The sequence below is a fragment of the Bombyx mandarina genome, chromosome 10 (genome assembly GCF_030267445.1).
Source record: "Bombyx mandarina strain Sakado chromosome 10, ASM3026744v2".
Lineage (NCBI taxonomy): Eukaryota > Metazoa > Arthropoda > Insecta > Lepidoptera > Bombycidae > Bombyx > Bombyx mandarina.
In genome coordinates, this window is record NC_143217.1 from 12,935,707 (window position 1) to 13,007,795 (window position 72,089).

General features: G+C 42.1%; 3 protein-coding genes and 4 long non-coding RNA genes across 11 annotated transcripts; 4 read left to right on the plus strand and 3 right to left on the minus strand.

Annotated features, from left to right (window-relative positions):
- Positions 1-4,937: 4,937 nt before the first annotated feature.
- LOC149502247 (uncharacterized) lies at positions 4,938-11,346 on the plus strand. The gene is made up of 2 exons (XR_016323677.1): positions 4,938-10,508; positions 10,592-11,346. It is a non-coding gene; the product is annotated as an uncharacterized LOC149502247 (long non-coding RNA).
- Positions 11,344-12,244, minus strand: LOC149502248 (uncharacterized). Its single transcript, XR_016323678.1, has 2 exons — positions 11,698-12,244; positions 11,344-11,621 (listed from the first exon to the last, which is right to left on the minus strand). It is a non-coding gene; the product is annotated as an uncharacterized LOC149502248 (long non-coding RNA).
- A 142-nt stretch (positions 12,245-12,386) lies between these two features.
- On the minus strand, positions 12,387-14,744 carry LOC149502249 (uncharacterized). Its single transcript, XR_016323679.1, has 2 exons — positions 13,295-14,744; positions 12,387-13,052 (listed from the first exon to the last, which is right to left on the minus strand). It is a non-coding gene; the product is annotated as an uncharacterized LOC149502249 (long non-coding RNA).
- Positions 14,745-16,007: 1,263 nt separating this feature from the next.
- On the plus strand, positions 16,008-21,275 carry Tpst (tyrosylprotein sulfotransferase). 5 transcript variants are annotated; one of them, XM_089730457.1, is made up of 6 exons: positions 16,011-16,343; positions 16,590-16,631; positions 18,170-18,242; positions 19,442-19,967; positions 20,055-20,308; positions 20,390-21,275. In XM_089730457.1, exons 4-6 carry the CDS (start codon positions 19,458-19,460, stop codon positions 20,583-20,585), a joined length of 960 nt encoding a protein of 319 aa, XP_089586583.1. In that variant the 5' UTR covers positions 16,011-16,343; positions 16,590-16,631; positions 18,170-18,242; positions 19,442-19,457; the 3' UTR covers positions 20,586-21,275. The 5 variants fall into 5 exon arrangements, with proteins under 5 accessions (XP_028028928.2, XP_028028927.2, XP_089586583.1 ...); XM_028173126.2 differs by lacking the exon at positions 18,170-18,242 and having other exon boundaries at positions 16,009-16,343; XM_028173127.2 differs by lacking the exons at positions 16,590-16,631; positions 18,170-18,242 and having other exon boundaries at positions 16,008-16,343.
- Positions 21,276-28,772: 7,497 nt separating this feature from the next.
- mthl1 (adhesion G-protein coupled receptor methuselah-like 1) lies at positions 28,773-32,005 on the plus strand. The gene is made up of 4 exons (XM_028173188.2): positions 28,773-30,056; positions 30,163-30,241; positions 30,958-31,278; positions 31,352-32,005. The coding sequence occupies exons 1-4, from the start codon at positions 29,057-29,059 to the stop codon at positions 31,719-31,721; spliced, it is 1,770 nt and encodes a 589-aa protein (XP_028028989.2). The 5' UTR covers positions 28,773-29,056; the 3' UTR covers positions 31,722-32,005.
- On the minus strand, positions 31,998-33,520 carry LOC149502250 (uncharacterized). The gene is made up of 2 exons (XR_016323680.1): positions 33,385-33,520; positions 31,998-32,312 (listed from the first exon to the last, which is right to left on the minus strand). It is a non-coding gene; the product is annotated as an uncharacterized LOC149502250 (long non-coding RNA).
- An 8,794-nt stretch (positions 33,521-42,314) lies between these two features.
- On the plus strand, positions 42,315-42,905 carry LOC114242128 (uncharacterized). Its single transcript, XM_028173167.2, has one exon. It carries the CDS (start codon positions 42,315-42,317, stop codon positions 42,903-42,905), a length of 591 nt encoding a protein of 196 aa, XP_028028968.2.
- The last annotated feature ends 29,184 nt before the right edge of the window (positions 42,906-72,089 follow it).

Consider the following 72,089-nt stretch of genomic DNA (forward strand, 5'->3'; position numbering starts at 1 on the left):
AATTATAATTTGCGTAATTACTGTAGGTAGGTAGGCCCTATTGTGAGTCCACGCGGGTAGGTACCACCACCCTGCCTATTTCTGCCGTGAAGCAGTAATGCGTTTCGGTTTGAAGGGTGGGGCAGTCGTTGTAACTATACTGAGACCTTAGAACATATATCTCAAGGTGGGTGGCGCATTTACATTGTAGATGTCTATGAACCACTTAACACCAGGTGGGCTGTGAGCTCGTCCACCTATTAAAGCAATAAAATAAAAAATATTTATAGGTACATGTTGGTAGGGTTGTTTACGTAGTTTATAACAATCTTTTTTAAACGTGTTGGTAAGAATCTGGTTTATTCATGATGTTTTTGTCGAGAACTTTTATTTAATTATTAATGCAGTGTTATTTTATTATTTTTATTATATTATTATCAGTTACGTATTGTTATAGAATAAAATTTATGTAGAATAATAATAATATGTATATATATTTATATAATGCTCTCGTACGCAGTACCTTAGAGTATTGCTGCATTGTGTGGAATCCTTATTATGAGATATACAAGAAACAACTGAAAAGTGTCGAGAAACGATTTTTAAGGAACTTTTCTTACAACTGCAAACTGGTTAGAAAGTTACCCAGCTATGGAGACATAATTCGCCACTTTAATCTTGACTCTCTTTTTAATCGGAGGAAACTAATGGTTAGTATATTTCTATTCAATTTAATCCATGGAATAACCGACACACCTTTTTTTTTTCGGGTAGAGGGCCGAACCTCCTATGAGGTCCTCGCGCAAGAGGGGCGCGCGGGGTATGTGAGACTCAACGATCTGCATCTGCATGGTGTTGTGAGCAGACCGCGGGCCCAAGGATTTTAGGGCCCACCCACTAAACGACTCCCCTGCACTCTTACACCCGACGTCCGATCCCCTCCGAGGTCAGAACCCGGATGAGGTAGGGGGGCTACCGCGGTCAACACTACAACCAGACGGCGCGGCTCACCCCAAGGACGCCCAGCCGACGGAGCCTTCGAGGCGAATCGAAGGCTCTGAAACGTCGGCCGTCTCGGTACGGCAGCCCGTCGGGCCGCCCAGACGGTGCCGCTGGTGTCCCGGAATACCCCGCTGGACCAGAACCAGCCTGCCGGGTCGGGACGCGATACACCGTCGACCGGTCGCTCTATTCACTCCACGGCAGCGCGCTAGAGTGCTGGTAGCGCGCCGCGCGGCCTCACCCCCTCAGGTCGCCCCTTGACCTTCACCGGGGGAGGCCGCTACCTACAGGGGCCGGGACGTACGGGCGTATTCCCGCCTCCGGCCTAATCTCTCAGCCCAGATAAAAAATAAAATGTATGATGATGGACATTACCCAAGCGAGGAGGCAAATGTGCACATTTGCCTCCTCGCTTGGGTAATGTCCATTCAACTAACATTTACAATTTCAAAGAAGGAAAATGTACATTGAATTCACAATGACCATGTCGTTTTGGTAAATGTGAGCATGGCATACAAAATAAAAAATGGCAAGTGCTAATAATGTAACCTAGTAATGTAACCACTACAACCAAACCTAACCTACGAAATATTATATAATATGCAAAGAAAAGTATGTTTTGTTTGTCATTTACATTTTTTAATTAAAATAATTTTCGTTATTAAAGTCTTTTCATCATCAGCCTGCGGCAGTCAACTGCTGGACCAGGCCTCCCTCAAAGCTCGCCACTGAACCCGATCTCCGGGTATACGCATCCAGTTACTGCCAGCTGCCTTGCGCAGGTCGTTGCTCCATCTAGCAGGAGGGCGTCCTACACTACGTTTGCCGGTTTGCGGTCTCCACTCTAGAACACGTCTACCCCAACGGTTATCGGTGCGACATATGTGACCAGCCCACTGCCACTTCAGCTTACTAACTCTGCGAGCTATATTTTTTTTTTTTTTTTTTTTTTTTTATTGCCTTTGTAGGCAGACGGGCATACGGCCCACCTGATGGTGAGTGGTTACCGTCGCCCATGGACTTCAGCAATGCCAGGGGCAGAGCCAAGCCGCTGCCTACCGCTTAATACTCTCCACAAGCCTCGTTTGAAGAAGGACATGTCATAGCGCTCGGGAAACACCGTGGAGGGGAGCTCATTCCATAGCCGGATGGTACGTGGCAAAAAAGATCTCTGGAAACGCACTGTGGATGACCGCAGTGGCTCCAGGTAGTATGGATGAACTCTACTCCGGTGGCGGGCGGTGCGATGGTAAAAACGAGATGCTGGTATCATCTCGAACAATTCCTCAGAGCACTCCCCATGGAACATACGGTATAAAATACAGAGGGAACCGAAGTCCCTCCGCAAACCCAGAGGCTCCAAACGATCCGAGAGAATGGGATTATCGACAATCCGAACGGCCCTCCTCTGTATGGAGTCAAATGGAAGAAGCTGGTATTTGGGAGCCCCGGCCCAGAGATGGGAGCAGTACTCCATGCGAGGCCGGACTTGTGCTTTATAAAGCAAAAGTCTTTGTCCAGGCGTGAAGTACCGCTTCGCTCTGTTGAGGACTCCCAGCATTTTGGACGCCAACTTGGCTTTGCCTTCCAAATGACTCCGAAACTGGACATCGCTCGAAATGTCGACCCCAAGTACCCCGATACTCTCGGAAGGTTGCAGGGATACTCCTTGGAATTGCGGCGCCATGACAAAGGGGTCCTTCTTCGCAGTGAACGCGCAAACTTGTGTCTTTATAGGGTTGAATTGAACCAAGTTCAATTCACCCCATTCGGAGACTTGCCCCAGAGAGTTCTCCACTTCAGACACAAGTTTTGATCGTCTCTCTTGCACCACGCTCCGAGAGAGACTCTGATGGCCGATATATCGCGCATCCCCCGTGCTATCATCTGCATAGCAATGCATGCCATCAATAGACAGCATGTCATTGATATACAGGATGAAAAGCGTGGGGGAGAGCACCGAACCTTGTGGAACGCCAGCGTTAATGGTCATGGTATCAGAACAATCACCGTCCACAACGACCGTGATGTTCCGCCCATCCAAAAAGCTAGCGATCCACTTGCAGAGACTCTCGGGATTCCGTAAGATGGTAACTTCGACAGAAGTGCCCTATGCCAGACCCTGTCGAAGGCCTTCGCGATATCAAGGCTCACGGCAAGAGCCTCGCCCTTGCTCTCCAAGGCTTCAGCCCACCTGTGAGTAAGGTATACAAGAAGATCGCCAGCTGAGCGACCGTGACGGAAACCGTACTGTCGGTCACTGATCAGCTGGCGATCTTCAAGATACTTCAGGAGTTGTGTATTTATAATTCGCTCCATCACCTTGGAAAGCAAGGAAGTTATCGCGATAGGCCTGTAGCTCGATGGGTCCGACCGGTCACCCTTCTTGGGGATAGGGTGGACATGGGCGGTCTTCCATGAAGACGGAACCCTGTTAGTGCAATAAGAGAGGCGATACAAACGCGTTAGCGCAGGTGTCAGCTCAGGGGCGCACGTTTTCAAAACCACTGCGGGGATGCCGTCTGGCCCACTCGACTTATGGACGTCCAGGAGTCGGAGCTCCCGCCTGACTGCACACTGTGTGAAGCAGATATCCGGCAGGGAGCTATCACACCGGGGGATGTTCGGTGGTGTGGCACCCCCGTCGTCCACAGTCGAGTTCGAGGCGAAGAGTTTGACCAGAAGGTCAGCCTTCTCTTTCGCGCTGTGGGCCAGACTGTCATCGGACTTGCGCAGTGGTGGGAGACTAGACCTGCAAAAGTTTCCTTCTGCAGCTTTGGCGAGCGACCAAAAAGCACGGCTCCCGGAGGGATAGCTCTTCAATCGCTCGCCAACTCTAGCAACGTGCTCCGACTTATCATATATCATCATATATCAATCACTTTGGTTTTTGCCCGAATGACCTCATTGCGTATTCGGTCTCGCAACGACAAACCAAGCATAGCTCGCTCCATAGCTCGCTGTGTAACTTTTAGTTGGTGGACTAGTCGCACAGTCAGTGTCCACGTTTCGGCTCCGTAGGTAAGCACAGATAGGACGCACTGATTATAGACCTTTGTCTTCAGACATTGTGGTATGGGCGACGAAAAGACCCCATTAAAGCCTTGCGTGTTATGTTTATTTAAATAAATATTTTTTTACTGCAACAACATTATTTTTTATTTGTTTATTTGTATTTATTTATTTATTTGTATTCCAACTTTTCTTAAAACATGAAGGTAAGAGTATATATTTACCAAAACGTGAAGGCAAGAGTACATATTTGCCGGGAAATGTACATATACATTATATCTAGTTCACATATACCTTTTACTTACCTTATATATCTACCTTATATATATACCTTAACTTTCTGGCAAATGTGCACATTTACAGGTAAAAGTGTACATTTCCCAAGAGTGTAAATTTAGCGTAACATATATCTTTATATATATATGTTGGCACACGTCAGGGATGGCTGAGCGGTAGTTTCCGTCATCACTCGTATTTGGTTGAACTCAGTTTATAAAAAGTCAATAAAACCTTTTGAATAATAATAATTGAAACTCAACACACACAACTTTCACAATGACAGGATAAACCGACAGTTTCGTTGCACATACCGACAGACCGACTGACCGACTGACTGACTGACAGAGACTCACTGACTGAGACGGACGGAATTACTGTCTGACACGGAATGCCACGACTCTGTCCACGTACCGCCATTTTATACTGTGGCGTTACGGAGTCTACCCTTCATTTTGTGATATTTATCAAAACAACATTTCATCATTTAAAATAATAATCAAAACCACCGTCTTAATATTACTAAAAGTCATTATCCACGACAACTAAAAGTCGTTATCCACGACATATATATATATATATTATATATGTCGGGGGAGATACAAAAGGAACGTTTTTAAAAAGTGTGACGTCAGCATTGCTGACGTCACACTTTTTAAAAACGGCTATCCTGCAAAAACGGGATTGAATGATTTGGAATGATTTTAAGTGTATGCGGGCCGCGTGAGCGAACACTACACTTGCATAGGTCATGACGGGGCGTATGCAAGTTTTGTAGAGTGTCACCTTATTTCTAAGGGACATTTTACTTCGCCTACATATCATCGGGTAGAAATGAGCGCTAGATAGTACGGCCGTATTTATAGGGCTTGGCACACGTCAGCGTGTTTACAAGTTTTTACAAGTATTGGAATTACAATAAAAGGGACTGTTTAACAAACACAGAGTAATTAGTTGATGACCAGATTATCCGATTATCACATTGAATCATTATTATTTTTATAATAGGTAGGTAAATAGTCATATTTGCGCCGACATATATGTTAAGGTTAATTTGGTGTGTCGATCACTTTGTTGGTGCAACTAAATAAATAAATTAAAACCAAGTAGTGCCAGCCCTAGCAAATTTCTCTATTGGCACTAATTTCGTTTCCCCTAACCCCAATTTCCAGGCGAATAGGGGTACCACTTATTTTTGCTTTTTTTGCTTAAACGGGAATGTTTATTGCGTAATTTTAAATTGGATAACAAATATATCCACCCCCAAGACTCAATTATTTTGATCCTGATATAGCATTATATACATCAAAAACTACCTTAAAATTTTGTTCATGAAGTTGGGATTTGTCTCTAATCACCCCGTTTTACCCGTAATCTGCAATAACGAAAAGTCGACACAAGCTTGGGAATATTTGGCGGGAACGCAAGGAGCGAAGCTGTTGAATGTAGAGGTGTAAACCATAGATAATAATAAACTGCGTATCGTGACATAGACTTCTTTATTTACTCTACCAATCAGTATTCGTTACGATTTTATCGTTCCATTACTCGTTACTTTTTATATCGACTAACATAAAACAACGCATTAAGTCGTTTAGCGTATTGCGTACGGTATGGCATTGACGTCGCGTCCTTGGAACTGTGTGGAAAACTTAAGTATACGATACACACGCTCACGTGGCCCGTACACACATTAATTCTCTCTAGGTTATCCAATCCCGTTTTTGCAGGATAGCCGTTGGAGCGCCGTGGTATGCGAGGAGTGTAGATCTTCACGATAACTTAAATCTAGAACTGATACCTACGTAAGTTTATTAGAGAAGCGTCAGAACACTACTTTGGAAAAGCAGCGCGGCTCGATAATCCTCTTATCGTGGCCACTGCGAACTACATATCCGACCTAGGCAGTGGGAAAAGCAAAGTCGCCTTCGCCCAAAACATGTCCTGTGGGATCCCCTGAATCCACTCTCGGTGCTCTTAGGCTCTTCAAGCACCGGTCACCGTCCTCGTCAAACTCGTCGACTCCGAGACGAAGAGTTCGACGTGCGAACTAACCCATAGACACAACCCACTGAGTTTCTGACCGGATCTTCTCAGTGGGTCGCGATTTCGATCCGGTAGTGGATTTGGTAGGGCTAGTGTTAGCAATTCTTTCATGTTGAGCCCGTGGGCTCACCTAACAGTCCGTGCGAAGTTGGAGTAGCCCCTTCGGCTACCAACGATTAGGTAGGGAAAAAAAAGATAAACACCTGGTTGTTCATTCGTTGGGGGATCCAATTTACATACCTGGCACATGGGGATCAGGACTAAACACTATCTATCGTTATATCTCTCCCGACGTTCCATCTCCGCTTGAGATGAAACTCGGGTCAAGGTAAGGTAAGTAGGAAGGGATCCCACAGTTAACACTACATCCTCCTGAGGATGCTCAGCCAACGGGTCGTCCAGACAACAGTCGACGATTCGATACCAGCTGGCACGCTATGGCAGCATGTCAAATCATCACGGCACACAGTGGGTCGATTCTATGATTTTAGTGACTTAGGGACCAACTTTGTTTTTTTATAATTTTTTTTATGCAGATAGATAGAGCTCGTTAATCTCAATAATAATTGTTTTGGGTAAAAATTACAAAAACTTTATAGTTTGGTCAGAAAAATGTGTTTTGTGATTTTTTTGTATGGAGCGGGTCACATTAAATTAAATTCCTGCTAAGTACCGCGAGGTCCCGCTTTGAAACTTTATTTTCCTTATACCTTGTCTAGTCTACTATCATTTGATGCTATGAACATGTGCATAAAGTTGCAACTCTGCCAAATAAATGGATCGAAAAAAATTAATAAATACATAGAATAAAAGCCTTTATATTTTTTTTCGTAAGTGCTTTTAAGTTAAATTTGATATGGATTAGTAAGTAAAAGCACGTAATGATACCCATAATTACATAATACCTAACAACAATACATTTAGTAGGTCTCTAATTATGCAATCTCTCTAAATATTATATATTTTGTTTCACCTTTCGATCTTTGGGTCAGAAGACGAAAGAAGATTGTGTAAAATATCCTCATTAGTCGACGTTCTACTTCTCATTCTTGAATAACATCTCTCTGTATATTTCCGAAAATCTTTATTGCGAGCTTCCGCTGCCTCTTCCGAGAGTTTACCTATACGAATGGCACCAAAGTTCTTCATTATTATATATCACTGCCATGTGCCAACAATTTATGGATACTCGAAGGCATATATAATACCAGGGATATACATTAACATACAATTCTGCAGTATATCTAAAAAATTCCGAAAAATTGGAAACGCGCTCTCCAGATGCAAAAGAGTGAAGAATCACGTGAAGCCTCTCTATTAAATCTTTACGTATTCCTGTTATGCGGGCTGTTTCTTCTGCATCCCTGAAAAATCTTCTGGCAGTATTGCCATCATTGGTTGTTCCTACTCCTTGCTTGACAACATCTATAAGTAAACCGCATTCCTTTTTAAACGCTTGCTGTATAGCGCTCTTTCTGATTGATATTTTTTCTTTGTCATCCCCCCTTGCAACCCCATTTCTTGAAGTCCAAACGATAAGACGCAAACAAAAAGTGTCATATAAAAAATAATCTCACAGGAAACTACATACGATGAAAAAATTGTGAAGTAATAAAATTATATTTACCGATATGAAGTAAGCACTCCATGCATCGTATCCAGGCATGTAAAGATGGCATTCCATACTGGAATATTTCTTCATTATTTTCTCTTTGATAAGCAAGTCACTCCAAAAAACTTTGACGGTTTTGCTTTGCAAATATCACAGACAGCAGAAAATGTTTCTGAAAAATATGAGGTTATTTTGCCGTCTATCATCATCATGTGCAATTGATGCTTAACTTCAACTTGTTTGATTTTTGATGGCTGAAGTCTTTCTATTTCTTCTGTTATGCTAGCTTTTATAATTGTCACTGTTGACTGCGTTTCTTTTGTAAATTTAAACATTATTGGACGGCAATAAAAAGTTGATGAGGTCGTTTTCCCAAACAATTGTTCCATCAAATTTCTGAAGCCTTATAGGAACTAGACTGACCATGAAAATAGATGAATCATCAAACTCTGTTTCAGTTTTTTGTTTATAATTACTTTGACCTGGGGCTCTATCAAAGCCTATTTGCTTATAAGCAGTAGCTCTCTTGCAGAGTCCAAATCCGAAGTAATCACATCTAAAAGCCTATATAGCGCCAAGTTTAGTAATGCTTGCATTTTAATAGCAGCTCCTTCTTCTGTAATAATTACCTCGTCTTTCCCTGGATAACATTTGGTCTTTTCTTGCTTAATTTTATATTAAGAAGGGTATAAATCAGACCCATTTTCACTTGCTGCTTCTCTTAGGTTTATATACTGCCACTTAATTTAAGTGAAACTAATATTGCCTTATCAGGAGAATATGTACTACTTTTCACTTTACTTGTAATTAAATACTCATTAACTTTTTCTAGATCTTCGGGGTGATTTGACAAGTGGTTCATTATTTCTCCTACATCTTCATTTCTAGTGTTTCTCAAACTAGTAATTGTAGTAGCTTTCATTTCATCCGGGGATAACGAAAGCGATTGGTAAATTTGTTCAATGCGTCTTCGTTTTTGCCTGGATCCCAATTCTTCAAAAGGTTTTCGAGGTGCAAAAATAGATGTCGAGGCTTCTGTAGTACATTTGAGGGTGGTACATTTTCAACATCTTCAGTATTAGAAATCTCGAGCCTTTCATGTGCAGTGTTGATAGCTTCAGGTATCATTCCTTCGGGCTAGTTTATTGCACATTCTAACCAATCACATTTTTTCTTATAAACTGTGCTAACATGCGACTACTTCGTTTCCATATTGCACTTATATTTGAACAAAATTGCGTACTGAATTTTTGGAGCTCAACATTTTTCTCTTCGGTCACGTTTATTTGATTTTGTAGGAATTGAAAGAGTTTTTTATTATCAGACAGCGACTGTAGTTGCTCTCTTAAAATCATAAATAATCCTAAATTGTTAACAAAATTATCAATTATTACGGAAACAGCAAGATCACAACGACAATCACGAGATGTTAGTAGTAGTACGAATAAACGAACACTAGTTAGTATATAATAAACATGGTCACTTTATACTTTCAGAGACAAACAAATGTTTACTATATTTTCTACTACCCAGTAATGGCTACTTAACTAATTATCCTCATTAAATAATGTTAACTATCTTAATAATTAGAGAGATTGCTTAATTAGAGACCTACTAAATGTATTGTTGTTAGGTATTATGTAATTATGGGTATCACTACGTGCTTTTACTTACTAATCCATATCAAATTTAACTTAAAAGCACTTACGAAAAAAAATATAAAGGTTTTTATTCTATGTATTTATTAATTTTTTTCGATCCATTTATTTGGCAGAGTTGCAACTTTATGCACATGTTCATAGCATCAAATGATAGTAGACTAGACAAGGTATAAGGAAAATAAAGTTTCAAAGCGGGACCTCGCGGTACTTAGCAGGAATTTAATTTAATGTGACCCGCTCCATACAAAAAAATCACAAAACACATTTTTCTGACCAAACTATAAAGTTTTTGTAATTTTTGCCCAAAACAATTATTATTGAGATTAACGAGCTCTATCTATCTACATAAAAAAATTTATAAAAAAACAAAGTTGGTCCCTAACGGCCGTTTTCAATAACGTATCTGAGTTTTCGGATAGATAGCTATCTCCGAATATCAGCAAGAGCGTATCTATCCTTAGTTTGCGTTTCACAATCACGGATAAGTGCTATCTCTCTTTAACCAACAGTAGATAGCTTCTTCCCTCCGATTTATCCGAGCCTCTTGATACGTTTCGTTCTACTACAAATACGAAACAACATCAGGATCAAGACTTATTTTATTTTATTCTAAATTATAACTATAATTTAACCAGCATATTGTAGACTATCATAAACACATTTGTTTATAACAAAAAGTAATAAAAACATATGTAGATTTTTTTAAATTGGACGTATTGCTATTTTTATCCTAGTCGAAATTATGAAACGAAACGTTTTGACAGTCCGTTTGCCAATAAGCAGTGATCAGTTTCTTTTGTTTGTTTTTCTATTGTTTACCTACTATATTAGATGATGACTTACCTCCAAAACGCTTTAAAACTTTCGTTTATAATTCTAAGTGTGTAATTAAAGAGCTACAGTGAAATAAAATGAATTCTGTAAGTATCTATGAACTACATTGATAATAATAATTTTACTTTGAAAACTTTGAGTTCAAGTTTAGAAAATATATCTTTTTCAGTCAAGAAAGGCAGCACCCATGACAAAAGATGAGACGATGACTCTAGCAGAACTTGTGGCGGCGAAAAAACATTTCAATAATAAGGCAACAAATGCCACAAACAATAAATTGAAGGAGCAGGCTTGGCAAACCCTTGTAAATGATTTTAATTCGTCGATTCGTCGTTTCCCACGAACTCCATCGCAGCTTCGACTAAAATGGGAAAACTTAAAGAACGCTACGGCAACATAAGAAACAACCTTAGTAAGGTTAGTATAATTAGTTGATTGTTTGTCTCTAATAACACATTGATAAACATGATTTTTTCTTCAGGTTGCCGTAGTATTTGAAATAATTATGCTCTTTGTTACAGGCTGGAGGTGGTAAGGATTGCAGATGAAATTTTGGATAAAGCATGCACATTGTTGTAGGTCACATATAATATTTTTAACACTTTTACAGCCAAGCGGAAACAAGGTGGAAGAAAAGAAATGCAAGGCTAGCATAGGGACAATGCATTAGCAGAATATCTAATAGCAAAAAAGAGACTTGACTTGGAAAATAAAGAAAAGGGTAGCAAAAGTTAAGTTAGATTTAGATAATATAAAAAATTAAAAATTACTTAAAAGGAATATTAAATTTCATAAATTAAGTAGGCAATAATAATTTTATGTTAGATAGTTTTTTAAGTATATGTACAAATTCTAAATTAAATATCTTGCATGTACTAACTACCATGTAATTATCATTTTGGAAAATAAAAAATAGTCAAATTATCTTTGGAGTTTATTTTATAAATTATCTTTGGAAGCAATTATTTATAAGTACATAGTTGTATTTCAGATGTAAGTTTTGAAAAATTGTTATGAACAATTATATTATTTTCCTGTAATGTATCTGCGACTGAAATTTCTGATTCTAATTCTTCTAAATTCATACTTCTGACGATATTATGCAGCATGGCAGCTATAATAACAGCTTGCATATTTTCTAGTTTTAATCTACTTTTCAATGATATACAGGGAGTCTTCTTTTACAAACACCAATGCATCTGAAAATTATACATTATTCGCTTAAATTATTTTACAATACAGTATAACAAGCTCTTAACTAAAAAAAAAGATTACCTCTCTATAGTATTTCTTGTTTTAATATGTGATTCATTTTAAATCGTTCCGATTGAGTATGTGGGTTAATTAATCACGTTAAAAGATAGGGTTGTGGGGATAGCCTCTATCGGCAAGCAAATAGCAATTTCCAAGTCCACCTTGTTATCAATGTTCTCTTGATATGTAGATAATTTATTATAATAGTGTCATATTAAATTCATATAAACACCTAAATATATAATATAAATAAATAAAAATATAATAATCTAATATATAAAATTCTCGTGTCACAGTTTTCGTTGCCATACTCCTCCGAAACGGCTTGACCGATTTTGATGAAATTTTTTGTGCTTATCTGGTATCTATGAGAATCGGCCAACATCTATTTTTCATCCCCCTAAATGTTAGGGGTAGTCCACCCCTAAATTTATTTATTTATTTTTTAGACAAAATTTTTAATTTCAATTTTTTTATGATACAACATACAAAAATACATACAATCCTCAATTTTCACCCTTCTACGACCAACACTTATTTTTTATTTGCTAATTAAAAACTTTAAATTTTTTTGCGAGGATTTTGTTCTTTATTTTGTCATGACGTAGAATAAAAAAAATCATATTACTCTGAAATTTTCACCCCTCTACGATCAATCCCTATTTTTTATTTGTTAATTGTAAACTTTAATTTTTTTGGCAAGATTTTCATTTTTATTTTTATTTTGTCATGAATTAAAATAAAAAATCTGATGTTACTCTCAATTTTTCATCCCTCTATGATCAACCCCTATTTTTTGTTAATTATAAACTTTAATTTTTTTGGCAAGTTTTTTATTTAGTTTTATCATGACTTAAAATAAAAAAAATCATATTACTCTCAATTTTCACTCTTATACGATCAACCCCTATTTTTCCATCCGCAATAAGGTTGCAAGATGGCAATCAAATATTATAATTGTAGTACGATAAATTCTTATTCAGAGTTTATAATTTCAAGTTCCTTTAATTATGATTTTTTTAAAATTGAATTTGATCTCCCGCGCTCGCCGGTCGACTACTGATCAACTATCAATCGATCAGCTATCCCCACCAGGTGTCACCACTGATCCAGCAAACATCACGTAGTAGGGATGGGGACGAAGCCGGTCTCCTGTCTTACTTACTCACTATACATCATAGATTATACACTTAATATATTTGAGAGCTATACAATACTATACATTTTTCAGCCAGGAATGGTTAATTATAGTTGTATCATGAGTAGACCCAGGCCATCAAGCAACAACATTTTGAAACATCAATGATGCATTGCACACAAATTACACATTCAAAATACTCTTTTTCTATTTCTAAATTCCTCTCCTATATTTGAATCTGTAACACAAATATAAAATGTAGAGGTATTAGTGTGTAATAAGAATGAAGGTAAATAGCCTACCAGGTTATTGTATTAGTATATGAATGTCATTTAGGGCACCATGGGAATCCAGCAGTATTATAGAATTCCTGTTGAGTGTGATTTTGTAACACAACAAAAATTAGGTATAATTTTGCTATTGCTATAAACAAATATAAGTTGTAATAACGAGTACTTTTATGGTTAAAATTTATCTTACCTTTTTGACGTTACACTCAAATATGGTCTCATTAAATTAATCAATTCATTCACAACACCTTTGCTCAGAAATCTATAGTCAAATTCGTAATTATTGATCTTCGCCATGTAATTCAGACGATCTTTATTTTCCTAACCATATGATATCGGCCTCACTATCACTATCTGCATCACAATCCATTATCATTTGAAATAATTCCATATCACTATCATCACTGCTACAATATGCCAATATGAAGAGAAACAATTATTAAATTATAGCGATTTACTTTCGAAAGATAAACATGTAACCGGCCGATTTTGACAGATAAGCGAATGCCCATACTAGAGATAGCGCCGCCTACCGGAGAGTTACTTAAAACTCATATTGAAACGGAAGTAAGCACGATTTGTATGAGCGTTCTATCTTTAGCAGGTTATCCGTCCTCCCGACGATGGATAGATAAATCCGATAGGAACTGCTGCCCGTCGATAGGTTATTGGAACGTAAGTAAGGACAAAAATATAGATTTGTCTATCTTTAGTAACCGAAACTAGGGATAGATAGGTTATTGAAAACGGCCGTAAGTCACTAAAATCACAGTATCGACCCACTGTGCGGCAGTCCCACGGACGGACCACGATACCGTAGAGCCACAGGTCCGCGGGACCGTAGTCGTGCCTTGGCGCACTAGAATGTAAGCAGCGCGCCAGGCCACCTACCAAACGTGCATTTTTGAGCTTTCTGAACCAGGCTTGTGTAAATATTAATCTATATTTAGTTGGATGTAATAGGTCAATTACTTAAAACTATAACTTTTTATGTTGTCCAGTTGGAGCACCGGGTATTGAATACTGCAGAGGGTCCTACAAACCAGTTCGAAAAGGAATGGCAGCGAGTAGCGAACGAGGCGCGCGCGTACGTCGTGTGTACGCTTCGGTGGGTGCGGGTGAACTGCGGCGTCCGAAAAGGCAGTCGTTTGAGTCACGCTGGGACCCAACAACGAGAACCCCTGATTCGCAGATTGAATAGTTTCAGCGTGCGATCAGGGCTGCTGCCGGCGCGGTAGGCGCTTGGGTTGCTATAAACTGTAATTTAATATCCATTTGACGCAAAACTACTGAATTTCCCATGAATTTACTGTAGAATAAAATGCGAGTAACGAAATCTATTCCCGAGTGATGTTTTGGTGTTCGGTATTAGATGGACTGCCCGTTATTCGATACCGAATACATAGTTACGGCTTGCTTGCTACAGGTCTAAGTAAATTGCTTTATTTTCTTTTTGAATTTAGTCTTCCTTCAGCTTTAAATGTGATTGGTAATCAGAATATTAGTGTTTTATTAACTATTTAACATTTGTGAAAGTACCTACAAAAATGTGGAAAAATGAAATAAAGCCGTTGGAAATAAAGCTTCCCGGGTTCTTCCAAAAAAAAATCCATTGAAAAAGTCTCAATAAAAAACTACTATTTGACTGCTACTTCTTTCTTCGCATCTCCCCTCGTTTCATATAATTTCAACCCGATTGATTAAAATCTCAAATGAAAAGCTTATTACATTTGGCTGAATTTAGTCGACTGAATTCAGAAGCAAATTTAGAAGCTTCTGACTACATTGTTCTAAATTCAGTTACTGAATCAATTGTTAGTTTAAACGCGACGAAGTAAGACGTGTCGTGTGCGTAAGAGGATGGCCCCAGTATTGTCTAGACAACAACAAATTTTTTGTTCTTTTTTGTTTTATTTTGTTCTTGTTTTTTGTTTCAATTTCTCAGAATAAAAAAAATAAAAACAAGAATATCGGTGAAGAAATATTTATTGTTGTGTGGAATGTTAGCAAATATGAACATTATGAGTGATTTAGAACCAGCTGACTTCAAAAATTATCTATAAATGGATTCGATCTCCTTTGACCTAATATTAAATCTTGTGGCACCGTTTATTCAAAAGCAGGATACTATCCTACGATAGTCTATTATATATCTATTATATAACTACATATTACATATCTAATCCTACGATAGTATTCTGCGAAGCACTGCTCTTGCTAGGGCGGTGTTAGCAATTCTCCGGTTTGAGCCCCGCGAGCTCACCTACACAAGCTAGGGTACGCTGAAATAGCCTCTCAAGGCTATCAGCATAGGTAGGGAAAAACGATAGTATAAGTCCAAAAGAAAAATTGGTTGTAACATTATGATTTCTTGCAACAGGAAATTCGTATCAAGATCTAAAATTTTATTCTTCAATATCCCAACCCCTGATGACAAAAACTATCCCTGAAACATGTCGGCCTATTTATAAATGTCTGGCACATTAAATCAAGACGACCGAAATTAATACTTTTTATTCGGAAGCAAAAAACAAACTAAAACGTCCTTACGCACGGAGAGCTATGGGACGACTGAATGAAACCATTCAGTAACTAAATGCGATTACACCTTCCTAAATGCGTTTCTAATTACGCTTCTAAATGATTCAGTCAGTCAGAAACCATCCTTGCTACTGAATTCAGTAGACTAACTTACTGAATGCTGTTACACTTGACTGAATTCAGTAGCGACTGATTTTAGTCGTCTGAATTCAGCCAAGTGTAATAAGCCTATTAATCAACATAATCTCATTATGCTTCGTATCATTTTTCATCCTAAATAAAAGAAAAAAAATATAACTCCTGGCTTAAAAGTTTTACTACCAAGCTATTAAATTTTCAAAAAGATAAAAGAAACACGCCTCTGAGTAGTCTGTGGTTGACACACAATCACTCAACACTCAACACAACATCAACCTTATTCACAAAAACAAAAGTAATGGTAATAGTGTTGTTTGTCGTGATTTACCTAAAGGAATCAAACTTTGAAAGCTAAATTAGAATAAGTATAGATTTTCGGCATCAGATTAACAATTAAAAAAAATTTGCTTATCATTGTTTTTCGAAATTTATTGTTTACTGATAACATTTGCCGTACATACATACGTATAAGAATTAAAGAAAAACCTAACATTTTCTACGAATAGAATCCGCACCAACAAAACTACCAATATATATTTAAGCATTTCCAGTAAATGTAGGTGAGTTAATTGACGTTTTTTAAAATTTGTAAAATGTTCCCACTACTTATTGCTTGATCTCATTGGTGATTTGTTTTAATTCACTTATCACAATGTATGATCTTTCTTGAGATCGCCGCTTTTCCCGATGAATACAAATAAGTTACTAATAGACTTAAAGTGTACTTAATTGAAAAACCAAATTTTCCATGAAATTTGTAGTCTGTAGCTCATTGCTCAGTTGTTGTTGGTTGCCAATTGTTACAGATACGGTTTTTACATAACAGGACTGCTTTTCTACTAGTAATCGTAAGTTAAATGGGTCAAATTCTTATTCACTTACTCTTCGCTTTGAATTTCTGACAATACGGTTTTTATTATAAGAAGTGTGTACTTGAAAATAGTTTCTGAGAAATGTCTTTGAATTCTTGCGATATATAATTAATTATATTATATTTTCTATACCCTTTCACCTGTTGAATAATTAAAACAATTCAAATGACAATTGGTCCCTCCGGAATCCAGATGCTCAACAGACTATTTATATAATTAATTATATTATATTATGATTACATTTTCCAATGTTTTTTATGCTGTATCATCATATGCTGTAACATCTAAAAGTGGACAGGTTCAATTTCAATTGACAGTGGTTGGTCAGTTGTCTGTGTTTGCAGTGTGGGCTCACAAACTGTAACACAAACACAAACAATCTAAATGAGAAGTTTTCCATGCAATATAGTAAATGTAAATATTTTCTTATCCCAAGAAAGTCTATCATTCTGTTTTCATTATTCTTTGGTTTTAAGAAAATATACTTACCACTGTGAAGTAGAAGAAAGTAGGTAGTGATCATTAATAGATGCAATGCATTGAACATGATGGTAATAGTCCTTTATGATAGGTGAGAAAAGTAGTCTTTTGTGTGAATAGCTATGTGAATAACTGTACATTAAACAATGTTGAATGATCTTAGATTATGGCACTGTATGTACGTCAATAGAAGTAAATATAAAAAGGCATAATAGAGTGAAATCAAAGTTTAGTTTTTTAAATTGAGTATATAGGTGATTGAGCTTAAAGCCCATCTGGTGTCAAGTAGTTGCTGTAACCTATAGACATTATTTAAATGTTTTTGAAACTATTATAGTTTTTTAAATCTAAGGAAAAGAAAAATATGTCCAAATGTAACACTGCATATATGTCAAAAGAAAATAATGTTAAGTATACAAAGGAGGTGCAATAATACAACTTATAATAAAACTATACAATTGGAAAAGCAAGTAGTATAGTGACAGCACCGTGAATAAATGAAATAATGCATAGAAACATAGATTATTATTCATCAGGGAAGTAAACAAAGGATTTGACCTTGTAAAAAAATTTGCCATACATAATAAACAAACTGTAACTTGACTGAACTTGAACACTGTGATAGTAGGCCGAAGTGCGAGGGAGATGACCTCTGGGCCACACATGAACCCAATAAAACATAGGTGTGAATTTGTGAAGCAGTGGTGTATTTCAATAGAGCATCATATAATAATAATGTCTTTGTATTTTTGGGTTTCAAAATAGTCATATAGTCAATAGTTGTTATGGTAAAAAAACGATGCCTAAATAGCTGTACAAAATTAATATGATTCTTAATGATTATTGAAATAAGAAAAGTATGCCAATGCATGCCAATAAATTCCTAGTTTACACACCTACATCACATCACTGCACAAGGGTAATAAGCGGTGCAGTGTATTCATCTACAACAGGCCCTTAAATTCATTAAGTGTGATTGAAAAAAAGGGGAAGTTATAAGTACAAGGTGTGAATAATTTAACTTTTTTTTCTAGGATGGTGTTCTAGTTACGATTTGAGTCTTATTTGAAGTTATTTGGGTTGGTTTGAACCCATTTTTCAATGTAGGTACATATAATTTTATAATATGCAAAACTATTTTTTTGTTTAATTTATAGTCCCTATAGTCCATAGTAATAAAGCCCATTACTGTCCAGAGATGTTGATAAAATTGTCCACACTTGTGCATTTTCATAAATAATTAAATAGTTAATAAGTCATCAATTAATCATTAATTATCCTAGGTAGTGTTCATATCAGTAGGATAAAGGTGCACCGCTCCTAACAAATATGGTTTTTTTAAATTAATTTTCTTTTTAAATTAAACCAATGTTCCTGGAATGAATTAAAGGTGATCACTGTCACGTGACGTTATAAGATTTCAATACATATTATGTATTGCATTTGCTATTATGTTTTGTTATTAACATAAAAACATTTTGATTTGAAACATCTATAGCCGCACGTAAAACCGATTTCTGGCGTGGCGACACATGGCGTGGCGACGCGTCGCCATGCGCAATCGACTGTGCGATTCTCTCCCACTCCATCCGGCGTTAAGCCATCTCTCTCGCTACACTGAGCTCGGATACCTATAGTGTATACTCCGTAGTGTATACAGTGTTGTTTACTACAGTACACATAACCTGTGTTTTACTTGAAAACAAATTATTTTTTCGTAATATTTTATTTTATCATTATGACATATTTAGTTCCTATCACAGTCTGTTCTTTTTTGCATATTACTTTTACAAAATAAAGTCGATGTTTCACATCTGCCAGGCGTCCCGTGACGGCTCACATTTTTTTATATATTTATATAAGTATCCCTAGAACTACTCAATAAAAAAATCCTTGGAGGAACAGGAGAAAATAATATTCACTGCATTTTCCTTTTTGCAAACTATGACAATATATTTGTATTTTATTTTAATTGTTAACATTGAAGCGCGTTAGTGGCTACTCGACAAAAAAGATAAAAGTTGACAAAGGGGTGAGAAAATGATACTTACAGTTTTGTCTTTGCCTATAAAAAATAGATAATATAATGTTTACTTCTTTTTATTGTGAGTTTAATATGAATGGAAAAATATAGTATACATATTTTATTATTTATAAAGTGAACTCAATTACTTTTAAATTTTCTAAAGTGCATCAGTGTTAATTAAACAATATTACTAGAATAGGGGTAATTTATCTAAGCGAATTCCTTAGTTCGGTGAGGTGTGAAGATTGAGCGAAAGCACGGTGTATATATGTGTGTGCAGGCGGGCAGTGCGGGCGATGTGGCGCGGCGCGCGGGCTCGGGTCGCGGCGGCGCTGGGGCTCGCCGCGCTGCTGCTGTGGGCCTGGGGCGCCGCCCCGCCACGCTCGAGCGACCGACAGGCGCCAGTCGCCGGACGCGACTTGCCGCTCATCTTCATCGGCGGCGTACCGCGCTCCGGCACCACGCTGATGCGGGCCATGCTGGACGCACATCCGGACGTGCGCTGCGGCCAGGAGACGCGCGTGGTGCCTCGCATCCTGCAGATGCGCGAGCACTGGGCCCGCTCTCAGAAAGAAAGCGTGCGTCTCGAGCAGGCCGGAGTCTCCCGCGCCGTGCTCAATAACGCCATCGCGGCCTTCTGTCTCGAGGTGATCGTGCGGCACGGCGATCCGGCACCGCGGCTCTGCAACAAAGATCCGCTCGTGCTCAAGATGGGTACGTACGTGCTGGAGCTCTTCCCGAACGCGAAGTTCCTGTTCATGGTTCGAGATGGGCGCGCCACCGTGCACTCCATCATCACAAGGAAGGTGAGACGCCCTAGACGCCTAGAAACAGGATTGCAGTTCACATTTAGATTGAATTTTTGATGACCCTCGTATTGTGTTGCCTTGCAGGTGACCATTACTGGATTCGACCTGACGAGCTACCGGCAATGTCTCACAAAGTGGAACCATGCCGTGGAACTGATGTACCAACAGTGCAAGACGATGGGATCAGACAAATGTCTCATGGTGCGCTATGAGTCGCTCGTGTTGTGGCCGCGGGAGACGATGCGACAGGTGCTTGACTTCCTGGAACTGCCCTGGGACGAGGCTGTGCTGCACCACGAGCAGTACATCAATCAGCCGAACGGAGTTGCGCTATCCAAGTGAGTACGGCGACGGGTAACGTCGAGCCTGGACGGTCCATCAGAGGCTGAGGTGTGAGGCTTGTTGTCGCTTGGTTTCAGTGTGGAGCGGTCGTCGGACCAGGTGGTGCGCGCAGTGAACCGCGACGCGCTGGACAAGTGGGTGGGCGCCTTGCCGGCCGACGTGCGGGCCGACATGCCTCAGCTGGCGCCGATGCTGTCGGTGCTGGGCTACAACCCGTGGGACAATCCGCCGCCCTACCACGCGCATTCGCCGCCGCCCGCTCTCGATACCTAAACGACACTAATTCTAATGCTCACTTCCAAAGATATAATTGCCTGCGTGTTGTTGATGTGAGAAATTTAAATTGTATTAACGATACGTAACCGTGAATAATTCGCATCACCGACGCTAGTCTCTGGAACTTCGCCTTATCGCTGCGATAAGATGGTCTTTACATTACGAAAATTTACGATGTTATCGGCGACTCGGACGTTGAATATTTAATTAGAATCAATTTAAGAAGAACCCGACACGAACCGTCGCTGCATCGGAACGGTTGGTTAAAATTGATACAAACTAATTTGTGTTTCATGAAATTGGATTATAATTTAATACACCTTGATTTTATAAATTCCACAATAGTATCAATGGCTTATACAAATTTAAAGAAAAAGGTTCCGTACCTAAATCGGCCGTATCTTCGAAGAAATAGGGCCCGCGCAGCGCCATCTCCCGCGCGACGCGACCGGCACGCGCCCGCCACGCGTCCGCACGCGCCCGCACGCGCTGCGCCGCCGCTGCGAGAGATGGCGCTCTACTCATCCATGTATCAATGTTTTATTTTGTGCAATATTACATGGTTTGTTTTAAATAAGGTGCTATCATTATAGGTAATTATTACTTTTTGTGTTCGTTGTGAAATTAATGTTGTAAATAATCCAGGACGAATAATCTCATAATAAAATAAAATGAGCATTGTCAAAACGTTTCATTTTCGTTGTAATCTCTTTGACCGGAATCTATTATTGCTTAGTAGATGGATGGACCAGCTCACAGCCCACCTGGTGTTAAGTGGTTACTGGAGCCCATAGACATTACAACGTAAATGCGCCACCCACCTTGAGATATAAGTTCTAAGATCTCAGTATAGTTACAACGGCTGCCCTACCCTTCAGACTGAAACGCATTACCGCTTTATGGCAGAAATAGACAGGGTGGTGGTACCCACTCGCGCGTACTCACAAGAGGTCCTACCACCAGTAAAACTTGTATCATCTACATAGTTATGTATGTTTTGTATAAAATGTGGTTAAAACTTAATAGAAACATCATACTACATCATTAAATGCAACCCAGTTATATAGTCTCCTTACGGGATGAAGACATCCCCTCCTTTGTATTTTCTCTTGATGACCTCGATGTCGTAATTCATTAGCTTTTTCACTGCAAGGCCTGTTCCATTTCACAGTTGAGGTTGATTAATATTACGTAGTATAATCACAACTGATCCTACTTTTAATTGTAATTTGTGATGTGGTAATCCAGGCAATCCAGGAAATTTAAAAATTCTGGGATAGTTAACTACGTCAAGCTGGGTTGAAACTGTGTCAACTGATTTGTAAGAAAGGTGGTAGGACCTCTTGTGAGTCCGCGCGGGTAGGTACCACCACCCTGCCTATTTCTGCCGTGAAGCAGTAATGCGTTTCGGTTTGAAGAGTGGGGCAGCCGTTGTAACTATACTGAGATCTTAGAACTTATATCTCAAGGTGGGTGGCGCATTTACGTTGTAGATGTCTATGGGCTCCAGTAACCACTTAACACCAGGTGGACTGTGAGCTCGTCCACCCATCTAAGGAATAAAAAACAAAAAAAGTAGCTCTCCTGGAAGAATGTTCTTCTGGTCGGATTGAGATCATCGCCGTCTTTGTTTTTGGCCGCCAATATTGTTCGTTCACTCTACCAATTTAGCTGGAATATAGCCTCTTAAGCTATCAGCGAATAGGTCGGGAAACTAAAACTGCCAATTATGGTTTCTGAATTGTTGTTCTATGTCCGTAAAAACACGCTGAATAAGCTCTTTTTAAGTCGGTAAAGTGACAAAAATCTGTGGGTAGTGTAAATCATCCGTTCGAAATATCAACTGCGACCCTACCATTTTCAATATCTAATAACTCCTTCGACAACAAAGCCGCAGTTTGATCTTATAGAAGAAACACGTGCATATTAGTTGTTAATTGGAGTGTATTTACGTGCCGCCACAAATGCCTATAGTTCGTCAGCAACAGTTGATCGGGGAATTATGGAAGAGTCTGACGAATATCACCTGAACCTGTTAACAGAATCATGGCTCCACCAAAAAATAACTTTTAACGTTCTGTCCAGTGCCTCTAGTGACCTCGCATCGTACATTTATTTTGGCGATGTTGCAAACTGATGCTTCGTTGATGTTTAGTGGTAAATTCAAGAATGTGCAGTTCGTCCACGTTCTGCCAATGTTGCAGCTATGCCTGATGAAGCCAACGCTAGGGCTCCTTCGTTTTGCGGTCAGATCTTTGCTGACAGTAATGAAATTAGGAACGTTTTTCCATGTGCCCCGGAGCAAGTAAGCAAGCAAGCTCGGAACTCTGACGTAACGCAGGTCGCCTTCTCCTTGCCAGTGAATATAGCTTTCGCGTACTGACAAATTAATTATGGATTTGTTATTATTATTATTTAGAAAATTACTTCTTTATTTTCTTTTTTCGACAACCAACTGATGATACCTTTGCACTTTTATGATTTCTGAAACAGCAGATACTGTTTAAAAAAAAAAAGGTTTTGAAGTTTGAAGAAAATATAAAATATGGAAAATATGTAGGTACCTATATAAGTTTGGAATTGACGATTCACTTTTGCTGTATATAGTACCTACTAGCGGCACGCTCCGGCTTCACTCGGGTCTTAACCAAAATTTCATACTAAATAATTATAATACACACACATCAACCCTTCTATTTGCGTAACTAAAAAAATATATAAAGATAGCTTGATTATTATTATTTTAAAGAATTTTTATTTTCATTTAAATGATACATATTTATTTTTTTATATTATTATTTTTGTAATTTTCGTAAAAAGGTTATACCTACATACAAAACAAAAGCCTTTGAGTTTATTGAGTCAGAGCTTCCCGGTAAGCGATGTTTGATGTTGTTTCGTTTTTAAAAATAAAACAACACTTATTGTGGCGTAACTATAGTAGTTAGACATATATGCTGTCGCGAAACTTTTTGTAAGTAATAATGTCTTCTACAAAGTCATGGTATATACATTATTTTATTCTATCATCAATAGTTTTCGCAGCGCACGCGACGTAAATAATATTTTAGGTAATTTTTTTACACCTTGGGTTACATTATTGGATTTTTAGTAAGGAACCCTAATTTAAAAAAAAAAAGAATATAGCCTATGTCACTCGGGGATAGTTTGCAAATAGTGAAAGAGTTTTTCAAATCGGTTCATTAGTTTCGAAGCCTATTCAATACAAACAAACAAACAAATCTTTCATCTTTATAATATTAAGTATAGATAAATATTTGACAATCAATTAACAAAAGAATTCAAATGTTTCACAGCTAGAAACACTTTGCATTGGATTATCGAATTAAATTGCCGTTTTTAGTATTTTCCTTTAATTATTATTTATGTTTCTCAGCGATTAAACCTTCCCTGAATATCCATAAATATTTCAAGATCAAAATTAGGCAAATCGGTTCAGTCATTCTTGAGTTTTAGCGAGACAAACGAACAGCAATTTATTTTTCAATGGTATAATATATAGGTATTCGTAGAATATAACAGGATTGATGGACTAGTCTGTAATGATTTGACATTTATTAGACATTTTTTTTTGTTTTTTATATGTTTTTTAATTATGTGATTTGTTGTTGATTAAATGTTTGACAGTTACGAAATCCATGGACATTTTGTATGGGAAAATGTTTTTTCTTTTATCAATTATTTTCATCAATTTTCTAATGTTTTTAATACATAGTTACCTACTCTGCTATTCGGGATGGAGACAAATTTATCAAATTAAAACCTCGACAACGAAAAGTTTTGAGTTCGAACAGACCCGATCTTATAGATATATAATATAAGATATATAGTTGTATATATTTAGTCTGGCCATAAATACTGTTACAATTAAAAAAAAAAAATCTATTGCAAATAACATTTATTACTTTTACAGTGTGTTAGTTTAATATATAAATATAAAACAATTTAAAGTATAAAAAGCTTATTCGAAGTGGTCTCCATTGGCTGCAATACAGTCCTTTAAACGTTGAGGCCAGTTATCAATAGAAGCACGGACTCTTTCCATGGGAAAATTTTTCGCTGCCAATCGTACGGATTGTTTTAGGGACTCCAAATTATCATGGCGTTTAGAGCAAGCCGTACTCTCTAAAACTGACCATAAATCATAAGCCAGCGGATTAAGATCGGGTCTAGACGACGGCCAGTCTTCAGCTCTGATGAAGTCCGAAACGTTCGTTTCCAACCAAGACTGCGTAGACCGAGCTTTATGACCTGGCGCCGAGTCTTGCTGGAAGGACCATTCTTGATTATTGAACATGGTGTTGTTAAGGGGCTTCACTACCTTCTCAAGAATGGTATCTTGATACACTTGTGCCGATGTTTTGATACCTTTTTCACAAAAGTATGGCTCAGTCACTCCTTCATAGCTAATACCCAACCAAACCATCACTGAAGTCGGATAGTGCCCACGTTGCACTCTTTCGACTAATTGGGAAACTTCCTTAGAGCTTTGAGCATAAATACGGTCATTTTGTTTGTTAAAATGTTGCTCAATTGTAAAAAAATTCTCATCCGTAAAACAAAAATTTTCTATGACCTCCCTTTGCGTACCGCTTCAGTAGTTGTTTCGATTTTACCACCCTATCTCTTTTAAATTATCAGTTAAGAAATGACCAGTACGTCTCTTATAGACTGCAAGTCGCTAGTCATCTTTTAAAATACGCGACATGGTTCTAGGTGCTATCTTCATCTCCCGAGATAAAATCTTTTGCTTTCGGACAGGATTTCTTCGAATTCTTTCCCATACTGATTTGACCACCTTTTTCGTACGAACACTACGTGGACGGCCAGATCTTTTTCTGTCACAAACAGAGGAGGTCTCATTGCACCTATTAATAGCCCGGTGCACAAACATTTTACTAATACCAAGCGTATGGAGAGTTTTAAATTGCATTTGACTCCATACCTACTTTGTGTAATGCAATCACAGCGATTCGGTCCTCTTTATCATCCCACTCCATTTTAATATCGCAAAATATTGTACAATGTATTGGCGCCAAAATGAGAAAACTCAATGAGCAATCATATAAAAATGACAGATTCCAAATTCAAATGTAATATTTTATTTATTTTTAATTGTAACAGTATTTATGGCCAGACTAAGTATATTTCCCTACTTATTCGCTGGTAGCGTAAGGGGCTACTGCAGCTTGGCGCGGACCGGTAGATGAGCTCACGGGCTCAACCTGAGAGAATTGGCTTACACTAGCTCTAACAAGAATGCAGTGCTTCGCAGAAACTACTATAGGATCAGAATTGCGACATGTTGGCCTCTATTTTAAATGCCGTTATAACGAACTGCTTATTTCCCGCAGTGTGGAAAGAAGCGGACGTTATTGGCATACACAAATCTAGAAAACCCAAAAATGAACCCGCAAGCTACCGCCCGATTAGGCTCCTTCCAGCGAGCGATAGGCAAACTGAATGAACGAGTGATTCGTAAACACCTCAGGGGCTTTAACACCTCGAAAAGCAAAAGATAGATATAATAATATGCTGTCATTGGCTTTTTTGTAGGACTATACATTTTCATTTTACATTATATAGATACGTGTAGCTCTAACGGTTTTTGCGGCGCACGCAAAAATAGCTCGCAGATGGATGATGTTTTCCTTCTTACACTTATCTTTATATTTTGGGTAATTCACACTATATTTTTTTAAATTATAACCTATATGTTATTATGATGTGTAAGCTTAGTGTCATGTTTATTTATATCGAATGGACAACCTAAAAATAAATTAAAAGCTTTTAGGTCTAAAAATGACGATAATTCCATATACAAGTTTTCATTCCCCCCCTTTCAACCCGTTACAAGCCTTTGTTCGCATTAAAAATATATGTTCTTTCTCAGGCTCTAGACTGTCTGTGTACCAAATTTCATTTAAATCGGTTCAGTAGTTTTGGCGTGAAAACGCGACAGACAGACAGACAGAGTTACTTTAGCATTTATTTATTTATTTATTAAGTCGCACCAACAAAGTGATCATCAATACAAAACATTGACAAATTGACAAAAGTTCATGGCAGATGTCACCTCAATTATAGGTGCAATCGACAGTGCATTAACATCAAAAATAAAAAAAATATACAGCTAAGATTTGAATACATTTCATTCATTGCTTAAGATTAATTTAATTGGGAGATGATCCGCGACAGATTTTTCCTGTAAGTAGTGAGACAATCAGAAAAAACATCTATTTCACTTAAAATAAGTTCAGCGCAATCGGCCAACTCCGAAGGAACATTGACGGAGACCGCGCTACCGTGGACATTATTGTAGTCCCAAAGGATTCTGTTTAAGGGATAATTAATAATAATTAATTAATAATTAATTATTTATAATATTAGTATGGAGTATGGATTATATAATAGTTGATTGTAAGTTTTACGCATTAAAAACGCCATTTTACTACAGTTAAAAACTAAAAAGTTTGCTTAATGCAAGTTTACATTCGTAATAACGTTTAGAGAAGTGTGCACAAAAACAGCTGCGATACAACTGAGCTGCAAACAAATGAACATTGTGAACAGAACAGAGAGCAGCTCGAAATCGGAACGTCAGAGGAATCACATACAGCACGAGACTCGCTGAGCTTCATTCAAACACAACCCGTACCTACTGTCGTCTACTCGACCACCCGCTGCAGAGCCTTCAGAGAGAGCCTTGAGAAATCCTATAAAATTCATTTTGTTATATTTTAATTTTTTTTTTTTTTTTTTTATTGCCCTTGTAGGCAGACGAGCATATGGCCCACCTGATGGTGAGTGGTTACCGTTGCCCATGGACTTCGGCAATGCCAGGGGCAGAACCAAGCCGCTGCCTACCGCATAATACTCTCCACAAGCCTCGTTTGAAGAAGGACATGTCATAGCGCTCGGGAAACACCGTGGAGGGGAGCTCATTCCATAGCCGGATGGTACGTGGTAAAAAAGATCTCTGGAAACGCACTGTGGATGACCGCAGTGGCTCCAGGTAGTACGGATGAACTCTACTCCGGTGGCGGGCGGTGCGATGGTAAAAACGAGATGCCGGTATCATCTCGAACAATTCCTCAGAGCACTCCCCATGGAACATACGGTACAAAATACAGAGGGAACCGAAGTCCCTCCGCAGACCCAGAGGTTCCAAACGATCCGTGAGATTGGGATTATCTACAATCCGAACGGCCCTCCTCTGTATGGAGTCAAATGGAAGAAGCTGGTATTTGGGAGCCCCGGCCCAGAGATGGGAGCAGTACTCCACGCGAGGCCGGACTTGTGCTTTATAAAGCAGAAGCCTTTGTCCAGGCGTGAAGTACCGCTTCGCTCTGTTGAGGACTCCCAGCATTTTGGACGCCAACTTCTCCCAGCATTTTGGACGCCAACTACTCCCAGCATTTTGGACGCCAACTACTCCCAGCATTTTGGACGCCAACTAAAATCAGCTAACCATTTTATGTTATAAACTAGGAAAATAAATATTATTATGTAATTATAAATCTTCTTCTTATGATTATTAATATAATGTAATAATAAATAGTAATTTTAGAATTATCAAGGGGCAAGCTTTCTGGACCAGAAGCGATCCGGCCATACCAACAAAATAGAAACTAAAATATATGTTTTAAATTAATTAATTATTTAGTTTTAAAATAAAACAGACTGGCGTGTATCATCATCTAGGCAATGATTAAAAATATTCCAAGTTATTGTGTGAATAAATTTCTAGGCGCTAATGAAAGTCCCACCGCAATTAAAATTATTGCACTAAATAGGCCGATGTCCTGGTCACCGGAGCTCACAGACATAACGAAGTCAGCTTACAGGCAGTATTTCTTCTAGTTTTGGCGACGCGGCGACGGTGAGCACTTACTACGGAACACGGGGCTTGCGTTACGGTAAATTAAAGTAACACGTCGAAACAAATAAACTTTGAATTCGTAAATTATATAGTCAACTGAACAGGAGAGATGCTTGTGATTGAGTAACGGAGGTCGGCTTGTGCCGCAGAGCTTTTTAGAAAGAATTCAGTCAGTACTTGACAAAGTTCAACACAAACAAGCCTCAGCTGGTCCGTGCACCGCGGCAGGGCGCGGGCGGCGGGCGGGCAGCGCGGCGCGGGTCGGAGCGGGGCCAGTGTGCTGTGTGTGTCAGTCTGTGCGCTGCTCTCAGGGCGGGAGGACACATCTTGGGATCGCTCTCTGTACTGCCACGTGCGTGACATCGCGACTATTTCGATTTTAACAAAGCTTTAAAGTGTTCCTGTTCGTATTATCACGGAGATCAGTGCGACGCAACGATTGTTGTCAGTGCCCAGTTTGTAGTAATTAATAAAGGAAGTGTTCGTCGCGTGATTGCATTTTGTGTTTGTGTTTGTTGCGATGACAGTTCGCAAGCGGACTCGAGTGCGGTAGAACCGCGTCGACATGCTGGCGACTCTCGGCGTCGTGGTCGCGTGGACAGTGTGCTGGGTGTCAGCGGGCGGCGCGCACTCCCAACCTCTCTCTATTCCGCGCTGCTGTCCCGCCGGCCTCAGCCTCGATCTCGCGGCGCTCAGTGCGCTCGTGATCACCCCCGCCGCTGTGCCCTCGGCCTGTGTGCCCCAGACTGATCTTCAGCAAAAATGGGTACCGCTCGTGTACGGGCCGGTCGTGGGACGCTTCTTGGAGCGTGGTCGTTTGCCCGCACAGTGGAAGTTTCGCGACGCGACCGTCCCGAATTGCAAGGAGCTCCAGATCATTCCAGAACACGCGGCTGCTTACGCGCTTCTCAGAAATGACGGCTCTCTAATGATGATCCGGAGTAGAGGACGAGCGCTGGCCTTGTCGCGATACTGCACGGATGCGGCTGCAGCCCTCGTGTGCGCCGAGGATGTCACGCACACGTTATCCAAGTGTTGTGGCGAGGGACGAGTGTTTGACGGTGGCCATTGTATCTTGAACGAGTCCAAGTCTGTTGAGGTTCTTGCGGAACTGCGGAAATTAGCTAACGGCACCGTCGTCGGAGGCGGGTGGCCCACGTGCGTCGCCGGCTTGAGCTACGGGGTGACGGGCGCCCTGAGCGGAGCCGTGCTGATGCCGGACGGCGCGCTAGAACTTAGTGGCACCAAGCTAGAGGCGGGTGCGTGGTGTGCAGAAGCAGTGGTGGGTGAGGAGGGCACGCGCATTTTGACTTGCGAAGCGGTGGCGAGCGCGGTGGTCCCGCGGCGGACGGCTCGGCACGCGCTCTACGGTGCAGGGCTGGCGGTGGGCGCGGCGTTCCTGGCCGCCACGCTGGCGGCTGGATTCGCGCTGCCGGCGGCTCACCACGCGCTGCACTGGCGGTGCCAGACGCACTATGTGGCGGCGCTGATGCTGGGCGACGTGCTGCTGGCGGCGACGCAGCTGGCCGACAACTCCGTGCCGCCGACGTTGTGTCGCGCGCTAGGTGAGTCGGTGGCCGCTGTTACTCAGCTGGTATTCTGCTGCTCTAAAGTGTGTCATGGTTAAGACGTGTGTCTGTGTGTTGTCCACATGTGCGGCGCTGCGTGTAGCGGTCTGCATGCACTTCTTGTTCCTGTCCGCGTTCTTCTGGCTCAACACGATGTGTTTCAACATTTGGTGGACTTTCCGGTGAGTTTCAGTCTCACTAGTGGGTGATTTTATTTCGATTATTTTCGTTATTTTTGTAGGGATTAGCATTTCCACAAATCGATTCAAAATTAAATCAAATATTTCGCGATACAGAGGGTACAAAAGTAGTTTTCGAATGTGGACACTCATTGCAGAAATTAAAACATTCGGAGTCTGACGATGTAATCAATAATAATATAGAACGCAATACGCATACTTTCCTCAAAATAATGTGTTCGTCAGTTGAAGGGCTATTTGTTGCTGGGAACGCCCTGATCACATATAGTAGAACTTTTTATAGACCCGGGTTCTAGTTTACGCTAGCTTACGTTGCCGGAGCCTATAAATGTCAGTACACGAATACCGTCACCCGTCGCGATACATGAGGTGAAGTCTCAATTGTATTGTGTAAATGGCTCTTCCATCCTTAGAGCCGGAACGTATGACTGCTTCGCGGTAGAGATACGCAGGTTGGTGCTACTCACCCGTGCGGCTTTATAACGTGCCGGTCCATAACATAGCAACTAGGAAGTTATCAGTTAGAAAGTTACGTACAATATATGAAGATAAGGTAGCGATGGCACCACAATGAGAAGGTCTCACGTTGAACAGACAGACATGTTACGATTGACAAAACTGAAACAGCGATCTAATTGCGTGGCGTGCTATACCGGTTCCAACATTGCGGCAGCTGAGTGAGCTACGCCTGTGTGCAGGGACTTCCGCCCGACCTCGCTGGAACGCGGCCAGGAGGCGTGGCGCCTCCGCGTGTACATGGTGTACGCGTGGGGCGGGCCGCTGCTGGTGGCCGGCACCGGCGCCCTGCTCGACCACCTGCCGGCCGGCGCTGCGCCTCTGCTGCGGCCGCGCTTCGCCGTGCAGCGTTGCTGGTTTTATGGTGACATGGAGATTCTCGTCTACTTCTTCGGTCCGGTGGGCGTCTTGCTTCTGGTCAATCTTGCACTTTTCATTTCTACCACGCGCCAGCTGACCTGCGGCCTCTGGCGGCGCGATGAGGTCAAGTCTACATCCGAGAGGTGAGAGAGAAAGTCTGCTGTGTGTTTCCTCGCAATTACGACCAGTTCTTTAAATAGCTTGTGATGGTTGCAGGGCAGCTTTGGGACGCGTGTGTGCCAAGCTGGTAGTAGTGATGGGCGTGACGTGGGGTGCGGATGTGGTGTCGTGGGCGGCGGGCGGGCCGGAGTACGTGTGGTACGCGACGGATCTGCTCAATGCTCTCCAGGGCGTGCTCATCTTCCTGGTGGTGGGGTGTCAACCGCACGCCTGGGCAGCGCTAAAGCGGTGTGCTGCGGCGTGCTGCGCGAAGGGCGGCAGCGGAGGCGGAGAGCGGGGCGCGGGCCGCCACTCCTCGACGCACCTGCCGTCCTGTGGGGAATCTCTGACGCACACCACGCAGGCCGCCGCCCCGGCCCCTGCGCCAGTACCTACACCCCGCGTCCCCATGGAGACGGTCTGCTGAACGAAATCCGAGCGGACTTCACCCGAAATTCGAGCTTTAATATATTCTCACATTGAATATTTATTCTACAGTATTATTTTGTATTTTCACTGACGAGCGCGACGCGCGTCGCGTGACGAACCCGCGCCCGCCGGACTGTGTGTGCGTGCGTGTGTGTGTGCGTGTGTGTGCGTGGACCACGCGACCGTGGTGTGGTACAGCCCGATCCGTGTAACGAGCGTATCGACGACCCTCTTGCCCCGTGAGATTGGCTGTTCAATAAAAATAAAATAGACATTAATGAACATGTTGGTTTTTCTTATTAATTCCCACAATTCAATTGCCAAAGGCTATGCTTTTTTACAATTACTTTCCCGAACGTAATGTTCGTGTATGTAAAGCACATATACGCAAATTACAAGATAGCACGCGTTTATGTCTTTTGTTCTGCGCTAGATCGTGGGGAGTAGAAGGAGAGGGACGCGGGTCCCCCACATCGCTAGTAGTGTGCCCGGGCCGCGGGGCTGCGCCCCACACGTCGCGCGCTGCTCGGTCCGCTGGAGACAGCCTCCGCGCTAGCACTGGACGCGCACACGCCCACTGGACCATCGGCTCTGAAAAATCACTGAATCAGTATATTGTCCTTAAAGCACGTTAGAGTATATTTATGTATGATTTCTAAAATATTGTTCTAAACTGCAGGAAACTTTATTTAAATTTCATGCTTCTACCATCGATAGCCACGAACTTTCCAAGCGGTAGCGGTTTCTTTAGCGGTAGGCAGCGGCTTGGCTCTGCCCCTGGCATTGCTGAAGTCCATGGGCGACGGTAACCACTCACCATCAGGTGGACCGTGTGCTCGTCTGCCTACAATGGCAATAAAAAAAAAAATTCGAGCTTAATTCCCCCCTTTTTAGGCTAACATTTTGAAAAACCCCCTTATACACATTCATTCATTTAATTCTAACCGGAAGCAGCGGTTAGGGAGAGCGAATTCAAAAAGAACCCCTTACATTTACGTTCATTTGATATTTTGAAAGGTATTTCGATGCGTTAGTTCATTCTATTCAGACGAGTAGATAACTCTCCTCATCATAAGTAGAGGAAAATAGTTTTTGATCATAAGTAGTATTATCGCCTTGAGACATGGAGTCGATGTTCCTAGCATGAGCAGTGACCTCAACAGAGCAGTGGGACCGGCAGTTTGCTGGACTACGTACGTTCGAGAGCCGACATGCGACATTGCGCTGCGCTGTGCTGCGCTGTGCTGTGCTGACGTAACGCATCACGTCCTTAACAACTAGCGTCCATTTGACAGTCATCGAATCGTTACTTAAGGAGTTTCATATCAAAGTTAGGTTACAGACATGACTGGGCTATTAAAGATAAACAATACTAACCTATTCTCAATTTGACTACAGACTTTAAGCAATAACAAAAGTTTGACAATAAACAAAGAGTATACGTGTGTGTGTCAAATCCATGGTAGTGTGTGTAATGTTTTCATTATTGATTTAATGTATCTTTTAGCCATTATCTTAAAAAAATATTAGCATTGTGCACTTTTTCTATATATTCTCTATAAGTGTGGAAAATTTCATACTCCGTCCGCGCAATTTTCGTAAAAAGGGATACAAAGTTTTTGCTTCACGTATTAATATATAAGTATAGATAATTAGCTGACCTGACAGGCTGGCACACTCATCTCTCGATCGCAGAAAGTGCGTCTCTCTATCACGTCGCTGTGTATGTGTGGGTGTGTGACGTAACGACAGAGCTTGCTCGTTGAGTACATAGTTTCATAATGGCTTGTCGCAGAGTACCACGCGTTCCTGGGAGACGTTACTTTCTCCTTTTCACTTTGTGATTGCTTTTCAATTGAATAACGTAATGTTGAGAAACAGGTCGGCTCGCGTCGTTTGATCTGGTGACCTATAGAGCGGTCTCGAGTAGGCGGCAGGCTGTACCACTCACTACTTATCAGACTGGAGCACGCTTCGCGTCACGCGGGTCAACTACAACGACTGAGAACTAACTTGACCGCCCATCGTAGGACATGAGGTTGAAGTCCCAATTGTATTGTGACGAGTGTGCGGGAGGCGAGGGCGAGGGCGGCGACGCTACCAATTTTGTTATCAGGCCCAGGTCTCTTCAGGATGACTTCTGTTCTAAAACAGCTACAGCTACACGGTATTGTGCGCCGCCGCGGCGCCGGTCTCTGATTGCACGACGATGTAAAGTATTGTAAAGCTTTCATTTCTTATGAAGGCGAGGTTGCGGCTTCACTGACAGCGCGGCGGCGGCGACTCGCGGTCTCACCCGCGGTCGCCCGCACCGCGCCCTCACCGCGCACTCACTACGCCTTCGCTTATATATATACCTATTGTTCGCATGTCGTGTGTAGGCGCGTGTCGGTGAAAGTACTTGGAACGATGAAATGTTCGCGGAACATTGTCGTGGAGGGTGTCACTTATGTATATGCGATATTATGACGCTCTCGAATAGAAGATTCGAAGAATCAAACAAGTCGATCGTGGGAACGTCTAAAATTAACAAATTATTTAATGAATTAGTTCAAATTTTGTACACCTGTAACTGTTGGTGAGATAGAAATATATATAAGTGAATATTATTTCGAGAAATTCACGATCACCTCAGTTTATTTTCGGCAACAGTATCTCAAATCAAATTAAATTGCGAACTGGCATGTGGCAGGGGCGTTGGCGCGCTGAGGAACACTAATTAGGTGTAAAAGCGTCGACCGAGATAAACTGCGCAGGCCTCGCAAAGAGTTAACTTTATTACCGTCGAGGGTCGAGAGACGAGGCGAAAGTGATTGACCACTAATATATTCGCGGCGTGACGTCCGATGACGCAGGACTCATTGTCGATTCATTGTTCGACTCGCGCGCCTCATGCTCCGTACGGTTTCATAACATCGACGCAATCCAACCGGACGCTCTCGTGTTATAAAAGTTAAACGTCTCAAGTTCGAGACTGGCTTGTTGACGACTGTTAGATACTTGCAGGCACCCGTAGCGCGTTCTGTCGACAGAGGACGCGTGTCGGCCGAATAGACACAATTTGTGTTACACTTATTGAATTCAGATTGATATAAAATTATATAAAACTAGTTGCAGATAAATTGAAAGTAGCGTGACGTCGTAGTGTGGACCGGGCACCGGCCGGCCGCCGCCGCCCCCCTGCCCCCGAGGAGCGCTTTCACCGAGCGCCTCCGACTCACCGCGGAGTTCTGAGAACACAAACGGCACCATACACTGGGCCGGGGTCTACCGGTGTAGCCAGTGTCCGAGCGGCGCGGCGTCCGCATTCCGTGCCTCATTACTTTGTGAAAGTTCCATAGAACGTCGTCTGTCGTGTAACCTGCAGTCACTGCACCAGTGGAGCGTGAAGCCGGTCTGGTGCCCTGAGATAACGACCGCTGGGAGCACTGGTCCGGAGGGGACAGAGTGGCCGCACGCGTCGAGAAACAAATGAAGCTGAACTGTAGATATTGTTCGGAGGAAGTGAACAATTTAAAAGGGTCGGCGTCGTTCGTGTCTCGCGTGCGCTCTGTCCGCGGAGCAGGTGCGGCTACCCTTCGCGCTCCTTATTCGTTTCGCGCAGAGCTCGCCCGCCGGCGCCGCCCGAGTCGCTCGGAGGTCGCACACACACACGCACACGCCCGTCGCGTCGCTGCGTGTGGAATGCGAGTGTTGCTCCGGTGAATGTTAACGTTAAATCGACACAGTCACGAAGACTCTTGAGTCATGAGTGACCGGCAGACCCGTGTGCCCTCACACCATCACTTGGGTCGCCAAGTGCAGAAAGACAGCGTTTCGAAAATAAATGAAATACATCGTTACGTTGGTCGTTTACCCAAGGATGCCTTACAAGGATGCTTGACGGAGTGGCCCGCACTCCGATCTAACCTCGTCTAAGCTTCAATCTGGAAAATTAGAATACTCCATTTGTTTGTTATTTCGGCAAAGTTCGTGGAGTGCGCTGTTAAGGCGCAGGAGACAGATGGCTCGTCTGGCAGCACGCACAGCACGCGCGTCTCTGTGTGCTCACTAATTCGTATGTTTGTATCGAACAGACTAACACAGGTGCAATAAATATAACAGGAGTTGCTCTCAAAAATTCGCTCCTAAAATTATTTACCTATTTGATTTATTTTCTGTATAAGATACACTGAGACAGTCTTTTTCGATGTTGTCGACGAGTCATCAGTCGGTCGTTCCACCGTCCGCAAGAGTTGAGTCAGGGTTGAGCCCAGGGGCTACACTCAGCCGCATCGCTCGTTCTGGTTCTATTTATTAAACCAACAGTGGCTCCACCTGTCGCACGCGCGTGCTGCCCGGACACGACCTGGACAGGGACAGGCGCGTACACTCGGCGGCAAGTATCACAGGAGTCCCTCGACTTTGCGTCGTGAACTTCGCCACCCACCTTGAGACACGAATTCAAATAGATTTTTATTACACGGTGCACATCAGTACTTTGTTTATTAATTATAATTTTTTTACTTTTGTATCTGTTTCCTTTATCTCATAGAAAATTATTTTCTACTTTTTAGTGACTATATCTTTTTAGTATTTAATGATAATTTCATAGGAACGGTTGAATCCAAGAGAGTGAGCGAGTGCGTACACTCTGGTCCGTCGCAGGAGGCGCCACCGGACTCACAGCGTTATTCCTGAAGATCCCGACCAGAGTATTTGGATAATGCTATTATACTATTGTATGGTCATCGGCTCTCGATAAGTGGGCCAAGTTTCAAATCAACGCGACTTTTGAAGGGGGTCGTGTTCAGAGTAGAGTAGAGTACATACATAAATACATACGTGCGAACACAGATACGTACCAAGCTAAATAAGGTTTTTTAAAAAGACGTTGTTTTTTGACACACATACTCATATTTACTCAAAGAAGCATTCTACTTCAGATATAATTAAAGAAAGTAGGCCCCTTGAAGCGAAAACCTTATAATTTAGATTTTTTTTAATTATTTAAATTACCATTACCTCAATGGTCTTATTCAATAATTCGATGATTGTAATAACACAATGAACGTGTTGATGATGACACATGTGCGCGTGTGTGCGTGTGTGCTTTTTTTTTTTCCTACCTGAGCTGAGAGCCTTGAGAGGCTATTTCAGCGTAACCCTAACGTTTGTAAGTGAGCTCACGGGGCTCAAACCTGACGATGCTAACACGAACCCTAGCAAGAGCCGTGCTTCGCAGAATCTACCACCGGATCGGAAACGCGACCCACTGAGAAGATCCGGCGAGAAACTCAGTGGGCTGTGTCTGGGAGTTAATTTACTCGTCGAGCCCTTCGTCGCAAGCGACGGGTTCGACGAGAACGGTGACCGGTGCTTGAAGTACCTAGAAGCACCGTTAGAGGATCGGGAGGATCCGAGGTGACGTGTTTTGGGCGACGTCGACTGCTTTCCATTCTGTCCGCAGGATCGGGAATGTAGTTACCGGCGGCCACGATGAGAGGGTTCTCGTGTCGTGCCGCTTTATCGAAGTGGGGTGTGTGCGTGTGCTCGGTATTGTCAGCGAGTGTGGCGTGTCGTCCGCGCGGACCGGAGCGGGGTGCACTCGCGCTGGACTTGTTTATGCTGCGGTATCTTCAGCTAACACGTGACGTCGGTACTTGTGTCAATTATTGTCTGATTACGCGGCTCGACGGCCCGAGAACATATTGTTCCACTTGCATAAGTTGCTTTATGTTTGTAACAAATCTGTCGTCACCGAGAAGAGCTCACGGCCCACCGGAGTTGCTTTACGAGCTGTGGTACAACCTTAACACGTGAGGTCGAACTAATACGACCCACCCAACACAGCATCCAATGCATTGGTGTGCTTCAACGGTAATGGAAACCCCTAGTGAGACATCCGTGTGATCATATTATTATACATAGTCACTTGTTGCATGTCAGACTTGCAGCTTGTTTTAGTATTGCTGTATTGCCCTCTGGAAGTATGAGAAGCAGATTTTTTTAAATGTTGCTGTCATTCGTGAGTACTGGTGAGCAGCACCTTACGTTACGAGCTCACTTTCAGTAAACCTCAAAGTTGTGGATGCTAGTGCTTGAACTTCTGATTTCTTAACGCAGTTAACAATCGGTTCTTGCAAGATCGGCTTGGATTTTAAAGTACAAGTTTTTTTTCTTCATTTTTATTTATTGCTTAGATGGGTGGGCGAGCTCTCAGCCCACCTGGTGGTAAGTGTGGCCTATAGACATGTACACCCTAAATGCCGCCACCTACTACACCTAATGAGATGTGAGTACTAAGTCTCAGTTATAACAGTGCAAGCAACGGCTGCCCCACCCTTCAAACCGAAACGCATTACTGCTTCAAGGCAGAAATAAGCAGGGCGGTGGTACCTACCTGTGCGGACTCACAAGAGGTCCTACCACTAGTAACTACGCAAATTATAATTTTGCGGGTTTGATTTTTATTACACGATGTTATTCCTTCACCGTGGATTTGTTAAGTATGTACATATTATATTTCATTAGAAAAATTGGTACCCGCCTGCGGGATTCGAACATCGCTCAACACGAGTGCACTGGACGTCTTATCCTTTAGGCCACGACGACTTCAAATTAGTATCAGTGGAGTATCTGGTCGGTGGTGAGTGGTGACCATCTGTTGGCGGCGGTGCAACAGCTGCACTATTAGCAGGCTATTAGCAGGCTGCTTCACTCAAGCCATCGACTCGAAGCTGAGTAGTTCTACTGTTACTCCGCGTGACGTTACTACTGTACACCTGCCCCTGCCCAGACCACACGCAGTACATGCAGCACAGTAGGGACACAGTGCAGAGGGAGACTGCTCCGTGGCTTTGACCGAGTAATCTTCGAAATTAACAAAACATTGTGAATACGTAGTATTATTTCACTAATTATGAAGTACTTGTATTGCTAAGTGCATTGTAAAAATAGTATTTTGTACTATTATTAAAACCTAATTTTGTTCGCATAAGGACGCAATTTAGAAAAACCTGCAAAGTACGTCTGCGAGTACTTAAGGAATATTTCCGTTTGCAATCTCTACATTTGGCTACATGTTATTTAAATATTGGATTATTTTGTTGTTGTGTTGATTGGAAGATGAGCCCCGGCTGCGCGAAGCTGGAATAGCCTTAGGCTACCAGCGGAGAGGTAGGGAAAAAATGTAGATGAGCCTCCGTTCTATTTAGTCCGCATACTCTTCAGAAACTGCTATAGGTATTGCTACGGCCACCTTCGAGACGCGAGATCAATCCATACGTTTTTCTTCGTATGATACATTGCTGCCTCAAATCGGCTTAAAGTGGTGTAGGGACACATTTAGCAGCGTATGCAGTTTTGTGCATCGCATGCATTTGGTCAGTCGTACATAGCCCACCCGACACGGCAGACACTGGTGAATATACGGAGTTAAAATTGCAATCAACTTGTTTCATTAGTAAAGGGCAGTTTACTCTTTACTCTTGCTACAGCAACCGTACAGTGGTAACTGGGGCTTCCAGAGATCTCGACGTGAATGAGGCCGCGATCCTCCAAGTGTCAATCTTATTTTGTCCCACCCTTTAAGTAGGAACACAGGACTGCGATCTCGGCAGAAATAGGCATGGCGATGGTAGGAACCTGCTTGGCAAATCTGCTCGAGTTTTTTTAGCAGATCAGTGCATCTCGCGGTCACTCGACCCCAGAGTTGTTTCTCGGCAACGCTCAGGCTCGACACACGAGCGAGTACTCTACACAGAGTATACGAGCAGCACTGGCAGTACTATTAGCTCGAGTCAACGCTACGTTACGGCACAGTGCGCGGACGCAGCGTGCGGAGAGTGCGCAGTGAAAGCCTCGCTCGTCGGCCAGCTGACACCGCCACCGCTACATACCTCGGTCATGCAAGTACATATCGCAGGCGGTCACCGTTAACATTGATGACCTAGAAAGGCATACACTCAAAAATAATAAACCTACTGTCAGCAGTTCTGCTGCGTGCGCACAATCACTTTCTCTATCGGTCCCTTTGAAATCTGTTAAAATAAAGATGTATGTAGGTGTGCAGCGTCCGGGGAGCACCGACGAGGGAGCCTTATTGATGATGTGCTGTAGCATCACACGGACGGCAACACCTCACTAAGTTATTGTAAATTTTCTAATTAATTGTTATAACATAAGCCAGCATCGATCAGATTTAGAGATGACACATGTGTGTGTGTGTGCGTGTGGTGGCTGCGTTATCATCTGGGTTAAGTGGTTGAAGCCTGCCCGAGTCGCACGCTGCCGCCACACGTCACCGTAGGTTCACCAACGAACGAACGGGATACCTATGTACTCACACGTGCTCTCCCAGTAAACACTACTCTAGTGTTTTGTCGAGTGACACTTCTAGGGCGCGTGCGCAACAACTCTTAATGTTCTACTTATTTCGTTCACTGTAAATTGACGAGCCTACTATCAGATCTGGACTGTCTTCCATGACCCTGAAAAATGAACGAATTTGAATAGCTGGAGCTTGGTAAACCCATACACAATCTCCATGCTTCCTTATTCAAGTTCAATCTAGTATCAAACCGACTCGGTGGTGCAGTAATTAATACCACTGACAGCCGAGCCGAGGTTTGTGGGTTCGATTCTTACATCGGGCGTACGCGATTCGCGGTATGAGAAGGTTTGTTTGCTCTTTGTCTGAGTGTTTAATGTATAATATGTGTATCTGTTTTTGAATTTATTTAGAAGGCCTACGTATGGTTGCGTGGTGAACCTGTGAACAAATACTTGTCTATGAATGTCGCTGTGACATAGCTATGTGTGTTACAACGTGTGGACGTCCTAGTTGACGTACGTTACGGTACGGTAGAGTTGTGTTCCAACAGTTAATAGCACTGATAACTCGCGCCTACGAACACTCGCAAGTCGCGTCCGGCGCCGGGGGACAGCTCATCAGGCTCCTGCTCGGACGTGCGCCGCGAGCGCGACTGGATCATAACCAATTTGGGCACGTTACTTTAATTTCCTTGACTGAGGGACAAGCTTATGGCCCATCCGGTGTTTAGTGGCAACCAGAGCTTATATTGATAATAACGTGAATCCATCTCTCACCACGAGATATGAGGTCGACATTTCATTGTAATGTATGACGGCGGTCTGACCCTTTGAACCGGAGCGCATGAGTACTCCCATTGGCCGCTTCTCTGGCTTAATATCGTATTTATTGTTTTCATTTTACAATTTCCCATGTCTTGAGTATTTTACGTCTTTGTTTTTGATTTATTGTAAAAAGGCTGTTGTGTAAAGAATAACGTGCGCGAACGGTAAACATAGTTTTATTAAATAATTCTGGAGATAACGTGAGAGCGGTGGCGGTGATGGTGGCGGCGGCGGTGGCGGTGCTAGCGTTCTACCATCAGCTAACATCAGCTCTGCGTCGTTGTGCCGAGTCCATCGATGTCCATGAGCAATGGTACGTGTAATTCATTAGGTAGTCCGGTAAAACTTTTGGATTGTATTTACTGATTTCGCTTGAGTTCTTAATAAAGTACTTTAAAAAATTGAATAATGTTTTGCTTCATCAAGATATCAGTCGTTGATTGTCACGAACGTTTAACGTCATCACTTTAGCGAAAGTGTCCCATAGACACATCCCACTGAGTTTCTCGCCGGATCTTCTCAGTGGGTCGCGAATCCGATCCGATGGTAGAGTTGTTCTTGCTAGGGCTAGTGTTAGCAAATTCCCTCAGGTTGAGCCCGTGAGCTCACCTACTCGTCCGCGCGTAGTTGGAATAGGCCCTTAGGCTGTGAACCAGTGAATAGGTAGGAAAAAAAGTGAAAGTGCCGGAGGAGGCCGGCAGTTCTGCTGCCCTACGTATCCCTTGCTCCTTTGAAATTGCTTCACTCAGAATTGTGCGAGTGATTGCGAATTCTATAAAGATTGTATGTATATTGGAATGACTCACTAACACCGGTAAGCGAGCACATCCGCACACAAAAAGAACACTATAAACCGTTGAGAAGGTATTCAGTTGACCCGAGTGCTATCTGAAGGATAAGAGGGTACATTTAGGTCTGTCTGTAGCGTGGCCGATAACGCGTCTGCCCAAAGGAATGTTATCACACAGCGGCTCGGCTCGGCGGCTCCTCGTGCGACACTTGTGACATAACAACAATTAAAAATATATTAAAATACTGTGACATGTTCGTACATGTGTGCGTGTGTGTGTGTGTGTGTGTGTGTGTGTGTGTGTGTGTGTGTGTGTGTGTGGTGCTACTCGCTGCTGTTTAATAAATGACGGTAAAAACTCATCATTAAAATTAAAGTTTAATAATTATAAGTTATGGCTCATTCAATCGTACATATATACATACATATATAGGACTAATTTATCTAATTTATCTGCAAATTAGATTGGAAGTGCGCTCTGGAGTCCGCCCAGTGCGGCATATCTGAAGGACTGAAGGACATTTACGTATCATTATTAAACAGGAGATAACAAAAACTATCAAACAACTAGTTTCTGAACACTTATCGAATATTTCCCAACAAATAGCTGACTTCCACGAATCCTTAACATTTTTTAATAAACAATACGAGGAACTCAAGCAAATGGTAAGCGAGAGGGATGATACAATTTCTGATTTAGTTTCTAAGAACAATAATTTAACAATACAAGTGAAGAATTTGACAAATAGACTGGGGCAAGTAGAACAAAGCATGCGTTCCCCAAATATTGAGATCAATGGTATCCCTGAAAATAAATCAGAAAATTTAATAACGACTATTGAGCAGCTGGGTAGAATTGTCGGAAATCCTTTTGGCGACAGCGACATTCTCCACGTAACACGTATTGCCAAACTTAATAAGGAGAATGACCGTCCTCGCTCCGTGATTATTAAGCTACGTAGTCAGCGCCGTCGCGATGAGTTGCTGGCTGCAGTTACTAAGTTCAATAAGAAGAATTTAGACAACAAATTGAATTCAGAGCATCTAGGAATCGGGGGACGTCGTGTGCCAGTATTTGTATCTGAACATCTAACGCCGATAAATAAACACTTACATGCGGCCGCTCGTAAGAAGACAAAAGATACTGGTTTTAAGTTTATATGGGTGAGGGATGGTAAAGTTTTCGTAAGGAAAAATGAGCAGAGTCACGTTATATATATTAAAGACGAAGAAAGCTTAAAATTAATTGCCTAGTGAGATAAAATAAATTTGATCAAATGATTTATAATAGTTTTTTTTTTAAAGATGTCTGTAAATATATATTACCAAAACGTGCGCGGCTTGAGAACTAAGACAGAAGATGTACTTAGGAATATAGCTGTTAATAAATTTGATCTAATAGTATTCACCGAAACTTGGTTAAATTGTAATGTTTTAAGTAGTGAATTTATGGACAAACGTTATGTTGTATATAGGAAGGATCGATCGTGTTCGACGAGTTCCAAGGCAGATGGAGGGGGTGTTATGATCGCAATATCTAAACATATCCCATCTTATAGGCACTTAGGTTGGGAAAGTACTGCTGAAGATCTATGGGTGTCAATCGATATCAAAACTAACAACTTGATCAAGAAAGTTTCTATTTGCGCTGTTTACCTTCCCCCTCCAGTTTCCTTGGAGCACTTGTCTAGTTTTCTGGAAAACTCTACAAATGTTATCGAGCAATCTGATCAAGTGATAATTTTGGGTGATTTTAATTTGAGTCATATTGGTTGGTCTCAAAAGTCGGAAAGCTCTCCATGTAGTGCAATGAATTATGGATCTAAATTGGGACTTTCTCTTATTGATTTCATGTCAGTTAATAATTTATCACAATTTAATAACGTGAATAATGTGGATGGTAAAATATTGGATCTTGTTCTTACTGATTTCAACGGATTGGAAGTTACTGAATCCAATAATGTATTGAGCAAAATCGACCAAAAGCATCCTCCTCTGTTAGTTTCCTTACCACAACATAGTCCCCATTTCCTCAAACCTATATTGAGACCCCGATACAACTATTTTCGAGCAGATTATAGTAAAATCGTATCCTACTTAATAAATGTTAATTGGAGTGAAAAGTTAGAGGGGTGTCAAAATGTAAATGAAATGACTGACATATTTTATGATTTCATTTATACGGCTATTGATTTATTTACTCCACGAACGAAACCTGTGTCTACTAAATTTCCCCCATGGTTTACCAACTCTCTAATAAAGACTATTTCCGAGAAAAATAAAGTGAGGTATCGATTTAAGAAATATAAAAATCCGCGCGACCAATTAGAATTTGAGCTCCTTCGAGAGCGTGTTCACAAATTGAGCGAGAAATGTCTTCATGTATATAAGAAGAGAATTGAAGTTGATATTGGTAGGAATCCTAAAAGCTTTTGGCGCTTCATCAAAGATAGACGAAATGGTGAGACCACTGTACCAGCAATTATGTATCAGGGAAACCAGATCGCATCTACCGGACCGCAAATCGCACAGATGTTCGCAAGTTGCTTTTCGTCAGTGTTTAACAGAGATTCCCTAGCTGATTATGTAGACTTTTCTTTTAATACAACTCCTTTAAGTCGTATTAACATATCAGAACGTGACATTCAACGCGCAATTAAAAAGCTAGACATGTATAAAGGTGCTGGACCAGATGATATTCCCCCGGTTTTTGTTAGACGTTGCGGCTCTGCTTTGGCTTTACCTTTGTCAATTATCTTCAACAGATCCTTGAATGATGGTATATTTCCAGACATTTGGAAGAGCTCTAAAGTAGTCCCAGTATTTAAGAAAGGCGCCACAAGCAATGTTAGTAACTATAGACCAATTTCCATACTTTCATGCATTCCAAAGCTCTTCGAGTCACTTGTCTGTCCTTTTATTACACAGCATCTAAATAACTTTATTTCTGAACATCAACACGGGTTTAGAAAAGGCCACTCTGTTGAAACTAATTTAGTCTCATTTACGTCTTACCTCTGCCGAGAAATTGATAGAGGTCTGGAAGTAGATACAATTTATATGGACTTTTCCAGTGCCTTCGATAAGGTCTGTCATTCTCGTTTAATAAATAAATTACGAGGCTTTGGGATTGGTGGGTCGTTGTTGGAATGGTTTCGTTCGTATCTTGCAAAAAGACTCCAGTTTGTAGTGGTCAATGGTCATAAATCACAGGACTACATAGCCATTTCAGGCGTACCACAAGGCTCCCATCTCGGTCCTGTATTGTTTTCGGCTTTTATTAATGATATAACTTCAGAAATACGCGACAGTCAATTTTGTCTTTTTGCTGACGATTTAAAAATATACAGAACAGTTACTTTACCAACAGACTCAGAACTTATACAATGTGATCTAGATAGAATAAATGTATGGTGTAATTTAAATGGAATGACATTAAATACAAAAAAGTCCTATTACATAAAATTCTCTAAAAAGCTAATCCCTATGACATCCTGTTATGTACTGAATGGTGACATTCTGCAGCAAGTCAATGAAATTCGAGATTTGGGCGTGATGATGGATAACAAATTAACATTCAAAGCACATATTGATACAATTGTTATTAAAGCTGCCCGAATGCTGGGATTCCTAAAAAGAAATACTAAGGGATTTATGTCCTCAAACACTAAAATAATATTATATAACTCGCTGGTTCGCAGTCAACTTGAGTTCGCATCAGTAGTTTGGGGTCCCCATTACGCTACTTACTCGCAGCGTATTGAGAGCGTACAGCGTGCATTCACTAGGCACTTGGCATTCCATTCTTCTAGCATATCTTACCGTACCACATATGATCTACGTCTTAAGCATTTTAAAATGATATCGCTCGGCAACCGTCGTAGAATAATTAATATCATGTTTCTAAAAAAACTAATTTCCGGAAGCATAGATTGTAGCCACTTACTTCAGAAAATCAACTTTAGCGTTCCATACCACTGCCCACGGCATCCTATTACTGAAATTTTCCATATTCCCGCAAGTAGAACAAACCTCCTTAGATATTCCCCTTTATCAAAAATTTGCAGTGAATTTAACCAAATAAGTGCATTAATTGACGGCATTGACATTTTTAACGACACGTGTCCTGGTCTCAAAAACAAACTAGTATCCAAGTTCCTTTGCTTATAGTTGATGAGAGAATGTCATTCTGATTACATTGCGCAGTCTGTTCTATGTACTTATATTTTTAGCATTGCCGCGCTCGACTTTTTAAATTTTTAAATTTTTTTATAGTTTTATAATTTTTGTTTATAATTTTTTACTATATAAATATGTGCATTATTTCTTATTTAGTAATCTGTAAAGTTAGTAGTGTGTGTAGTTAGCTCTTGTTTTCATATTGTTTTCAAATATATATATTGCTGTAACATGTCATAGTGTGTTATAGGAGATTGCTGTACATGCCTGTAACTGGCTTACATACCAGTACTTAATTTTATACATGTTAATTTTAAGCTTGAATGTTTTGTGTGTATTGCTGTTGGTGTGTCTAAATAAATAAATAAATAAATAAATAAATAAATAAATATCGTCGCTGTCATTAATATGAACGAGACAATGCGATGTTTGTGCGCACCGCTCCGCAGACCCGGAGCGCGCCTCAGTGCGTGCCGAGCTCAGGACAATAGACTGAGTTGTATCCCTCGCCCATTCCCTAGACCCTTCGCGCAGCAGATGTGCTCATACATTCTTAAGGACTTACGTAGTCTTGCACGTCACAAACAATGTCGTTATTGTCAGTACTATCGGTACTATACTTCTGATGACACAATTGTTGATTATGACGCCGCGCCCTATAGAGGTTCATCTATTCACGAGCGTAATGTTTGTTATGTTGAGTAGTCGGGTGTCGCACATCCAGTGAGACCCCGTAGACCTCACTACTTGAACACCGCCACCCACCTTGGCACATGAGGTCCAAGTTCACACCGGACTCGCTATGTGTACAAGCTCCATACACATATTATGTAGCTGAGGCGGGGCAGCGGCGGCCGCGGCGGCATGGCGGCAGTGCGCAGTTATTGCTATATAGGTACGGAAACAATACAATAATACGCAGTGTCCGCGAATGGGTTCAACGTTTCGAACAATGGAAACAAATTAATGTTATCTAAGCATTACGTATGTAATTGGTAACCGACCCAGTGACTCAACGAACATCATATCTTAGACAACGGAATATTTAGTTGAAGAATAAATTGTACCTAATTAGTAATCGATTTAAATGTCATGTATCTTTGTGCAAACCATTAATGAAATATTAAGGACACAATAATGGACGGATAGCTCAGCTGATGATAAGTGGCAACTATATTATGTAAACTATAACTACAATGTTGACGAATACAAGTAGGTACTGCTCCACCGAGCCGGCCATCATTGAAAATCGAAAGTTTGTTTTATTATGTTTATTTATTTTAAGTTTATTTTATTAATCGAGGCTCGAGGCTTGTGGCGAGTAGGCAGCGGCTTGGCTCTGCGCCTGGCATTGCTGACGTCCATGGGCGACGGTAAGCACTCACCATCAGTCGGGCCGTATACTCGTTTGCCTACAAGGGCAGTAACAAATAGAAATATAAATAGAACCAGAGAGGTATTTCTTTATTCAAACATTAACTGCGGTGCCTTTGTAGCAGGTTAAACAGGTATTGGCAGCTCGACCCGGGCGACCCTGTAGCGTTCCCGGCCCTCCGTGGAACAGCAGTTATTGGAAAAGAATAATTGAATTAAAATAATTAGACTCTGTGCAGCGATGTATGTAGTCGTTTCAAACAGGCGGCTAATCAGAAATAAACGAGGGATCGAGGCCGCGTCAGCCACCTCCTACTCCTTGTAGTCGGACGCTCCCCCGGACGGACTCAGCACTCAGCGCACTTACGTTTGTCTTATCATATCAAATTACAATTTGTATATATATGTTACTTAATTCATTCGTGTTTCGTCACACGTAGACGGCGGAGACTATAGTAGAATTATTTTGTCCGTGCAGTTTGGGTCATAAAACATAGCACGGCTAGGGCGGTGAGCGTATTGCGCGGGCGCAACGCCATTATCGATAAAAACAAATGAGTCATCGAAGGCAGGTATACGGCGGCGGCGGCGGGGTGGTATACGAGGGGTGGTGAGATATTGTTATGCTAAGAGTCATTTGTACTTACCTGCAAATTATAGTACATTATGTCGAAGAGAAATGTGTTTTTATGCATTTGTTTTCTGAATTTCTTTAGTACCACGATGGCTACTCCTTTGTTTTGTATCAAAACGGCAGAATTTATTCAAAATAATATTCGCACGTGTTGTTATCGACAATGTGTTAATTTTTTGAACTGAAATAAGAATAGATCCCGAAAAGTTACAAAGTGTTAATTTCTGCCGTTCTCGTTAACTTGCTGCGGCGGTATGTGGTGTAAGTGTTCGATTAGTGATTTTTACTTTCATTTTTATCACCCACCCACAAAATGACAAGTCTAAATACACTATCGATAACGCTTATCGACAACAATAATGCGCATCACTATGCCCGTCCATAAAGCTCGTGAGTGGAAGAGAGAGCGAAATATTCGCTTCACCGCTCCGATTTTTTATGACCCAAAGTGCACGGACAAAATAATTCTACTATAGTCAAGTTGTGCTACATACTTTAAAATTCAACGCATGCACCCTTGCACACACACAACACACACACACACGCACACACACACACACCGCGTGAGACTTCAAATCTGTCAGAGGCATGAAGCACAAATTTTAATGTAATTAAAATGTCGAAGGCCAGGAATTATAAATAAAATTTATTTAAAAAAAAACTGGTATATGTTGTTCAATAGGTATCGCATAGGTTTTTTATTTTTCATATTTCTTAGATGGGAGGACGAGCTCCTGGCCCATTCGGTGATGAGTGATTACTTGAGCCCATAGACATCTAGGTTTTTTTTTTTTCATACCTAAGTTCTAAGGTCTCAGGTATAGTTACAACGACTACCCCACCCTTCAAACCGAAACGCATTACTGCTTCACGGCGGAAATAAGCGGGGTGCTGGTACCTGCCCGCGCGGACTCTTAAGAGGTCCTACCACCGTAAATGCCACCACCTACCATGAGGTATGAGTTCCAAGTTCTCGTTCTTTACACTACAACGGCTGCCCCACCCTTCAACCCGAAACTGCTTCATGGCAGAAATAGGCGGGGCGTTGAACTCACAAGACATCTTACCACCACGTGGAAGTCAATTGTGAACATTTGCTTAGTACCTATGTCATTAGTATTAATATTAGTAGTATAAAATAGTAGTAATATGAAATAGGTTTATTATTATACTCCAAATAACTTTAATAACAAAATAAAATGTTACCGACGTAACGAAGAAAAAAAGAGAGGCCATGACAGGTATCCTATGTATAACCCTAATAGTTGTCGCTATATCTAACATTGAGAATCAAGATTATAAAATGACCATAAATTACAACAGATTAAATTACAACATAATTTACAACAGCGATGCACCGGTGTTCGAATCTCAGGCGGGTACCTATTTTTCTAATGAAATACGTACTCAACAAATGTTCACGATTGACTTCCACGGTGAAGGAATAACATCGTGTAATAAAAATCAAACCCGCAAACATTATAATTTGCGTAATTACTGGTGGTAGGATCTCTTGTGAGTCCGCGCGGGTAGGTACCACCGCCCTGCCTGTTTCTGCTATGAAGCAGTAATGCGTTTCGGTTTGAAGGGTGGGGCAGCCGTTATAATACTTGAGACCTTAGAACTTATATCTCAAGGTGGGTGGCGCATTTACGTCGTAGATGTCTATGGGCTGCAGTCACCGCTTAACACCAGGTGGGCTGTGAGCTCGTCCACCCATTTAGCAATAAAAAAAAAAGATGCACTCGTACGTATGTATTGGTTCGCGTACGTCGCGGCGTCGGGTAATAAAAGAATAGTTACTGAGTGCGTCCCTGCGCGGGAGTGCTTTGTGTAAAACGCGCGCTATCTGTTCGATCCGCAGATATCGGTTGCGCAACCGGCCGCCATCACCGGTGACTCACGTACCACGGAGCTCCTACTTTTACTTTACTGGCCTTCTTGGTATTTTAAAAATTGCATCATAATGTGAAATTGATGTATTAATGAAGGGCTCGCCTCCACGCCGCGCCGTGGGCCGCAAGGGTCAGGGCTGGATCTAAAACTGGATACTTAACAATATGTCCAAATGTATGTGTGCGTGTGTGTGTACATAAAGTTGACTTTGGCTTATTAAGTCGTCGTGGCCTAAGAAGTTGTCGTGGCCTAAAGGATAAGACGTCCGGTGCATTCGTATGAAGCGATGCACCGGTGTTCGAATCCCGCAGGCGAGTACCAATTTTTCTAATAAAATACGTACTCAACAAATGTTAACGATTGACTTCCACGGTGAAGGAATAACATCGTGTAATAAAAATGAAACCCGCAAAATTATAATTTGCGTAATTACTGGTGGTAGAACCTCTTGGGAGTCCACACGGGTAGGTACCACCACCCCGCCTATTTCCGCCGTGAAGCAGTAATGCGTTTCGGTTCGAAGTGTGGGGTAGCCGTTGTAACTATACTGAGACCTTAGAACTTATATCTCAATGTGGGTGGCGCATTTACGTTGTGGATGTCTATGGGCTCCAGTAACCACTTAACATCAGGTGGTCTGTGAGCTCGTCCACCCATCAAAGCAATAAAAAAAAAATTCACTTGGCGTTTGTTTGTGTGGGCTTGGAGTTTAAAGCATTGATTACGTTTCAAACGAGTAACACGAGTGATATGATAAATACGTTAAGTTCCACACGCAGGCATCAAACTAATGTGTGCAGTTGAGAGTCTGTTTGCAGTAGGAACTCCGCGGCGTCGGCTTCAAGTACTCGTCTGTCAGCGAGTAGACTCAGTACACGAACGTGGGAGGAGCAACGCTTAATTGGTACTCATACGAGAGATAAATATTAATGGATTATGATCTAGTTGGTAACAATGATAACCAACACGACGTGTACGATTCTCATTACATCATTATGCAGTGGGCGCGCTCACTCAAACAGAAGGGAGTCTCAGTCGAACACTTTCCTTTCGTTTATTACCGAGTCGGCGAGGTAATGTACTACGTGTTGATGGGCGGGCCGACGCAGTGCCACCAGTCCTCGTACCACAGTGCAGGGGAGTTGAACTGCATCGTACTAACAACAATGTACATAGAAACGCGTTCAATCATGTAGGGCGGCAGTCGGCGCGGCAGGGAGGCGCGTACACAGGTCGAGCTGTTGGTGGCTAGTTCGAACGAGCCGCGCGCTCCTGCGGCCCGGCTTCAACTTTATTTATTTTGCTTAGACGGTGAACGGACTCACAGTCCAGCTTGTGTTAAGTGGTCACCGAAATCCATTGTCATCAATAACGTAAATGCGACCACCCACCTTGTGAATTCTAACTGTTGCTTTTACAGAACAACGCAGGGCTGTGTTGTCCTATTATATAACGCCTGTACCACCCTCCAACCCGAGTCGGAAGACGCGGCAGAGCGCCCACTGGTGCAGGCGCTACTCTGGGCCACCCCCATGGCGTTTGTAGCTTGTTGTAATGACAAGTTACCATTCATCTATTAGTATGATAGGATGTAGGTATGCATGTCCGTAGCTTGGCGCAACTTGCACAACAGTGGTCGCGACAGATATCCACACGTTACGGGAAGGCTATCAACAGCCAGTTGATCCCCCAAAAATACTTTCCCGTTAATGTTTTTTTAGTTTAATGTTAACAGTTTACAATATCATATTATTATAATGTTCAGCTTGCTTCAACTGATGGTAACATTAAAAACAACATAATTTTGGGTTATCTAATATATTATATTTACTTGTGTCCTGCAGCGATTCGTTTGGGATAGCAGTTAAATAAAATCTACTTCAAGCCTAATCAAGTGCACTGTCCCGGGGTGACGCGCGGCCATATACACGCACGTGCATATCCACCTGGATACGAGTGCCATAATCTTTTCATAATAAATGTAAAAGTGTTAAAGAATTTAGTGTTAGCACGGCTTTATATATTATATCCATTTATTTATACAAGCTGGTTGTATCACTGATTTAGTGGGTTCGGTTTAGCGGTGTACTTCCGGAAACATATGATGACGGTGGCTCGCGCTGAAAAATCTCTTTGTTATCTAACTCGAGATTCATAACAATCATCGTGATGTAAATTTTTTAAATAAATGACGTAGACTTGTTCATTCATTCACCGAGAACTTAAACTAGTCCACTTTTCATTGTAATTACAAACGAACCTCGAAAATTAGAATAATTGTTAGGTGATCTAATTAAGATGGATGCTGACATGGATAGCTCGACGCGCCACGTGTACTCGCTGTATCAATTTTCTTGCAATTTTCAAGAATTTTGCAGAGTTGCTTTGTCACAGGGTAAAAAATGCAGGCGCTTGCATTAGTAGCCCGCTATACGTAACAACATCGCACTGTTGCGACATTGTAGCCACACTCAGCGGTTTGAAGGTTTCTGCGTGCTTTGCCAATAGTTGTTGTTGTATTCACATTACATCAATAGTGTGCATGTACTTACGACAGTGCAATTAAAGAAACTGCACACTTACGCGTGTTGTGTGGTTGAGGCGGAGAAGGATCTCATCTAAAATCTGCCGTACAATAGTCTGTTTACTATTAACGAGAGGGAATCCTTGTCTGTGACCCAATCATCTTCTGCAGCAGTAGCCGTGCCGTGACAGTGATGACTGCGACGAAGACTTTCCCTCGCGTAGGACGATTAAGCTGGCTTAAGTTCTTGTGATTTGTTCGTGTACCGTAAGACTTAGAGTAAATATGGTTGCGGTGGATTTATTTTTGTAGAAATTTCAACTTTAGTGACAGTACTTACAAAAATTTAAATAATTACGCTATCTCAACAAATTTCTCCGTGAGAATAAAGAAGCGCGCGTACCAACTGAACAGGTCCATGGCCTCAAACTGAGCCACAGTATTCACAGGCTATTCTACCCATAAACATACAGCCCACTGTGAGTGAATACTTAGCATCAGATGGGTCGATTGATCGCAGAAGTTATTTGCAAGCCGCTTCCGGTCGCGCACGTGTTTGTACGCTACCTATATATAATTACAAACATATTTTAATATGAACCTATATACATATATCTATTTACATATATAATGACATCATGTGCGGTCTGTTTGTTTATTGGTTTTGAGGCTTTGTGGATCGTAAGTTACAATGGCTAAATCTTTTGACCAAGTTGAATGGATTACTCCTGATGTATTGACTTTCCTGAGACAGAACCCGGGACGAGTGGTAAGGGATGGTCGCGGCCAACCATATGGGTGACGGTAACCACTCACCATCAGGTGGGCCGTATGCTCGTCTGCCTACTAGGGCAATAACAATAAAAAAGTAGCATCGCAGCCCAAATTTTCAGACATTCTGTTAAGGGTATAATAAACTTTTCATACAGGAACGCATGACTGCTTCAGGGAACGAATAGCCAGGAAGAAGGCATCGATCAGCAGGTGCTCACAGCATGCTCCGTCATTGGTGTTGGAGAAGGTCTTGCATGCATGTCTCTCGTGAAGACGTGCTAGCTTAATAAATCGCCCATAAATGAATCCACGATAGCCTCGTTGGTACTTCTGTTAATCATTCATTTTACACATTACAGAATAACATGTAACACGGCATACGAGGGACGAAGTTTTTCCTCTCACTTTATTTATGAAAATACAAGTACATTCTGTTCATAGAGAAAACTAGAAAATATTGGCGTTGGACGATTATTATTTAAATTGCTTTATGAGCTGTCATCATTGAGTGCCTGCGAAATGCTCACAGACAATCAATGAGGTGTCCATTTAGTTGTTCAATGAAAGTGATATTTCCGTCGTCAGGTCGATCGTGCTCCATCCTAATCGCATTCCGCGGCCCCTGCTAGCCTCTTGCAGTCGACTCGACGACTCGATGCGTTCATTCATTACGTGATAGAATATACACGTCAACACACAATGGTTATAGTGTCAGGTTCTCATTCAATGAAATCATCACGCACATTGCCGGTATGTACCTACAGCTCCCACGACACCGTTCGACACAAAGACATGTTACAAAATCTTATAACTCGTAATTAGGAAGTTGTGTTAGCGCACGATTGTTCAATTAGTACTTAAACAGGAAACTGCTCCAACATTCCATTGGCTTGTCATGGTATAGACTCGGCCTTCTTCACATAGAAACTACTAATAGCGATGAAATTGTAGATACCTCTTGTGTTCAATACTCATCATTTTGATTTTTTTTTGAGTAGGACCTCCTAGGAGGAATCCAGACCCAGGAGCACGCGGGGTATGTGGGACTTGATGGTCTGAAGTCATGTCATCTAATCCAACAGACCATAGCTACATAGTGAGTGTCAACATTCCCGTCCACAACACACCACACAACGAAGCGGGCCCAAAGAAGCGAAGCCCAAAGAAGAAGTGCCCGGGCAGCCTTTTTTTTCAGACAGGGGTCAAACCTCATACGAGGTTTATGCGCCTAGGGGCTCGCAGAGTATGTGACACTCGACGGTCTGCAGACGTTACAGATGTGTTAGGAGCAGGCCGCCGACCCAATAATGTTTTATGGCCCTACCTACCAAACAATTTTACTGGTGGTAGGACCTCTTGTGAGTCCGCACGGGTAGGTACCACCACCCTGTCTATTTCTGTCGTGAAGCAGTAATGTGTTTCGGTTTGAAAGGCGGGGCAGCTGTTGTAACTATACTGAGACCTTGGAACTTCTATCTCGAGGTAGGTGGTGCATTTACGTTGTAGATGTCTATGGGCTCCGATAACCACTTAACACCAGGTGGGCTGTGAGCTCGTCCAACCATCTAAGCAATAAAAAAATAAAATAAAAAAAAACAACTCCTCTTGCACTTTCTCACCCGACGCTCGATCCCCACCCGGGGTCGGAACCCAGGCAGAGTAAGGGGGTTTCCGCGGTCAACACTACAATCAGACTCGCGGCGCCACTCCGAGGACGCCTGACCAACGGGTCATCGAAGGGATAGCCGACCACTCTATTTCGGTTGTCTCGATACGGCAGCCCGCCAGGCCGCCCCGGGCGGTGCCGTTGGTATCCCAGAATACCCCGCTGGACGATAACTAGCCTACAAGTCAGAGCGCGATGCACCACCAACCGGCTGCTCTTAGAAAGTAGTTCCGTGAACTGCTTCCATGTTCAGCGCGCCAGAGTACAGGTAGTGCGCCGCGCAGCCTCATCCCGTTGCATCGTAACTTTTACCGGGAGGGAGGTCGCCTTCTACAGCATCGGGCAGCCCTGCTGCTGGTGCGTGGCTAGACAGAGCTTTAATATTTTGCCGTTTATTTTTCTCCTACCAGTCCTAACTCCAGTCCTACTAACTTAAGTAGTAAGTGCAGTTTGTTTTAAACCCCGTCTCTGACAGCGTTCTCTCCTTTCTCCTCAGTATCCGTTTCTCCACGTACATTTTGAATTTATTGATTTTAGTATAAATATAATATTCAGTATAGTTACACACTGCTAAACAATATACATCGAAGTAGGTAAGTAAATGTTCGAGAGTTTTTGTCAATTAACGAGACAGAGTGGCGCGGCCGCGTCGACGCGTCGACGTGCGCATACAGAATGCCCAGCCGACCGTTGCCGCGTGCCGTGACGTGACGTGACGACCGGAACTGTGCGTACCGGAGATATTACACTTCATGACACGAGGAGCCACGCTGTGCTCCTGTGGGGTTTCCCGAACGTAATATTGTCCTGATTAAAGATACGTTTTATGATAATCCAGGGCTCATGAAATATTATTTATAGTTTCTGACTTAATTTTGTGATTACAGACAGTACTGTGTTAAGGGCTTACTGCGCGCTCTCCTCCGGAAACCTCATCGGAGCTATCAATAAAACATTACTTATAATTACATGTTTATTCGCGTTAGCGACTGCGGTGGATCGCTGCACGTTGACCACTGACTGACTAACGTCTGTTGCTCATTACTATGTGCACAATAACTGCACAGTAAGCTAAGTGGGGCGGGGCGGGGTATCATTCCCCTACAGTACTATCTACATATTTACGTTATACCTACTTACACGATACCTTTCACAATATTATAATATTAATATAGGTACTATACAGTATTATGTAATGTGCGTAAAACCTTTCACACATCGCTGATAGAACCGACCGACAGTTCTGGTCTATATGTTGTCATGTCAGGGATGGTTTCTGGTTAGTACTGACAATCTACTAAAATAACTACTTAGTAAAAAAAATTCTCCTGCTCATTCGCTGGTAGCCTAAGGGGATATTCCAGCTAGGCAAGTAATGCCAAGAAATGCATTTTATATTGAGAGTCGTGGCGAGCCGTGGCCGAGTTTCACTACTTCAGCTACTCATTTTATCGGCGGATCTTCTCAGTGGGTCGCGATTCCGATCCGGTGGTAGATTCTGGGAAGTACTGCTCTTGTTACGACTGGTGTTTGTAAATTCTCTCAGGTTGAGCCGGTGACCTCAGCTACCCGTCCGCACTTAACTGGAATAATCCCCTAGGTTACTAGCGAATGGGTAGGGGAAATAAACAACCTCACCATACATCATTATAACTATATATATCTTTCATAACAAGAAAGATATATATAATAAGAAAGATTTTCTGGTGCATTCTGCGAATCGTGGAGACACACATACGAGTACAAAACTAGAACAAGTACGTTAAAGATACAGGTACCAACTACTCCAGCAGGGCTTAAGGACATACACCACGCGTCACTACAAAATAAAAATGAATTATTTTTGTTGTTCGCGTAAAATATGTATACTTAGTCTGGCCATAAATACTGTTACACTTAAAAATAGAAATAAAACTATTGCAAATAACATTTACTACTTTTACAGTGTGTTAGTTTAATACATAAATATAAAACAATTTAAAGCATAAAAAGCTTATTCGAAGTGATCTCCATTGGCTGCAATACAGTCCTTTAAACGTTGAGGCCAGTTATCAATAGAAGCACGCACTCTTTCCATGGGAAACATTTTCACTGTCAATCGTACGGATTGTTTTAGGGACTCCAAATTATCATGGCGCTTAGAGCAAGCCGTACTCTCTAAAACTGACCATAAATCATAATCCAGCGGATTAAGATCGGGACTAGACGACGGCCAGTCTTCAGCTCTGATGAAGTCCGAAACGTTCGTTTCCAACCAAGACTGCGTAGACCGAGCTTTATGACCTGGCGCCGAGTCTTGCTGGAAGGACCATTCTTGATTATTGAACATGGTGTTGTTAAGGGGCTTCACTACATTCCCAAGAACGGTATCTTGATACACTTGTGCCGATGTTTTGATACCTTTTTCACCAAAGTATGGCTCAGTTACTCCTTCATAGCTAATTCCACACCAAACCATCACTGAAGTCGGATAGTGCCCACGTTGCACTCTGTCGACTAATTGGGAAGCTTCCTTAGAGCTTTGAGCATAAATACTGTCATTTTTTTTGTTAATATGTGCTCGATTGTAAAAATTTTATTTATTTATTCATATTTATTCAACTTAATGCACATAAGTACAATGGCGGACTTAATGCCTGAGGCATTCTCTACCAGTCAACCAAGGGTGGTGTAGAGAATCCTGTGGTAGGTGCATAACTTAATGTGAAACAACCAAACTACATTATACAATATACAAACACATACACGGTATATATATATATATATATATATGACGGAGTAGGGACGTCCGTAATGTTTGTAAAAAGTGTGACGTCAGCCTTGCGACGTCACGGTCATTAATTTGTTGACGAATGACTCATGTTTGGGTTTCCGAAACAAAACTTCACGAGAACTTCACGAGAACTTCGTATATTGCACGAGAAGCATAACAACGTTACAGAGATATCCGTACAGTACAACGGCTCGGACACGAATCAATCAGTGCTAGACAGCACGGCCGTATTTATGGGGCTTCGTACCCGTGAGCGTGTTGACACGTTTTAAACACGTGAGCGTGTTTACACGTTTTTCAAACACGTGAGCGGGTTTACACGTTTTTCAAACACGTTTTAAAGTATTGAAATTACAATAAAAGGAACTGTTTAACATCAATTTCTTATCACAGAGTAATTAGTTGATGATCAGTAGGTAAATAGTCATATTTGCGCCGACACGGCCATACTGACAGGCGGTGCGCGCTCTGCGCCAGCCGCCCATGTATGGTGTATCACCAGAGAGTTCTTGGAGTCCATCTGAAACAATGGAATGTCTGTTTCTGAGATTGGTATCTGTGTACCTTTTTATGTTACTTTGAAAGTAACTTATTTTGTGTAGTTTTATATTGTGACGTACACTGTGGTACTTATGTAGTGGACGTACACTGTGGTACTTATGTAGTGGATGTACACTGTGGTACTTATGTAGTGGACGTACACTGTGGTACTTATGTAGTGGACGTACACTGTGGTACTTATGTAGTGGACGTACACTGTGGTACTTATGTAGTGGACGTACACTGTGGTACTTATGTAGTGGACGTACACTGTGGTACTTATGTAGTGGACGTACACTGTGGTACTTATGTAGTGGACGTACACCGTGGTACTTATGTAGTAGGCGTACACCGTGGTACTTATGTAGTGGGCGTACACTGTGGTACTCATGTGGTGGCGTACACTGTGGTACTCATGTGGTGGCGTACACTGTGGTACTCATGTGGTGGCGTACACTGTGGTACTCATGTGGTGGCGTACACTGTGGTACTCATGTGGTGGCGTACACTGTGGTACTCATGTGGTGGCGTAATTTTATTAATCAAAAATAAAAACTTATCCTTATGCAGATTGTTGATTTTGTTGTTCGACCATCCTGGTTTGTGAAGTAGATGGTAGAGGTTCATCGGCTGATGCTGGTGGGTAGTCTTCTTCCACTGATACGGTTATCTGGTCTCCAGGTTGTTGCTCAGCGGAGGCGGCATGTGATCCCACTTGGGCGGTGCACGCTCTGCACTAGCCTCGTTGATTCTCGTAGGTTTTCTTTGATTCCCATTGATCTGCAGGAATAAAAAGTTTCTCTGAGTAGCGCATCTGTTATACTTGCGTTACTTGTAACTATGTAAGTTTGAGACTATTAATGCGATTTTATTGTAGGGTTCTCGGAGGTTTTCGTAGATTTCTCGGAGGTTCTCGTAGATTTCTCGGAGGTTCTTGTAGATTTATTGAAGGTGGGATAAGAATGTGTAAGGTGTTGTTCGTTGTGTAAGGATATCATGGTCTTCAGATGAATTTTATGGTGAAATTTTAGTAATCAAAAATAAAAACTTATTTTTTGTATTCATTGATCAGTTGATTGTTGATTCCGTCGCTCTACCATGCTGGTTTGTGAAGCAGACTGTACAGGCTTATCGGCTGATGCTGGAGGGTAGTCATTATCCGCCGATACGGTTATCTGGTCACCAGGTTGTTGCTGAGCGGAGGCGGCGTGTGATCCCGCTTCTGATGACGGAGTAGGGACGTCCGTAATGTTTGTAAAAAGTGTGACGTCAGCCTTGCGACGTCACGGTCATTAATTTGTTGACGAATGACTCATGTTTGGGTTTCCGAAACAAAACTTCACGAGAACTTCACGAGAACTTCGTATATTGCACGAGAAGCATAACAACGTTACAGAGATATCCGTACAGTACAACGGCTCGGACACGAATCAATCAGTGCTAGACAGCACGGCCGTATTTATGGGGCTTCGTACCCGTGAGCGTGTTGACACGTTTTAAACACGTGAGCGTGTTTACACGTTTTTCAAACACGTGAGCGGGTTTACACGTTTTTCAAACACGTTTTAAAGTATTGAAATTACAATAAAAGGAACTGTTTAACATCAATTTCTTATCACAGAGTAATTAGTTGATGATCAGTAGGTAAATAGTCATATTTGCGCCGACATATATAATCACACAAATAACGTACACAATCTTATATCATGATAATAATACAAAATTTACACATATATCTATAAGTAATCTCTATCATATACTCACATATTCACACATATTCATATACACACTTAAACACAACTTAAAAATATAACAAGGAAATAGAACCACATATACATTCATATATAGTATAAGAAAATAGTATATTGCACAGAACACAAATTGCAGGTCAAAATGTTAAGTTTTTAAGTTTCTCCAGAAAAAGTTGGCGTACCTTTATTTTGAAAGTTAGGCGATCAGTGATCATCCTAACATTAAGAGGAAGTGAATTCCAAAGTTGAACAGATTGAACTACGAAAGACGAACGGACCAAACTAGAGTTGTGCGTGGGACAGTGAAGGAGTAAATTATTAGAGGAACGCAAGTCCTTACCTTAAAATTTTCTCATCCGTAAACAAAAAATTTCTATGACCTCCCTTTGCGTACCGCTTCAGTAGTTGTTTCGATTTTACCACCCTATTCTCTTTTATATTATCAGTTAAGAAATGACCAGTAAGTCTCTTATAGGCTGCAAGTCCAAAGTCATCTTTTAAAATACGCGACATGGTTCTAGGTGCTATCTTCATCTCCCGAGATAAAATCTTTTGCTTTCGGACAGGATTTCTTCGAATTCTTTCCCTTACTGCTTTGACCACCTTTTTCGTATGAACACTACGTGGACGGCCAGATCTTTTTCTGTCACAAACAGAGGAGGTCTCATTCCACCTATTAATATCCCGGTACACAAACATTTTACTAATACCAAGCGTATGGAGAGTTTTAAAAATTGCATTTGGCTCCATACCTACTTTGTGCAATGCAATCACAGCGATTCGGTTCTCTTTATCACCCCACTCCATTTTAATATCGCAAAATATTGTACAATGTATTGGCGCCTAAATGAGAAAACTCAATGAGCAATCATATAAAAATGACAGATTCCAAATTCAAATGTAATATTTTGTTTATTTTTAATTGTAACAGTATTTATGGCCAGACTAAGTATATTGTTACGCCAGTAACGCCATCTATCGTCGAATAGCCGAACGAATATCGAAGGCACTAATAAAATCCAGAAGTACAACGCCATCTATTGTCATAAAGCAGAAAAACACATCGAAGCTACTCGACTTGCCCAGAATGTACTAGATAAATCTAGGGATGTCGTATCGAGTATAAAAGTGTTGCAGATATGGCATGCAGTCAGTTCTATCGGAACTACTCGAAGCCAAACAGCAAACGGATTACGTGAAACGAAGCGGAAGAAGCGAATTAAGAATTTTAAAGTGTTCTGTGAGTTCTAAGTGTTAATGCAGTGCTAATTTGTACTTCGGTAGAATTTTTATTTATGCGGAACCCCAGCGCGTAACAATACGTTGCACTATGCGAGTTATGCGTGCACACGAGCAGTGAGCTGCCGACCGGGCCGCAGCTCGCGTTCTTGTTGCGAGTTGCGAGTCCTACTTACTTACATGTTCTATATGTAAGATAACCAGTTTTGTTTCCGTCGGCGAAACCATCACGTACTACAGAGACACACATAAAACTTAGCCTCTGAGAGTAAAAAGAAATGAAAGCCGTCCCAGGGAAGTGTTATTCAAGAGGGCGACTTAGTGGACACTGTTCACGGATGTGATTCAGAAATGAAAAATAAATAAATAAAAAAGCCTTTATTTCTCAATTCCCATAAGTAACAAAGTTGTCAATGTTGTAATGTCAATGTTGGTTCTCATTTGCTAGTTGTAGTTAGTTACATTTTTCTTTTAATCTAGGTGTGAGTTCTAAGGTCTCAGTTTTACAGTACAACGGCTGCCCCGTCCCCCAAGCCGTAACACATTACTGCTTCCCAGCAGAAATAGGCACCGTGGTGGTACACACCCGTCTGTACAAATAAGACGTCCTACCACCAAAATAAGTAATTTCTAAATCTACTTTCGAGCTTGCTTGGTCAAGTGAACTACCATTTCTTGTACATCATCTGGTGGATCTGATAGTATGACGATGTTATACCTTTTGTTTTCCAATCTATCTTTTTGAATATGTTTTCTAAAATAGAAATAAATAATATACTTTAGGTGATAGGGTGTCGCCTTGGTTGATTAGGGCTTTAAGTGATTTCCATGTAGAGCTGTGCCTAATGCTATCAAAGCTTTGCTATATTCAAGAAAACCTAGATATAGAGACTTGTTCAATTGTTAAATTCTTCATATTTTTCAATAACTTGTTCTAATGCCTGTATATAATCTAGTGGTCCGAAGTTGGAGCAGAAACTTGCTTGTTCTTTAGGTTGTTTCTTGTCAATGTATTTTGTTATGTGTTTCAGAAGTATTGATGAGAAAACTTTATAATCATTTTCTAGTAAGCATGTGATTCATAAGAAAACTGAGGCAGCTCGGCTTCCAGTCATCTGAGAACTAATAAAATATTTTCTATCTCTTTCTATTGTTTGTATGTAGCAAAGACGTCCACTAGCAGTAGTTGCTAGTTTGTGATCACTCTGAATTTTGAAGTCGTCGTGGCCTAAATGATAAAATAATATAAAGGTTTTGAATCCCGCAGGTGGGTACCAATTTTTCTAATGAAATGCTTACTTAATAAATGTTCACGGTTGACTTCCATGGTGAAGGAATAATATCGTATAATAAAAATCGAACCCGCAAAATTATAACCTGAGTACCTACCTAATTACTGATGGTAGAACGTCTGTGAGTAGGCACGGGTAGGTACCTTGCCTATTTCTGCCATGAAGCAGTAATGCGTTACGGTTTGAAGGGCGGAGCAGCTGATGTCCTATAAAACTCAGACCTTAGAATTCATGTCTCAAGTTGGAAAGCGGCATTTACGTTGTGGATGTGTATGGGCTCCGGAAACCACTTAACACTAGGTGGGCCGTGAAATCGTCTATCCATTTAAGGAAAAAAACAGTTAACGAAGCTTGTTTAATTTAAATTAAAACAGCTCAGAGACTCATTGTCTCTTTCAAACATTAGGGAACCGATTCTTTATTATTTTTTTTTTTAAATACCCCTTTCAAATAATATATGTTTATGTTGTGAACCTGTTAAAGAGCTTGATTCTCTAATTACTTTTACATATTCCTGTCGACGTAGCTGTAATTTGAAAGTCGAGTCGTTGAAATGCAAAGTGAACGTATCTTCGGCAAACATCACAGACGAAAAAAAGCTAAAACCTTACATATCGTTTGCACGTTAGGCTGCGTTACTGAATCTGTCGACTGTGACCGGTCCCTGCGCGAGGCCGGCTTGCTCTAGACACGTCCTAATGGATCTACCTCATCCATTCACTTTGATAACTGGAGCGAAGTGGTATTTCACACGAAAGCAAAGATTTATGATTTATACCGCACCGGTTCGACTTCTAGTGGAATACCGCTCCCACTTCGGGGCCAGGCTAATACCAGCTACTTCCAATCCATACAGAAGAGGGCTGTTTGGATACTCGATAAACCCGTTTTCACGGATCATTTGGAACCTTCCAAAAGTTAGAGCTTACTGAGGGACTTCGGTTCGCTCTGTATTTTGTAGTATGTCCGAGTGGTGACCGTCGCCCATGGACTTCAGCAATGCCAAGGGCAGAGCCAGGCCGCTGCCGATCGCTTAATACTCTCCATGAGTATGTTCCACGGGGGATATTCTGAAGAATTGTTCGAGATAATTCCTTTACCATCACATCGCCCGCCATTGGCGCAGAGCTCATCATGATATTCATACTATATAGAGTGTTTGTTTCCAGAGATATTTTTGCCACGTGCCGCTGTGTTTCCGAGCTCAATGTTGTCTTTCTTCAAAAGAGGATGAGGAGAGTTCTCAGTAGTAGGTGACGTTTTGGCTGTGCTCCTGACATTGTTGATGTCCATGAGAGACTGTGACTACTCATCATCAGGTGAGCCCGAAGTTCGTTTGCAGACAAAGGCTAAGCCAACAAACGACAATCCCACGTGGGGCTTGTCGGGTGAATCGTGGCGCAGGACACCTCACCTTTCGTCTGGTGCAGGTGTTGACCGGGCACGGATGCTTCGGGAAGTACTAGCACCGGATAGGAGCTGAGCCGACGACGAAGTGCCACCATTGTGGACACGACCTGGACATGGCGGAGCATACGCTCGCTGTCTGCCCCGCTTGGAAGATGCAGCGCCGTGTCCTTGTCGGAAAGATAGGACCAGACTTGTCGTTGCCCGGCGTCGTGGCGTCGATGCTTGGCGGCGACGAGTCCTGGAAAGCTATGTTCGAATTCTGCGAGTGCACCATCTCGCAGAAGGAGGTTGCGGGGCTGGTGAGGCAAAGCTTTCCTCACTACACAGAAATCCGCCGCCGCCGAGTAGGGGGATTGGGACCGGGGTCCCATTCGTGACCCGGCCCCCTAAGAGCTTCGGGCTCCACCCGCTTTATGCAGGGAGGGCCACAGCGGGATGATTTACGCCACGCCCGTAATAGGAAGCCGGGTGATGGTCGACCGCGTTCCCCCGACCGCTCTGGGGGGAGGTGCAGCGTGGTGCCATCAACATAAACTCCCGGCCCGTCGACCGTGCAAACCGGTGGTCGTGTCGCCGGCGGCCACCGGTCTGGCGTCGGGGGGACGGTGAGATGGATGTAATATGCTCGGCGTAAATCCTGTCCCGCCGTCTCAATAACTCCGACTGGGCTCCGGCCCAGTCCGGGGTAGGGTGCCAGCTGTGAGCGGCTGGAGTTTTTAGTGAGGTTCAACTCCCACATAAACCCACCCGCTGCGCGGACGGGGATGGGATTCGACGATCTTCTCCTGTGGAAAAAAAGCCAACAAACGAAAGATGTAGTGTGTGTATATAATAAAAGTTTAAATTCTTGGCAAGGTGCTGTAGGTACATAGATCGAAGTGTATTTGTCAGCAATCTGTTAACCTGTTAATGGTATATGCGAGGGACGTGCTTAAGAAACTTTTTTATTTGTTAGTTAAAGTTTTTAAAACAATTTTAGATTAAAAGTAGAAGTGCTATCGAATGGAATTAGAGTGCTCCTTATTGTGGTTTGAGTTATTGGTTTGGTATACAAACAGTGTAAGGAACATCGCTTCGAACGGAGCACAAATAGACGCGCCCTGTTGCCTTCATTCACTCGCCACTGTGCTAATAGCTACTAGCTGCTATAAGTATACTTAGAGATCTCCAGTACAGCGAGTCCTATGTCCTATGTCAGTCCTATGTCCTGCCCTTCATGAGCTTCCCTTTTTCTTCGTGAAAGTGGCACGCCGTGGCCGCTTCTAATAACATTCCCGGCCCAGGCGTTGGGGCAAAGCACAGCCGCCGTCGCCCTAAATACATATGTTATATCAAATCGTACACACAAAGCATGGATCATAGTTTTGGTCGAAATCGTCGAATGCAAAGAATTCGAAGAGTTCGACGGCAACCTAACGCAGAGACACAACCCTGTTTCTCGCCGTATCCTTTCCAGCTAAGTACTGTTACTGTCACTTGCTAGGGCTAGTGTTAGCAAATTCCTTCGGGCTGATTACTGCGAGCTCGCCTACCAACCCTCCCCGGTTAATGTAGTTCCTGGAGGCTACCGGCGAGCAGGTAGAGGGAGGAGTATACCTTCAATAAGGTTTCGATTGTGTTGTATGTCGGCGATTTAATATTTTATTTACTTTTAATACTAAGACGTATCACTTGGTAATTTTATGTAAATACATTAAACTATTTACTCACGTACACACACACGTACTTTAAATTTATATAGCAACGACAACGGTAAGAGGTTATTAAAAAAAATAAGAGGTATTTCTAGTAATTTTAAAATAGAGTGTTTTGATACAGAGAACAAACTTGTTGTGATAGTATTACACAAAATAGTTATGGAGTTAAATAATAATTTGAAACTATCCAACCGCTTGGTATTAATCGAATAATTGTGTACCGGACTATTGATAGAGCTTCACTGAAACGTCCTCTGTTTGTGACAGAAAAATATTAGCATCCGTCTAGTATTGGACTAACATATTGGTAAGAAAAATAATGAAAAGATATGAAAAAACGATACGAAAAAGGAAGCGAAAGTAGCGTCCAACACTGTGATGGAGATTTTAGAAGATGACTTAGAACTTGCATCGGGCTTCTTATGGCTTAGGACCTGCATCTTATTTATCATTAATTACCGGATTATTTAAAAATTAAAAAGTTGCTAAAATCAAAATTCCATAGAGTGTATGCTAAGGGAGATCACGATATAAAACATCTTTATGAAGAGATTTTTTATTATTGAGCAATATTTTATAAAAATTGGCCGTATTTATACTCATAGCTTTATGTTTGAAATTGACAGTGCCAAGTATTCCCACAGAGAAAGTACGTGTTTCATTTGATAACAGGTCACAGCGCTTAAAGAATTGTATTAAAGTTATCGGAGATCATTCCGAAATACGCAAAAATGTGAAATTTTAAAATGCTCTTTTAATAATAGGTTTTTACCTAGGAGGTTGCCATTTACAATACTGGCTATTTAAAACGTAATTTATGTATGACGGCCAATACAGTAAGAATTTAAATGAATTTAATTAAAAAAAAATCTCTCTTCGAAATAAGGTGACACTACAAAACTTGCATACGCCCCGTCATGACGTATGCAAGTGTAGTGTTCGCTCCCGCGGCCCGCACCAACTTGAAACCCCTTCGATGCCCCCTTATTCAATCCCGTTCTTAAAGGATAGCCGTCGGAGCACCATAGTTCCTAAGGACCGTGGATCTCCACGATGACCTGGAGCTTGACTCAGTCAGTTAGTATCTACAGTCGGCATCGTTGCGCCACTTTGAGAAGGTGGCACGTCATGAGAACCCTCTTGTCGTGGCCGCTGGAAATTACATACCCGATCCTGTAGACCGAATGGCAAATAGTCGACGTCGCTCAAAACACGACATTACGGATCCTCCCGATCCATTAACGCTGCTTATAGGCACCACAAGCAGCGGTCACCGTTCTCGTCGAACCCGTCGCTTGTGATGAAGGGCTCGACGAGTGAATTAACCCATAGACACAGCCTATTGAGTTTCTCGCCGGATCTTCTCAGTGGGTCACGTTTCCGATCCGGTGGTAGATTCTGCGAAGCACTGCTCTTGCTAGGGTCAGTGTTAGCAACTCTCCGGTTGAGCCCCGTGAGCTCACCTACAAACGTTAGGGCGAAACTGAAATAGCCTCTCAAGGCTATCAGCATAGGTAGGAAAAAAAATCTAGTCCCTTTAAAGTAACATATTAGAAGGTAGAATAAAGAATTGTAATAAGAATTATCTCGAGCTACAACTCGTGTAACATGATGGGTGAACGCATTACTAGTAGGTATAGGTACCTACTATTGAATGGTGACTTAACGTGGTGGCGCCATTACCTCAGCCGGAGTGAGTTGCTTCTCGGCGCTCATCAATCCTCGCTCCGTCACAGCCGAATCAAGACGACGTCTCCAGTGCGCCCCACCGACAGCTGCTAGCTGCTACACAGTGCAAGTCACGACAGATGTAACTAGCACAATTGTTTTTTCGTGACATGAGTCCACGATTTCATAACTGCACCTGACATCTCACAAAATCGAAATGGCTTAATTGGTAATTTAAATATTATTTACAAATTGTGCTGTGATTCAACAATGAGATAATGTAATGAACATGTAGGCAGCGGCTTGCTCTGCCCCTGGCATTGCAGAAGTCCATGGGCGACGGTAACCACTCACCATCAGGTGGGCCGTATGCCCGTCTGTCTACAGGGGCAATAAAAAAAATATGAACGGAAGTCCGTCCATCCAAAACTAATAGTTTGTCACAGTTCCAATATTTTAAGAGATGAAGTCTTGCATTGAAATAACGACCACTACAGCGTGTGAGTGCGACGTACTGTGTGAGTTGTTGTACTGCACGTTGAGCCGACTGTGTGCACCGCGTCGGTAGGAGTGCGACACGAGTGATTGATGCGTGCGCGATTGAATGATGCATGAGTGGCGGGGCGAGGGCTGACCTGACCCATAGCGCGCCCATCTCCATCATTTACACTTCAGCTCGCTACTCTTCAAATATGAGGCACTCACAATGTCATACTCACATTCTAAGGACACGCTGTTCAAAGTTTCTGAACGTCATATGTACCTACGTAACGTAACGTAATATGAAGTATTTTCATGAGAGCTCACATAAGGATATTAAGACATGATTACATCTGAACGGTTGCAGCATCATACGCACCAGATTGTGCTGCATCATATTCAAGTCCGTAATAAATGTTGTTTTATAAGTTGTTATAAAGTATAATAAATAAATGTAATTAAATAATCTATACTAATATATAAATCTACAGTGGTTTTTACGGATGTTCCGTTATAACTACTGAACCATGCATTCGATTAACTTAAAACTTGGTATCCATGTAGAAAATACATGTACTTAATGGATAGGCTAATATATGAGTGTTCGACTCCCTACACCAGTTGCGGGGGCGTTAATGATGAGAATCTTTGTGGGGATAAGAAATAATAATGTTAATTTTAAATGCCCAGCGAAGCGGACGGGTACAGCTAGTATAGTTATAATTTTAATTAATTTCTAGTTTGAAGTGTGGTGGTCGCGGACAAGCGGACAAGCAGGACAAGCAGGACAAGCAGGACAAGCAGGACAAGCGGACAAGCAGGACAAGCAGGACAAGCAGGACAAGCAGGACAAGCGGACAAGCAGGACAAGCAGGACAAGCAGGACAAGCGGACAAGCAGGACAAGCAGGACAAGCAGGACAAGCGGACAAGCAGGACAAGCAGGACAAGCAGGACAAGCAGGACAAGCGGACAAGCAGGACAAGCAGGACAAGCAGGACAAGCGGACAAGCAGGACAAGCAGGACAAGCAGGACAAGCGGACAAGCAGGACAAGCAGGACAAGCAGGACAAGCAGGACAAGCGGACAAGCAGGACAAGCGGACAAGCAGGACAAGCGGACAAGCAGGACAAGCGGACAAGCCAGGTAGTCACAGAAGGCTGTTCTCAGTAGCAGAGACTACTCTGTACACAAATAAATGGGTTCCGTGGAGTCTCCGAAGCGGCCAATAACTGAGCTCTGCACTTTTTAGAAACTACTTGTTCATTATTCGACTTTATTTGAGATTATTTATGGGATAACACGAGATGGGCCTGCAGAATATTTTCATTTACATGTAATTGTCATGAATAATAAATGAAGTATTTTAGTCACATTGATTTCAGAAGTAAAATAAATCTTAATCTTAAGCAGTTCAGTTAAACCAAAAAAGGCCTCAGGTGCGTACACGCAGCGGTTTTAGGGCTTATTCAATTATTATTTTCGGGCCGGAGCCCGAACCTCCTATGAGGTCCCCGCGCCCAGGGGGCGCGCGAGGTATGCGAGACTTGACGATCTGCAGACCGCGGGCCCTAGGAATTTTAGGGCCCTACCGCACTAAACGGTTCTTCTGCACTGTTACACCCGACATCCGATCTCCGTCTGGGGTCAGAGTAGGCGGGTTCCTGCGGTCAACACTACAACCAGACACGCGGCGCCACCCTGCGGACACCCGACTGACGGGTCTTCGAAGCGATAGTCGACGACCAGCGACGCCGATCTCCGCGGTACGGCGGCCCTACCAGGCTGGAGATGCCGCTGGTGTTCTGGGATACACCGCTGGGCCAGAACCAGCCCGCCGGGTCCGAAAGCGATACACCGTCAACCGGGTTCCTCTTCCATACGTTCGGTGATGATAGCGACGACGACAATGCGGACTACTAGAGTGACGGTAGCGTGCAGCCTCAACCCCCTCAAGTCGCCCTGTCACAATTACCGGGAGTAGACTGCCTCCTCATAGGGGCCGAAGCTGGAAAAACGGCCTCCTCCGATCCCCGGCTCGACGGCGGCGACACGGCGCCGAGAGGGAAGAAGAGCTCACCTGCCAGGACTCGTCAGGGCCGAGCATCGTAGCCACGTGTGCTCCGCCGTGTCCTCGTTGCAGCCACTGCAGTGGTGGTACTTCGGCGTCAACTCCCTCTGGGCGACGAGGTGCAGGTAGCGGCCGAAACAGCCGTGTCCCGTGAGCACCTGCGTCACCCGGAAGGTGAAACATTCTCGGTTGCGATTCACCCAGTCCGAGAGGACCGGGCGGATCGCCTCCACGCCTCGAGCACGGCACGCCGAGATTGGAGCTTGCGCGCCCAAACTTCCACCGCGTTGGGACGTGGCTCTCCCCTGGAGCGCGGATCGCATCGCCACGCGTAAGCAGCGAGCGCCTTCGCTTCCAGGTCCCAGGGAGGCGTCTCGTTGTTCAATATTACCCTAAATTAACTATGTTAACTTCAAATGATACCTAATTTCAATTAGAATGATCAGTAATTCACAGTTCGTTTGTTGTCATAACTCGAGTAAAGTAGTGGTCACAATAGTCGGAACACGGTTTGTTCGGGAGTCACGCGGAGGGTCGTCGCGGGTGTGACTCCGGTCGTGAGCACGTAACGGTCACGAGCGGACAGAGAGGACCCGAACTTCAGATGAACTTAACGTTTCGCTTGCCTAATTCGTTTCGTAGTTTGCTACTAGAACGTTCGTCCCTTCTTAATTGATATATAATGAAAAAAAAGACAATATTAAATTTGAGTGAAGAGTCACGTTCGGTTGCGGGTTGAGGCGCAGGTCCTGCGGCGGGGAGGTCTGGCTATTAACGCTGTACGTTGTGCTCGTTCGTCTGCGGTTCATAGCTTCTGCGATCTGGACCTATCTGTCGACGTCCCACGTACCACATACGACGTGCGACGTTATGTGTGAGGTAAAACTGGTGGGGTTCATCAGTATTTTAAATTTTTTAGTACCTAGTCAAATTCACTAACGCTAGCGACGCTAGTACGCGAGCGTAACATATTGCCATGTTTACGCCATCAATGACAAACATGTCTGCTGTGATGATGATCCTTCCATTGTTTAGATCGTGACTATAATAAATTTGGTCTCGCGGACATGTATGGAACGATTAATTAGCGGTTCCACAATATGTTCTGATTAACGTCTCAGTACTAATAACGCAGTAGGTACTGTGTCGGGTACAACGGTCTTATTTACTTGTAGGAATCGAAGACGCTCTTCAATCAACTTTATTTTTATTAGTGGACATTTTTCCTTCGTCCTTTTTTCAACAAGTGCATGTTGTTTTTAGCAGTAGATATTGTAGGTCTGTGCAGTCGGTACTGCGGGGGCCACTGCTGAGGTCTACGAGTGACGGTGGTTGGGCCTGTCTGTCACCGAACACAACGAACTAAAGTCCTATGGGCGTTGTACACATATTATTATGTACATATGTATCTATAAAATCGCAGTCAACATTACAAATGAACAACAAGTGGATAACAAAGGTTGATTCTCGTTATTAAAGGAATGACTTGCTAATCAATGTGAGGCCAAAACAATTGCATCTCATTGCGAATATGCAACGATGAGCTACTCTGTGCATTATTATATGTATGTACCTACACAGTCTATAGTGCACATACATAGGTGAACACTGTAGAGATATAGCAGTAGTTCTTTTTAATTTTATTTGTTATTGCCATTGTAGTCAGACGAGGATACAGCCCACCTGATGGTGAGTGGTTACCGTTGTTCATGGACGTCAGCAATGCCAAGGGCAGAGCAAGGCCAAGCCGCTGCCTAGAAAGTTGTGATATTGCTATCTATTATACCTATACATAACTTAATTGAGATTTCAATTTAATTTATTTATTTTGCAGTATAGTTTTATACCATATATACATCATATATAAAATATACCATAAAACAGATCGACGAGGGCGACAGACATTTCTTGCGATAGAACACATCTAACTCATATCATATACATATATGGCTTCACATTGGTACTCAGCAAGAAGTCGTCGAGGCCCTAAGGATAAGATGCTCGGTGCATTGGTGTGCAGTGATGCAAGTGTGCCGGTGTTCGAAGCTCGCCGGCATTTGCATTGGTGATATCTATAGACTCCGGTAGCCACTTAACATCAGGTGGGACGTAAGCTCGTACATCCATTGAAGCAATAAAAAGTTAAATTCGGCAGTAGGTATAATAGAGTAAAAACTTGTTTGGTGAGATGAAGTATCGCTGCAAATGCTCCTCTCGACTTTGTTTGCAGTTTGATTATTATTTAAATGAATGTGAGTAGCAGGCGCGTGGCGGCCCGTGCCCGCCGCGGCGCCGGGACTGCTTCACTTCCTGCGACGCGCGACGCCCCGCCCCAGGACGCAGGACGCAGGACGGAGGGCGCTCCGCTCAATGCTATTAGAAAATATACCCAACTTTGGCGATGTGAAATGTTTAAATTTTAAAGAAAAATGTAAATATATATTAGAACAAGTAATGTACTGTAAATTATT

Excerpts from the sequence above, each read along its gene's own strand:
- Tpst (XM_028173127.2), top strand. The coding sequence starts at position 19,458 with ATGTGGCGCGGCGCGCGGGCTCGGGTCGCGGCGGCGCTGGGGCTCGCC. Across the intron at positions 19,968-20,054 it reads ACTCCATCATCACAAGGAAG|GTGACCATTACTGGATTCGA; the intron begins GTGAGACGCCCT and ends GTTGCCTTGCAG. Across the intron at positions 20,309-20,389 it reads AACGGAGTTGCGCTATCCAA|TGTGGAGCGGTCGTCGGACC; the intron begins GTGAGTACGGCG and ends GCTTGGTTTCAG.
- mthl1 (XM_028173188.2), top strand. The coding sequence starts at position 29,057 with ATGCTGGCGACTCTCGGCGTCGTGGTCGCGTGGACAGTGTGCTGGGTG. Across the intron at positions 30,057-30,162 it reads GACGTTGTGTCGCGCGCTAG|CGGTCTGCATGCACTTCTTG; the intron begins GTGAGTCGGTGG and ends CGCTGCGTGTAG. Across the intron at positions 31,279-31,351 it reads GTCAAGTCTACATCCGAGAG|GGCAGCTTTGGGACGCGTGT; the intron begins GTGAGAGAGAAA and ends TGATGGTTGCAG.
- LOC114242128 (XM_028173167.2), top strand. The coding sequence starts at position 42,315 with ATGGTAAGCGAGAGGGATGATACAATTTCTGATTTAGTTTCTAAGAAC.